The 72,089-nt window shown below is 41.1% G+C and overlaps 2 protein-coding genes across 4 annotated transcripts in view; one reads left to right on the forward strand and one right to left on the reverse strand.

Annotated features, from left to right (window-relative positions):
* The first annotated feature begins 8,526 nt into the window (after positions 1–8,526).
* On the forward strand, positions 8,527–48,924 carry SMAD5 (SMAD family member 5). 3 transcript variants are annotated; one of them, XM_075009656.1, is made up of 7 exons: positions 8,527–8,561; positions 38,159–38,710; positions 40,877–41,128; positions 41,794–41,913; positions 42,648–42,869; positions 44,752–45,008; positions 46,835–48,924. In XM_075009656.1, the coding sequence occupies exons 2-7, from the start codon at positions 38,308–38,310 to the stop codon at positions 46,976–46,978; spliced, it is 1,398 nt and encodes a 465-aa protein (XP_074865757.1). In that variant the 5' UTR covers positions 8,527–8,561; positions 38,159–38,307; the 3' UTR covers positions 46,979–48,924. The 3 variants fall into 3 exon arrangements, with proteins under 3 accessions (XP_074865757.1, XP_074865756.1, XP_074865758.1); XM_075009655.1 differs by lacking the exon at positions 8,527–8,561 and adding an exon at positions 23,190–23,305; XM_075009657.1 differs by lacking the exon at positions 8,527–8,561 and having other exon boundaries at positions 37,991–38,710.
* Positions 48,925–71,835: 22,911 nt separating this feature from the next.
* The window catches only part of SMIM32 (small integral membrane protein 32), a 321-nt gene continuing 67 nt past the window's right edge, over positions 71,836–72,089 (reverse strand). Inside the window, exon 1 of the mRNA XM_075009275.1 lies at positions 71,836–72,089. This exon is cut by the window's right edge and continues 67 nt beyond it. Within this exon, the coding sequence (XP_074865376.1) occupies positions 71,836–72,089 (254 nt within the window).

Consider the following 72,089-nt stretch of genomic DNA (forward strand, 5'->3'; position numbering starts at 1 on the left):
CCCCTTTTCAAACGGGGATGCTAATGAGACAATTCAGGATATGCTAAGGAGGTGCTGTAACGAATATGCAGAACGTCACTAGCATAGTGGCGGCCACAGCACTTCAAAAGTGCTGCTTTTGATCGCGCGTGGCTCATCTACACTGGGTCCTTTTCAAAAGGACCCCACACACTTCAAAATCCCCTTATACAGAGATATCCAGAAGTGTCTCATTAGCATCCCCCTTTCGAAAGTGGGGTGCTAGTGTAGACATAGCCTCTGTCTTGGGCAAAACTTCTAGCTGGCTCCAGGAGTATCCCAGTTGCTGTCCTTCAATCTCAGTAGATCTTCTCCACGTTGTCCGAGATCTTCCTCTTTTGCATTTTGTTTGTGGGGTCCATGTGAGATCTTGATGGACTAGAACAGGCCACACTAACTTACCTGATCGAATTGTAGTTCTAGAGAGGCAGCAAAGACCACAGATCAAAGTGGAGGAGAGGATAGGATCTGATTTTAGATCCCCACTGAAACAACAGCGATGATCTTATCCTACAGTCTGATCTTGATGGAAACATGGAAGGACTTTCTGGCATTGGGCATAAAACTTATCTACACCTTTTAACACACATGCAAGCAGATACAGCTTCATTTTCTTTCATCATGTGCAGGGTTAATCTGCATGAAGGATTTGGGAAGCTGGGGAGGGAGTCCAATTTAATGCTGGTTTTGCAATATTCATGTGTCCTGCTTATAGGGAGAGCAGGGTAACTATATTAGTTTGTCTAGATTCAGCATTTGGCCCAAATTTTTAAAATACAAAAATTGTTTAAATTTATGAACTTAAATAATCTGCCCTACATGCAGACAAGAGTGTTTTATGACTGATACCAGTGGTTAGACGTTTTCTTCAAATGCATCTGCCTAATTAGCATTGTACAAAACAATATATTATTATTAATTTTAGCCTCCTTTATTCACTGATTGTCTTCAAAATATGGGAATCAGAGAGTGCAGAACTGAAATAATAATGCCACATTTACTTACTATCTGCTCTTGATGTGGTTATGTTTGCCACACTATAATACTAAACACAAATGTCCTGCTACATTCATGCAGTGCCATTGACTTTTAGCAGTGATGGGCAACCTATGGCTCACGGGCCACATGCAGCCCACCAGGGTTGTGCGTGTGGCTTGTGAGACATTTTGTTTACCATTGCCCGACTGGTTCCCAGACTCTGCTGGATTCTGTGCACGTAGCTTTTTCCCTACCAGTATTACTAAAGTGACATGCACGGAAAGCAAGGGCACAAGAAATGAGGTGTGTGCTGACTGCACACAGCATTGGCTGTGAGAGCCATGAGCTCCCTCTGCATCCAATCCAAGCACTACTACAGTTTAATCGGCACACCCCACAAATTCTAGGTATACAAGCGCAGTTAGCAAAACTGGCCTATCCGAGGAGACCGTCTAAGTTACAACAATCTTGCCACTGAGATAGAGGGCCACTCCTGCAGTCCACTCACTAGCCTTGGTTGCCTATCACTGATTTAAAGACATTGTGCCTGGCAATTGAATATAAATCTATGTATCTTGCACATCGTCTTGTGCCTGTTAAATGCACCATCAAACCTGGGCTGCAGAAAGCCATGGAAGGACTATTCTATTGAGGCTCTTTCAGGCATGTCACACTGGTTATTAAGGCTGCAGTATCAAGTTCCTTCTACTTGATCAGACAGCACTAATGGTGTGACTGGAACACTTCACTGGAACTACATGTGCTTCATTCATACAGAAAAGTGCATTGTTAGAGAAGCAGCACAAGCCAGGGGCTAGAGTTCAGAACTTGGAGTGTGAGACAAGATTACAATATCCCTCTTCCATTCTGCCACAGACATGCTGCATGACCCACGGGCAGGTCACCTCCATCTATGCTTCATTTTCCCGCTCTGTCAAGGGGTTTAATGTCCTTGGAAGAGCGATGTGCTGGCAGCACCCATTTCCAAGGGCACTGTTCTCCATTGTATAAAACAAAAAACTGAAGTGCTGCGGGAAGAAAACGCACTCTGCTGAGCTGCATTAATAATGTTTGCACAGAAACATGACACAATGTGGCTGTGTTAACATAATGAAGATTTATTAATGGAGGTATCTATTCAAATCACCTGTAATATACCACTGTTGGTAATAGTTTCTTATTGTAGATTATAGTAATTAATGCATATTTGTTTAACACAACATAAACCCACTAAAGACGCAGGGGATCTCTTGCACCTGAAGCTCATTGTTCTTATCTGGCAGCGAAAGCCTGGCGGGTGTAAATGAAAACCATTTCACATGCTCCTGGTTCTGAATAGGCTTACCCTGTTAATAGGTTTGTTTGTTTGTGTAATTTACAAGTTTAGTGATTTTGAAGTGTAACATTGATACTGAGGTTGCTACACTAACAATTTAAACAATGTACAGTTAGATAAATACAAGATATTATCAATACAGTAAAACAGCAAATAAGCAGTAGTCATATCAATCGTAACGACATAGTGAGTACAAAGTACCAGTAGTGTGTTAAGTACTCAACCACTGAACTCCAATAGCCTTATTGTGATTCTTAAGGACTCATCCTCTATTCACTTATTCCTGTGAATAATTTTACTTACAGGTGTAGGTGTTTGCAACTGTACAGGTTGGACTGTAGTTCCAGGTACTTACTTAGGCTACGGCTACACTTACCAAAAGATTGCCGTGGTGGTTGATCTTCTGGGGTTCGATTTAGTGTGCCTAGTGGGGCCATGCTAAAGCGAATGATCAGGGCGGCGGTGTTAACCCCAGTACTCCTGGCAGTCACAAGGAGGAAGTGAAATTGATGGGAGAGTTTCTCCCTTCGACCTCCCACTGGGGGAATGGTGGTAAAAATCAACTTAAGATACATTGACTCCAGTGACACAATTCTCATAGTTGGCCCTTACATCGATTTTATGCCCTACTGTAGAGCTGGCCTTAGGGGGGCAAGCCAGTACTGAAGTGCATCCTGCAACACCTTCACTGCTATTAGTACACCAGTTTAAACAGATTAAAGTCAGTACGAGTGTGTCTGCATGTACTGCCATCACACATCTGACTGCAGTGTAGGTATGTCAAAAGCTTGCCAATAGTTATATGCATCTTGAAATCTCCAAAGACTGCAGGAAACTGGCTAGGTAGCCATTTTGAGTTCAGCTCAATACATTGTGGGCTGCATCTACACCATGAGATAAATTTGACTTTTAATAAATTTAATTATTTAACCTTGATATTCTGAATTCAAATTAAGTGTCACAAAGCTTCTTGAAATTCACCCACCTTTTTTTCTGTATCAAGTTTCTGCATCCTCATTGCCCTATGCAAGTTTGACAACACGAGCATTGCATTGTGGGTACCTATCCCACAGTGCCTTAGCCTCAGTTGGTTGAGGGTATTTCATGTTTGAATCCCAGAATGCAAAATGCTGTCCCAGAATTCAGAACACTGGTACCCATGCGAAAACGAACTGGAGATCATGCCATTTCCTGCTGCGGCATTCCAGCGCACGTATGGATCTCTCAATGCTACAAGTCACAGCACACATTTTTTTGGCACCCACACTGGCTGTCATGCAATTTTGCCTTAACTACAAAACTCAGTAATGGTTTAGTATCATGATGATGATGATGCTACGACGATGGTTTGGAAGAGCAAATCTCCCAACTGTGGTCCAAGAACTCAGAGCTGCTGGCTGCCCTGGATGCCTTGCTGACAGTGGAGAGGCAGTTTTGGACTCATGACACCAGCACGCACTGGTGGGATCACATTGTTTTGGTGTCCTGGGATGACCAGCAGTGGATGCAGAACTTTTGCATGTGCAAGTCCACTTTTATGGAAGTTTGTGACGTGCCGGCCCCCGCCCTGAAGCACAACAACACAAGAATGGGGTCGACTTAAAAAGCTCAGAAGTGAGTGGCGATCGCACTGTGGAAGTTTCCAATGCCCAACAGTTACTGGTCAGTGGCAAATCAGTTTGGGGTCGGCGGATCTACAGTGGGGTCCATGGTGATGGAGGTGGCCCACGCAATCTGTCAGCATCTCCTCAGAAAGACGGTGATCCTGGGACAGGTACAGGCTATAGTGGATGGCTTTGCTGCCCAAGGGTTTTCCTAACTGCGATGGGGCAATAGATGGCACGCACATCCTCATCATGGCCTCGGACCACCTGGTCTCTGAGTATATAAAGAGAAAGGGGTACTTCTCCATGGTGTTGCAGGGGTTGGTAGATCACAAAGGTGGTTTCACCAATATCAACGTTGGATGGTCAGAGAGGGTTTCACGACATGCACATGTTCCAAAATTCTGGCCTGTACAGAAAGCTCCTCGAGGGAATTTTTTCCACTGTCAGAAAATCACAGCTGGTGACGTGGAGATGCCTGTTGTTATATTGGGTGACCCTGCTTACCCTCTGCTCCCTTGCCTTATGAAGCCCTACACAGGAATCCTGGACCCCAGCAAGGAAAACTTCAATCACAGACTCAGCAGGTGGAGAATGGTGGTGGAATGCATCTTTGGCCATTTAAAAGTGGGGTTCAGATGCTCATTGACCCATTTGGACCTTTCTGAAATTAATGTCCCTACTGTTATTACAACATGCACTATTTTCCACAATAGATGTGAAGCCAGGTGGGAGACTTTCCCATCATCTGGAATTCTGAAGCAGAGGCCATAGGCAGGGCTTACTTGCAGCCACTTACATAATCATCCACCAGCAACCATACTGAGGCAGTAGCAATAAAGGATGCTTTAAAAAAATAGCATCATGAATGATTTGTAATGCATATGATACAGATGTGTTTCTCTGACAATGCCAATAAATCATATCATGTCTTAATGAATGAATTCTTTTACTTGGTGGGAGGGGGTTAAGTTGGAGTAAGTAGAATGCATGTGGTGGGCAGCTGTGTCTTCAGCCCTCCCACAACCCACCCGGTTCCCTCAGCCACGTGTCCGCTGTGGACCTGGGAGTATCAGTGGACAGCTGTGCCTTCAGCCCTCCTCCAGCCCCCACTATAATTTGTGTTCCCCACCACTCCTGTGTGCCATGAAATCACACCGAGCTCAAAGGAATGATTTTATTTTGTGGGGAAGAAAAATTTCAGTGGCAGGGGAAAGAAGCCTTGTCAAGGGTGTTCGAATAGTCTTTTGCAGTGGCCCTTGGACTGGAGCAGCAGGCTATGCTTGCTCTCGCTCCCTGCATTCAGGGACCACGACAACAGGGGGGTGGGCGACCTCTTTTCAGGGGACTCTGGGCACCAGGTGTTGGCTCCTGCAGTGCTGTTTTGGGAGTCCCTCTGCAGCTGCAGCAGGGAGTGCAGGACCTGTTTGCTCAGTCACTGCCATTACAAGCTTTGCTGTGGCCTCCGTCTGCTTTGCTGCTGCTGGAAGTCAAGCATTGTCTGACGCCACTGAGCTGTACTATGATGCCACTGAGCAGAATCGTTCGTCAGCTTGGTGTGCTCAGCTTCATTCCTATCCAGGTGCTGCAGGATAATATCCTGCTTGCACTTCTTTCTCCTTCTGTTTCTCTCACCTACGCTGGGCATTGCCTCAGGAAAATGAAGGTCAAAATTAAGATACAATTCACATAATGTGCTTTGAAATGGAATGAATGGGTCTATTATCAGTGAAATTTACCTTTTTGAAGGCCACTGTGGGCTTATTAAGGTGGGACAGTAAGCGAGCATTTCACAATACATCATTTGCCATCACTTAGCCAGCACATTTCTTCGTGGGCATGGTAAGCTATAAGCAATTGTCCACTTTTCGGGGGAAGGGTAGGGCTGCAAAGAAGGGGAAGCTGCCAGGTGTCCTGGTGGTGTCCTGGATCATGGAAAAAAAATTTTTGGCTGTTCCTGGAGTGATCCTCCCCACTGATCAAGCCACAAGGAGGGAATGGTGGGGAAGAGTTTGATTACGGTTGCATGGACGGCTGCCTGTGAAGAGGTTCAATGTACAATAAAAGTAATGTAAATAAATAAATAAATAAATAATCCAAAGAAATGCTGGGTGGAAAGGGACATGGTGGGGAGATGCCCAGCAGAGCACGGCAGCCATGTGGAGCCACAGAGTTCTGAAAAATGAAAAGAAAAGCTAGGTGTAAAGGGACACGGGCAGGGCCAAGCCCATCAGGGCATGGCAGCCACAGGGATGGGGGATTCCTGAAAAATGAAAAGAAATGCTGGGTGGAAAGGGACATGTGGTGGGAAGAAGCCCAGCTGCGGGGAGCTGGGGAGTCCTGAAAATGAAAAGAGAGGCTGGGTGGAAAGGGACATGGGCGGGGAGACACCCCGCAGAGCGTACAAACCACATTGGGGGGGTGGGGAACGGAGCGTCCACCGGCTGCTGCAGGAAAAAGTAAAGGGGCAGGAAGCATTTAAAGAAAAAGATGCAAATTCCCATGCAACTGCAGATTGCCAAAGAAGACATCACCTCCTAAAACTAACAGATATGGAGAAAGAACACCTGCTCATGCTGTGTGACCAAAAGCCTGGAAAAATCTGCCAAAATGCTATGTGGCACCATGGCACCAGATTACCATCTGGTTGCCTGGCGTGGCAAGGTGTGCTACCATGGAAGCTGCAACAAGTCAGGTCTGCCAAAGAACCTTGTAAAAAAAATACAAGAGTGCCTGGATGAGGCCTTCGAGGAGATCTCCCAAAAGGAGAAACACTCCCCACCGCTGTTCTGAGGGGCACAGAACCATAGCAAACCTGTACTCACCCCCAACCTGCTCCTAGCACACAGAATAAATACTCACCCGAACAGCTTGGTCCAGGGGGTTCAGGGACCAGCGTGGAGATGATGGGTGTGGACGGAACCACTGTGGAGGGACCCAGCATGGATGGCACCAGTTCTAGGTCTATGATGAAGATGTCCAGGCTGTCTGGAAAAACTTCCTTGGCCCCCTGTTTTTTGCCTCCTTCCTCCTCTCCATTTCCCTCTTCCTCCAGCGTACCAAACTCCTCTGGGATCACCCTGAACTCTACACCAGGGCCTCCAGAAGTGTCATAGTTGAGACTGGGCTCTGTGGTGGGGTCATTCCCCATAAGCACGTGCAGCTATTCATAATAGCGGCATGTGTGTGGAGCTGCCTCTGGCCACTGGTTGGCTTCCTGGACTTTTTGATGGGCTTGCTGGAGTTCTTTGGCCTTCACCCAGCATTGCATTGAGTCCTGGGAGTAACCTTGGGTGGTCATCTCACGTGACATCTGAGCATAGATTGCTGCATTTCTCTTGGCCACCTGAAGTCTCTTTGCCACTGATTGGTCTCCCCAAATCACAAGAAACTCCAGAATCTTCCAGTGGGTCCACACTGGGGCTCTCTTGCAATCCTGAGAAGTACTAGGCAGAGCACTACCCTGAGTGCTCATGATTGCAGTAGATGGCTAATGATGTAATTGCTACCGATGCACTGCAATGGCTACTGATCCGGTACAATGTGATGGGCAAAGGAATTTTTTTATAATGGGCTCCCTTTATATTTGCAGGGCTGGGTGCTACTGAATTCCAATTCAAATTCTAACTCAAATTCAAATTCAATCAAAAATTTGCAGGCTTCCTGTGACCTTTCTGCACACCTGGCTGGAGAGCAGCGTACAAGGAAGTGGCCATACATGGAGGGTCACCGCATAGCTTTGTGGGATACATATGGGACACTTTTTGAGGTTAATAAATCCGAATTAAGGACATGGCGCTTCCACACTTGCTACACTATTCAAGATTTTAAATTTGAAATTGATACTATACCCATCCCACAATATCAATATTTTGTTATCCATATTATGGGTCAATAAATTGAGCTAATAGTATTAACTGTGAAGACAGTGACTTTTTAATATTGAGCTAACCCCTCCAAATTCGATTTTATCTCATAGTGTTGATACAGCCCAAGAGAGCATGTATACTTTGCTCTCTTCTAAAGATTTACCTTTTGTTCTTTTTTGATCTGTTGTCCTTTTCATCTAAAACAAGGATCATTCAGACCAAATGTAACTATTTACAAGGAAGCATAAAATTAATAGTCAGCACATTTTAATATCATTGATGGTTCACAGTTGGAAAATTGGAAGAAAATGCATTGAACTAATTATTCATTGGGAAAAAAGTAATAATTCCTATTAACAGCAAGTTTTAATATCTGTGTGGTATTTTTTTGTGGTTTGTCTGAAAGACGCAGTATGAAATATGGCTACATTGTATTGGAATTATTATTAGACATTCATCTAATCATCTAGACATTATCTCTGGATGAAAGAAGGCAGCACAAATAAAATTGAGTGATAACTTTTCCACCAAGTTTCTAAAGTGGTAATTTGAATTGTCGCCTTTCTCTTACACATACATACAGATTACTCTGCTTGACGGTCTCTGCTCCTTTGCTATGGAGTATGTGTTATCTGATACCTCAGTTCTCCCAGCAGGCAGGAGATACTTGCTGAGGGCTCCACCCCTAGCCTCTCTGTCGCCAGTATGAGAAAAGAAGAGAAATAGAAATCACTTGGAAAGGAACAGAGAGAAAAAGTAAGTGCAGAAAAAAATGAAATAGTAACATTCTCCAGGGTAAAACTGATCTTGTTCATTTGGTTATATTTTCCACAATGATGTTTCTATTCCTTAGTATATTAAGCTCTGAAATGTGTTTTGGGGAATGAGGGAGGACAGCTTCTTACATGGCGTAAGTTTCTAAAAGTTTGCAGATTTTACTGTTTTAAACTGTGATTTGTACTCTTCTTAAGTACCTCAACAATGCAGCTGAGGTCTAAATAGGTGCCTATGAAAGTGGAATCCCAGAGATAACATACCTTAGCAAGGTCATTGCTATTAATTCTGGGATTCCAGTGAAAGTGATAAAATGTTTATTTAATACTAGCACTGTAGTTGTGTACAATTCCTAACATCCAGAATGCGCTTGGAATAATGTAGAATCTAGAGAAGCAGACGTCTTCGGCTGAAGTGTAGCTATCCAAAGCAGAAACAAAGAGCTTCTTGGCTAAAGAAGAGTTTGTTGTAATTGTCTCAGGATTCTAGTACAGCTGCTTAAGCAAATTGTATAATATTTTATCCTTCAACATTTTTAACCCAATCCAAACACACCATTTTGTAGTTACTACAATAAAAAGCAGCTAATGTTGAATATATATTTAGAATAATGCATGCTTACAGGCAAGGAAGCAGTTTGTGCACTTTCAATATGATCGAAAAGCGCCTCCAGAACCAAAAATGTCATTCCGTAGAAGCTGTGTGCACTGTAATTAGGGTTGTGAACTATTTTGGTAACAGCCTTACATGGGGCCCTTCTAAGTATCTGGCACAAAAAAGTTAATGAACTTTTAACTTTACCTCTACAATCCCAAAGGCAGAAAGAGTTTAAACATCAATATTTATAAAAAGAGAGAGAGAAAAATAGTTTTATCCAATTTTTTCCAGTGTGGTAGAAAGTCTCAAACATAAACACTGTTTTCCTCTCTTTATCACTTTTTTAAATACTCCTGTTACCACTGTGGAGGAAATGGCACCATAGGAACTGATGAGAAGTGCAATTTTGGGCTACTTTCTAGGAGAAGTGGATTAGTACCTTACCCTTTCTTCTTCACCTGTTTTTGAGGCAACATTTAATTTTCATCTCAGTAAATTCCCCACTTGTTTTTGACTACATAAAATGCTTTTTTTTTTTGCTGCTGAAAAATAGCTTCAGTGAAAATGAAAATAATTTGCAAAATTTGTGCCTAAAAGTTTCAAAAGTTACCTTCCACTTTTACTTTCACTATTGCACAACATTTGATACTAAAGGGAACAGCATTTCTTATTTATTCAAAAAGTATTTGCTTGTATTTGTGCTAAACAGAAAAAGGCTGACAACATTTTTGCTCTTTTTCAGCAGTTTTATTTCCCAAGATAGACATTTGTGTACTTATATTTGCAGATTTTGATACTGGAGTGAAAAATTATTAAAGCAAAACACAATCTCTGTATAAGTGTTTGAACAAATACTGTTATGTCACTTTGTGCAAAGATACTTTTAAATTTAAAGGGGCCTAATTCTTGATCCTTACCCAGGTTTTGCACCTGTGTAACTCTAGGGACATCAGAGAATATATATTACATTATTTAACTCAGCATGAGAGGAGACTCAGACTTATTTAGCTCATATGTGGGTGATTTTTTATTCCTGGGAATATTGGCATCATTAATTGTACCGCTGTCCTGATGAATGGCACAGGATGGCAATGGCATTGGAATATTTTGTCTTGCTGAATCAATTGGATTGGAAACTACAAAGAATTGTATGGGCATGTATGTCTGTGGAAGACAAAGAATATTTTACTGCCCCTATATAAAACTATGGTACACCCCAATCTTTAATACTGTGTACAGATGTGCTGCTTCACCTCAAAAAAGATATTTTGGCATTAGAAAAGGTTAGGAAAGGGCAACTAAAATGCTTAGTGGTTTGGAATGGGTCCCATATGAGGAGAGGTTATACAGACTGGGACTTTTCTGTTTAGAAAAGAGGAGATGGGGGCGGGGGGATATGATAGAGGTATATAAAATCGTGAGTGCTGTGGAGAGGGTGAAGAAAGAAAGTTATTTACATGTTCCCATAATATAAGAACTAGAGGACACCAAATGAAATTAATGTGTAGCAGGTTTAAAACTAATAGAAGAAAGTTTTTTCCACAAGTTCACAGTCAACCTGTGGAACTCCTTTGCCAGAGGAGGCTGTGAAGGCTAGGACTATAGGAGAGTTCAAAGAAGAGCTAGATAAATTCATGGAGGTTAGGTCCAGAAAAGGCTATTGGCCAGGGGGTAGGAATGGTGTCCCTGGCCTCTGTTTGTCAGAGTCTGGAGATGGATGACAGGAGACAAGTTGCTTGATCATTGTCTTTGATCCACCCACTCTGGCACTGGCCACTCTTGGCAGATGGGATCCTGGGTGAGATGGACCTTTGGTCTGCCCCAGTAATGGCCATTCTAATGTACTTATGTATATATACATATGGAAGATTGGTTTGGTCCTCTTTACTATTGTTTAAAATGACTCATTTGCTCTTAAGATAAAGCTATTGATATATCAATGTTCTTTCTAGTTTTCTAGATTGTTTGTTTAATCATAAGAACCTTCCATAATATATAGGTAGTCTGGATGGTTTCAATGCCAGACAGCCAAAAGTATCGACATAATAAATGGATTGAGAACTTAACTGGAAGCATCGTGAATGTGATGTGCTGGAGGGTACATTAACTGTGTTGTAATAGACATGAAAAACCACCATAAATACAATAACATGTATATTTTTTGTTAGAAATAGTCACCTTTGTTTTAAAGAACGAAATAAGTTGGTGTTCCACATTAAACGGAGGACAACTTCTTTATCTCCGTAAATCTGCTCTGTTATATCCAAGCATCTCCAGAAGGGTGGGTGTGACCCAAAGAATTTGTCCCATTTTGTCAGCTATGGGCTGTATTCCCAATGTTTCCACTATTTAGGGCCCAAAATAGTTTTCCTGTGGTTTTGGCTGTGCAGCCACAAGGATAATTCTCAGTGCATAGCTATTGTGAGATGTTAGCCTAGCTCCACTGCTGAAAGTAGAAAAATGGACATTCAACTCTGGGTTTTGCCGACATATTTCTCTAATTAGTATAATGTGGCATGTTATACATCCCCCTAGAGAAAGTGTGCCACCCACATATCAGACACTTTAATATTGACATTTGGAAGTGACATTCTTTCAGAATCTTGGCACTTGTACTCACCGAGTTCTGTACCTGAGACACTACTTTCATGGGAGGTTGATAACATGATATCCAATGACCAGTTGCCAACATTAGCATATTACATTTGCACAAAACACAGAAAGCACCAGCACTTACCAGGAGCACTACATGAAGGTTGTGGTTTGGTTACCAGGAAAGCAAATAAATAAATCAGCACTGACTTAAAAATCAGTCAGGATATACGGAGAAATCAAGCACTTCTAAATTCCTCTCTCCAGTATGTCCTCGGTGAGAGTGTTTTATTTGATGTTACTAGCTACATGGAACATTTTGTCTGCTCTTGCAGGAAGTTTTTCTCCTCTTCAGGGGACACATCCAATTACCAATCTTTTGCTCCAGCAAGATATTTTCTTTAATGGGAGTTGGATCATGCTGTGATACAGAAACTTGAAAGAGTATTAAAACAAAGGGCCCACTTGTTGGTAGCTTCTTCTGCGACCTACTCTGTGCTTGGTCCTCTTCACCTTTCACTTCCCATTGTTTTAATTGATATTTTTGGGCCTAAGACTCCCAATCTACTTTTCTACCTTTATCTTTGTTCAGTTTTGAACCTTTTATATAGATCCACATAGATATCTTCTTAACAGATCATGAATTTCTTCTGTGTTCTTTTCAGCGTGAAGTCCACTCATGCTCAATGGAGAATAGTACAATATTAATCTTGTCATAATGTCCTCATTTATAACATCTTCATTAGTATATCAGGGTTTTATTTAGTCAATTAATAATAAAAAATTTGTGGCCTTAATGTTTTTCTTGGATGCAACATTAGTTTTCCCTCCATTGCCCTGCACTCTCATTTTAATACCTAGTATCACACACCTGCAGCATTAGCACAGACGGACATGTTGTTACTCATCTTTTCCTTTACTATTCAGTGAGCTGTGTCATTTGTTATTCAACATTATATAGCCAGAAGGTGGGCGATCATAGCAACAATGAGGAATTTTTATCTATTAAGCCACGCAAAACTATATCCTTATTCTTTTTTTCCTTCTTCACATTTGAGTAGCTCACAGGGACCTAACAGTGCCTGTTCTGCAAGAACATCCACACTGTACCGTTATCGGGTAATTGACCACAGAGGAGGAGTTACACTGTTTGTTTTGAAAATTTGTGTAGTAGGTGTAGGGGGAAAAGAAAGTGTAAAGGGTATGCACTAAATCAAACTGTCATGGTACTACCATTGACCCCAGTACTCCTGGCAGTTACAAGGGTTAAGGGAAGTTGATGGGAGAGTTTCTCTCATTGACCTCCCGCTCTGTGGATGGTGGCAAACATTGATTTTAGATAAGTCGATCTACCTATGCCATTCTCATGGCTGGATTTGCATATCTAAAAATCAATTTCACCTCCTATTGTAGACTTGGCCTAAGGCAAACAAAACCTGTGTTTACTTTCTTGCTGGGAAGTAGCAACTCATCATGCATTTTACTTGTTTGCATAAAACAGTGGATTGTGGAGTTACCTGAAAAGAGGAAATGGGAAAAAAAGGAAACGCAGCTCCCTCCCTACCCCTAACAATCTCCTCAAAAGTTGATCCTCTTCTCTGCACAGACACCAAGGCTACGTCTACACTAGCACACTAAGTCGAAGTAGCCTATTTTGAAGTAAGGACATCAAAATAGGCTACTTCGACGTGTATTATCTACACGTCCTCCAGGGCAGGTGCCGTCGACGTTCCACGTCGAAGTAGCTCTGGGGAACATCGAAAGGAGCCGCCCCGGAAGGAAATGTGGAGCGTGAATACACATAAGCGCTCCCCATCGAAATAAGGTGCCAGCAAAGCCCCAAGCCGCTCCCTTAAAGGGCCCCTCCCAGACACACTTGCCCTGCACAGCACGAGATCCACAGAGCCGACAACCAGTTGCAGACCCTGTGCATGCAGCATGGACCCCCAGCTGCAGCAGCAGCAGCAGCAGCCAGAAGCCCTGGGCTAAGGGCTGCTGCACGCGGTGACCATAGAGCCCCGCAGGGGCTGGACAGAGTGTCTCTCAACCCCTCAGCTGATGGCCACCATGGAGGACCCCGCTATTTCGACGTAGCGGGACGCGGATCAGCTACACATGCCCTACTTCGATGTTGAACGTTGAAGTACGGCGCTATTCCCATCTTTGGATGGGAATAGCGATTTCGATGTCTTACTACCTAACGTCGATTTCAACGTCGAAATAGCACATGGCACGTGTAGACGTGATGCGTGCTATTTCGACATTGTGCTGGCTACTTCAAAGTAGCTGGCTAGTGTAGACGCACCCCTAGAGTAACAGTTGCTCCCTGATGTAACATTTCCAGATTTAAGTAATATGTTTGCCTCTTCCCATCCTGGTATACTATTCCCCTCAGCCAAAACAGAGATGGATTATTTCATATTCCTCTCCTCTCCCTCTTTTTTCTTAATCTCTCTGTTGACCCTGTTTCTCAAGCAGGCAGCAGTGAGAGGGAGCATGCTTTCAGATTCCAAGGCCTGAAGGGTGCATAGTGATAATCTAGTCCAGCAGTTCCCAACTTTTTCAAGACAGTGACCAATTTTGACAATTCAGTAAGACTGTGTGATCCAAGTCAAGTTAAAACCAGGGAGGGGAGGTTCTCCCCAGAAAAAAAATATATAAATCTTGATTTGCCCCTTCGCCTCCACTCTTAATCCCCTCACAGCCCCAAACCACCTCCCCATCCCCAGGCTTAAACCCCTCACTGTCCCCACCACCTACCTCACACGAGCGTCACTGCTTTCCCTACCCTACCCCCGCTTCTCCTTCACTGGGCCACCACTGCTACGGCCTCCTCCATATGACTCCCCAAATTCTCCGAATCCCTTCCCCCACCTGAAGCATGGGCAGTTCCCCATCCTGCTGCGCTGAATTTAATTTAATTAGTTTAACTGCCAGGTCCCTCCTACTGGCCATTAAACCAGTTAAACTGAGTTCCATTTCAGTGCATCAGGAGAAGGACTGGGAGCTGGCGGAGTTAGTGGTGACAACAGCAGGAGCCACAAATGTCTCCTTAATGAACCACATGCAGCTCAGATCCGCCCAGCGGGCAATCCTTAGAAAAACTAATGGCGACCGATATGTTTTGTGTCCCGACCCATAGGTTGGGAGTCCCTGATCTAGTCAAACCTCCCATGTAACATAGGCCAGAGAAGTCTGCCGGAGTAATTCCTAGTCCATTTCTTTAACAAAAAACATCCATTCTTGATTTAAAATATTGTCAGTGATAGGGAACCCACTATGCTCCTTGGTAAATTGTTCCAATGGTTAAATATCCCACTGTAAAAATGTCTGTTTTATTTCTGATCTGAATTAGTCTAGCTTCAACTTCCAAACACTGGATCATATTATACCTTTCTTTGGTAGGTTTAAGAGCCTCTTATTATATATTTGTTCCCTATGTAGATATGTGTAGAGTGTAATCATCACCCGTTAACCTTCTCTTTGTTGAGATGATTGATCTCCTTGAGTCTGTCACTGTAAGGCACATTTTTTATTCCTTTAAACATTTTTGTGGCTCTTCTCTGAATCCTCTCCAAAATATCAACATTCTCCTCGAACTGTGGGGAGCAGTCCCATGAGTGCCAAGTACGGAGATAAAATACCCTCTCTGTTTGAGATTCCCATTTAGGCAGTCCAGGATTTCATTAGCTCTTTTGGCCAGAGTGTTGCATTGGGAGCTTGCAATCAGCTAATTATTACCATGACTCTCCAAATCTTTTTTCAGAGCCATGGCTTCCCAGGATGGACATCCTCATCCTGTAAGCATGGCATGCATTCTTTGTTCCTAGATGAATACATTTACACTTACCTGTATTAAAACCCATATTGTTAGCTTGTGATCAGCTTACTGAGCAATCAGGATTGCTCTGCATCACTGATGTGCTCTTCATTCTTTAGCACTCCCACAATTTTTTGGGTCTTTGCCAACTTTATGGTGATTTTATGTTTTCCTGTAAGTAATTAATAAGTATGTTAAGTAGTATATGGCCCAGAACCCCTTTTGGACCTTTCTGGAAATGGACCTACTTGATGATGATTCCCCATTTACAATTGTGTTCTGAAATGTATCAGTTAACCATTTTAAAATCCACTGTGTGTGCCATGTTAATTTTATATTGTCCTAGTTTTTTAACCAAAATATTGTATGGTACCTATGCAAATTCTTCACAGAAGACTCAAGTATATTATATCAACACTATTACCTTTATCAGCCAAAAAAAAAAAAAAAGAAAGAAAGATATCAAGTTATTTTCACAGGATCTATTTTCCATAAATCCACATCAACTTGAATTAATTATATTACCCTCCTTTAATTCTTTATTAATCGAGTCCCTAAACAGCTGCTCTATTGTCTTGCCAATACTGGTGTCCGGCTTGCAAATCTATACCTAGCCAGGTCATCCCATTTACTCTTTTTAAAAATGGGCACATGAGCTTTCTTTTAGACTTCTGGAACTTCCCCATTGCTCCAAGGCTTATTCAAAATCAACAATGGTGATACAGCAGTTTCCTCAGGCAGCTCTTTAAAAACTTTTGGATGTAAGTTACAGAGAGGTAGCCATGTTAGTCTGTATCTTCACAAACAAAAAAGCAGTCATGTAGCACTTTAAAGACTAACAAAGTGATTTATTAGATGATGAGTTTTCATGGGGCAGACACACTTCTTCAGATCTGGAAATAGCCAAATGCAAGTTATCTGGACCTGCCGATTTAAAAATATCTAAGTTGAATAGCTTCTGTTTAACATCCTTCAGACTATACTAATAAAATGGAGTGTTATCAGCATATGATTACACTGTATTTGTCTCTAAATACAGATCTGTAGTAATCACTGAGCCCATCTACCTTTTCTGCATTATTATCGATAATTCTATCACTTCTGTCTCATAATGGACCAATACCATTGTCAGGATTCTTTTTGTTCCTAATGTATTTAAAACATTCCTTCATATTGTCCTGAACTCTGCCAGTCATAGAGTTCTTCTTGTGTTCATTCACTTACTTGGTCAATTTTCTACAATTCTTAACTTCTATATTATATGCATTACTATCAACTTCCTCAGTCTTCCATCTGTGTATACATTTATGTTCTTTTCACCTTGGCCGTGTCTACACTAGCCCAAAATTCGAAATGGCCATGTAAATGGCCATTTCGAAGGTTACTAATGAAGCGCTGAAATACATATTCAGCACCTCATTAGCATGAGGGCAGCTGCGGCACTTCGAAATTGACATGGCTCGCCACCGTGCGGCTCGTCCAGACGGGGCTCCATTTCGAAAGGACCCCAGCAACTTCGAAGTCCCCTTATTCCCATCTGCTCATAGGAATAAGGGGACTTCGAAGTTGCTGGGGTCCTTTCGAAAAGGAGCACCTTCTGGATGAGCCGCGGGGCAGCGAGCCACGTCAATTTCAAAGTGCTGCGGCCACTCGCATGCTGATGAGGCGCTTAATATGTATTTCAGCGCTTCATTAATAAACTTTGAAATGGCCATTTACATGGCCATTTCAAAGTTTGGGGCTAGTGTAGACATAGCCCTTCTGTCTAAGCCATGTCATTTTAAAACCAGTGTGGCCTTCTTTTTCCAGTTGAGTGATTGTGATTTTAGGGCAAGTAGTAAGGTGTTTTTAAATGGTTCCCAATTATCATTCATATTTTTCTCATTAAACTCATTCTCCCAGCTGATTTAGCTCACTAGTCTTTTCATTATTATGAACCTAGCCATATTAAAATACCAAGCATGAATATTTCTCATATGATGTTTATTCTGCTTGCACAATATAAATGTGATCAAGCCATGTACCTAAGATTCTGTGATCAGTCCCTATTTATGTGTGAGGATAAGGCCTACTAAAGAAATCTCCCGTGTTGGCTGCCACCTTTTTTGAGTTAGAAACCTGAGACCCTTTTTGAGTTCTATAATCTGTAATAAAGATGTTTTAGTACTGGCAGCAAGAGGTCTCCAGCATATGTCACTCATATTGAGCTCCCCCATGATCACATATTTCCCCCCCTACATGTCATAGATAGGCATGTAAGGAGGCAGTCATCCCAGTCCCATTTGTGATTTGGTGGTCTGCACCAGACATCCAATAATACCCTATATTACACTCCCTGGTGACACAGAAACAGGTAATGCCATGTTTGATAGCACCTTCCTCCATCTCCTTTTGCCTACTCTTATCTATCCCAATATTTTATAGCCATTGATTTTTACAATCCAGTCATGTGAATCCTCATACCATATTTCAACTAGTTTGAATTTAGGCTCAAAAGTTTGAAATTCCAATCTCCCCTATGCTATCCTATGTTTCCCACACCCTTCCGTTTCTAAGCTGGTCTGAGGAATACCCCATTCTTGTGAAGATCAACCAGTCACAATATGGTTGTAAAATGGTCTATAAAATGTGCAATGCAAACATGTTAACTATTTTAAACTGTTTCCCTCTCACCAGCAATTTAAAAGTTCAGTTTTAAAAATGCAGTCATTTTAGTAGTCACAGGAAAACAAAGCTTTTGTAATTCAATAGTCTTTTTGTAGTCAGTTTTCTTCAAACATCATATTTAATAATCAAACTGCTAGGCTGCATCTACACTAACAAATTCTTTCGAAATATTTTTGGAAAGAAAGGTCTCTTTCCAAATATCCAGCCGAGCGTCTACACACACAAACCATTCTTTTGAAATTAAATCGAAAGAATGCAGCACTCCTTTTGAAAGTGCTCTTCCACTCCCGTTTCAGAAAGAGCACCTTCTTTCAAAAGAAAATCTGTGTACATGCTCTGTGGGCCCTTTTTTTCAAAAGAGCAGTCCTCATTGCACTTGATTTTTCTTACATGGGCCCATTCTTTTGAAAGAGTGGGAGCTGTGTGGATGCACTCTTTCGAAAGAGCAGATCACTCTTTTGACCTGCTTTTTCATGTGTGGATTCACTCTGTCGAAAGAAGTTCTTTTGGAAGAGATCTTCTGGAAAGACTTCTTTTGAAGGATCACTGTAGTGTAGACGTAGCCCTAATGTCCAGCCAGATAAAATGCTAGATTCCTGTGCAATATGAAGAGAAGATCAGAATAATATAACTTGAAATGTACATGTTGCACCTAATAGTTTTGGGCCTGATTGTTCTATTGACTTCAGTGGACTTTGGAAGAGGCCCTGTGGCTTTGTATTAATAATAATTAACAATTTTAATTTACTATAATACATAATCATTTTAATTTTACTTTAGCACCTAGTAGCTGTAATCACGGACCAGGACCCCATTTGTACAAATGCAGAACAATAAAGATGGTCCCTGAGTTAGTCCTCATGTGAACAGGGCATAGACCGATAGGGATAGTTTTAAAAGATGGAGATCATAACGGCCTGTACTCTTTACTAAGATAAGGGGAGTCTATTAGCAAATGAAGCTGAGATAATCAGGAAACAATTTCCTGAGTTTCAGAAGCAAGAACAAGAGTTTTATAAATGTGCATTTGCAATTGCCTCCACATATTCTGGATTCTCAATTGCCAATTAAATGTTCATATAACTAGATGTTGAACTAGTGATTTGCATGCAAATTACTACAATTACATGCTTGCATTTCTAAAAGTCTAGGCATGTTTGGAAAATGGCATTCAAATTGTTTATGCTAACTATACAGTCAGGGTGACATGAGTCCATTGTGTGTTTTGTATTATTCATGGTGGAAGTTCTGAGGGACAAGAAGGAAGGGGAACTTATTAACTACTGCACCAGAGATCAGCCCTTCTGGATTTACATTACTACTCAGTTTGTCTACTGTTTTTTGTGAGAGTGTTTTTTAAAGGTCTTAAGAGTGTACAAAACTTAGATGTATAGAAAAGCTTAATGTATTATAAAATATCATTTTACCTCACTTTTGATTGGACGGACATAGCACAGTTGCAACTCACTTGGTCTTTGGACACTTAGCTTTGTTAATATTTTTTCTCATTGAATAATTCTTTCTCGACTCCAGAAGAAAGAGAGAGAATTTCCTTTTACCAGCTGGAATGCATTCACCATTGGCTTGCTCCAAATAATTGAGGACACTCTGTGAAATAATAATTTGCCTTCACAGATACTATGTGGTTCAAGCAGAGTACCCATCTCAACCATCTCTGTAGGAGAAATTAACAATTGCATATCTTTTTTATGTTTTGCCTTTCACTCTCAGGCTACCTCTACACTAGCCCCTTCCTTTCGGAAGGGGCATGGTAATGAGCAAGTTGGGAAGATGCTATTGAGGTGCATTTATGAATATGCAGTGTCTCATTAGCATAATGGCAGCCACGTGCGATTCAAAAGCACCACTTTTGAATCACACACTGCCCATGTAGATGGGGGCCTTTTGAAAGGACACCCCAGACTTTGAAAACCCCTTCTTCCTATTTGGTTTTAGGAAGTAGGGGCTTTCAAAGTCTGCGAGGCTCTTTCGAAAGGTCCCCGTCTGCACAGCTGGACGCGCAATTCGAAAGCAGCGCTTTCAGATCACACGTGACCGCCATTATGCTAATAAGGCACTGCATGTTCATGGCAGCACTTCATTAGCATCTTCCCAACTAGCTCATTACCATGTCCCTTCCAAAAGTAAGGAGCTAGTGTAGATGCGGCCTCAGTTTCCAATTTAGAGTACTTTAACCTTCTCCATCATTAACAGGACTCTGGCATTTCTGTGGTAAGAAACACACAATAACTCTATTGTATCTTTCATCAGGCTGTGTAAGACTGTATTTAGTAACTTTTCTGTATGAGTCATGTATCTGTATCTTCATAAAGTGTAAAAGCAAAAAAGCAGTCCTGTATGAGTGCATTTTGTTTGATGGAGACATGGCTGGCACATGAACAACACCTAAAATGCCTCCTGCCTACTCATTGTTCACTTTTTTAATTAAGCTCAACAAAAGGGTTGGAAAAGGCCCAGATTTTTTTTGATGATATTCCATTTTCAGATGGGTTGGCCAAGCCAGAACAATTGTTATCTTAATGGCTACAAAGAAGGTGATGCAGCTCCATTCAAAGATCTTTTATTTTTGCAGAATAGGTATGTCATTTTTTAATTCATACTTCTAGCAATGTCTTGATAAAATACTTCACTAGTAAGAATTTTGTAACTATAGTTTAATTTGTAATTAAAAATAAATATTAGCATTGGTGCAGAGACGTTGTGTCAAAAGTTTGACTGATTTCACTGGCTAAACTACCTCTAGCTTTTTTGCAATGGAAACATTTGCTGAGGGAGTTATTTGACCTCTGTGGGTGTATCTACATTGCAATTAAACAACTTGGGCTGGCTCTGAGGCTTGTGCTGCAGAACTGTAAAACTGCAGCATATAGGTACAGGGCCCCTGCAGGGAGAGACTCAGTGCCTCAGCTCCAGTCAGAGCCTAAACATCAACATTGCAATTGCACAGCCCTGCAGGCCAAGCCCCCAAGGCAGCTATCATAGGCTAGCCGTGGGTGTTTAATTGCAGTGTAGACATAGCCTGTGTCTGTCTAGTCACAACAGGCTGGGGAAAATCATTTCTGCCGAAGACTTCTATTTACATTATACATAATTCTGAGCCACAGAGTTTTTGGATCTCCATCAAAATTCTTCCACAGCTCAGGTGTCTGAATACGAAGCATAAGTTTGACACACAGCAGAGGCAGTAGAGTGACACAATTGAGTTTGGTTGGGTTTTTCATTCGGTTAAATTTCTAGTTTACAAAAACTTGGGTGTCTTTTTGTCTTAGTAAGATACTACACATGGTCTTAGCTAAAAGCCCAGCTGGCTCCTCATTTGCATTGCATGGTGTTCCACCTGTGACTGAAGCCAGTACTAACTTTTATGATCAGGATTTTCCAAGCTTTTGGGGATAATCTAACCCTTCCTTTTCAGCTTGGAAGGGAACAGTACCCTGCATACTGTGGGTTGTACCAGTCACAGCCTAAGATTGTCTGAATAGGGGGCAGTATGAGACACTGAGAGGCTGAAGGAGGGGGGTTTAAAGTGACCCAGGTGAAAAAGATGCCTCCCCCTACCCTAGCAAATAAGTGAAATTGTGCTTCATGTTAGAACCACAGCCCCAATGTCTGCAGCACGTTGGTTGTCACACACCCCAAAGTCACCTGGCATCTTCCAACATGTGCTATGGCTGCCCTCTTGCTGATCCAATATGGGGCATCTTGGGAGTCCCTAACCCCATATAAGCCGTGTCTACACGTGCATGCTACTTCGAAGTAGCGGCACTAACTTTGAAATAGCACCCGTCACGGCTACATGCGTCGGGCGCTATTTCAAAGTTAACTTCGACGTTAGGCGGCGAGACGTCGAAGTCGCTATCCTCATCAGGAGATGGGGATAGCGCCCTACTTCGACGTTCAACGTCGAAGTAGGGACCGTGTAGTCATTGCGCGTCCCACAACTTCGAAATAGCGGGGTCCGCCATGGTGGCCATCAGCTGAGGGGTTGAGAGATGCTCTCTCTCGAGCCCCTGCGGGGCTCTGTGGTCACCGTGGGCAGCAGCCCCTAGCCCAGGGCTTCTGGCTGCTGCTGCGGCAGCTGGGGATCCATGCTGCAGGCACAGGGTCTGCAACCAGTTGTCAGCTCTGTGGATATTGTGTTGTTTAGTGCAACTGTGTCTGGGAGGGGCCCTTTAAGGGAGCGGCTGGCTGTTGAGTCCGCCCTGTGACCCTGTCTGCAGCTGTGCCTGGCACCCTTATTTCGATGTGTGCTGCTTTGGCGTGTAGACGTTCCCTCGCAGCGCCTATTTCGATGTGGTGCTGCGCAACGTCGAAGTTGAACATCGACGTTGCCAGCCCTGGAGGACGTGTAGACGTTATTCATCGAAATAGCCTATTTCGATGTCGCTATTTATTTTGATGTAGGCTTCACGTGTAGAGGTAGCCTTATAGTCCAGCTGGTGGGAACAGCCCATGGAGGAGCACGCACTTGGAGAGGGGAACGAGGCGGCTAAACTACCTTACCCCTCGAGCCCCGAGGCAGCATCTTGAAATTGAACGTGCTCATTTGTCATCTCCCCCAAAACAGTTTTCATGGAAAATATCGACGCTGATCTAAAGACTTTTGCCCTTCCCCTTCCACTCCCTACGTGTCACCCTCCCTTCTCAGCACCCTCAGTTCAAATCCCCATCTGCTCCCAGCGCCCCGCAACCCCTCCGCCCCCCCAGCTCTGCAGCCGGAGTTCAAATTCCCGCTCCCAGCTCTGCACCCCTGCTTCAAATCCCTCCCCCCACCGGCCCTAGCCCCTCTCCGGCGCTCCCCGCGCCACCACCTCCCCAGCCCCTCCCCCTCTCGCTGAGATTGGCTCGGAGCCCTCCCTGCAGCCGCCTGCGCGCGCTCCTGCCCCGCCCCGCGGTTCACATCCGGGGTTCTGGGCCCGGCTCTGCCGAGCGGAGGCGCCGTGTGTCCGGCGCTCAGCGCGGCCCCAATAAAGTTTTGTTGAGAGCGAAGCCGGGGCCCAGCGCTCAGCGGCCGCTCGCGGCGCGTCCGGTAAGTGCGGGCGGCGGCCCTTCGCCTGGGGCGGGGCTTCAGTAGCCTGCCCGGGCCCGGGGGAGGGGGGCTCTCCGGCCAGTCCTGGGACAGAGGTGCGGCCCCCCACCCCCCGGGGCGAGCTTGTCCCGCGGAGAGGGGCACTCGGTTCCTGGGCCGGGTTGGTTTGGGTCGGGAGGGGGAGCTGGGTTGGAGGTCGGTGTGGCAGGGAGGCGCTGGGGGTGGGAAGCGGGTCTTTTGAGGCGGGTTGGCCGGGGTGCGGGTGGGCGAAGCTGTGCGGGGGCCTGAGGAGGGGTGGCCCGGATGAGAGCTGTGTTGGGGGTAGGGAGGCTGAGGCGGGCTGGTGGGGGCGGGGTTGGTCTGGGTGTGGGAGCTGTGTTGGGGATAGGGAGGTTGAGGCTGGGCTTGGGGAGCTGGGTTCCGGGGTGGAGCAGAGATGGGCAACCTGTACAGGCGTTTTCCTCCTTTACTTTGGTGGGCCAGTGGGGCTCCAGCTGTGCCTGTTTACCTGCTCCTCCTCAGCCCTCACAGTACGGTTGGAGCAGGTAAATCACCTGATTCAAATAGGTGATTCCTCACATTCCAGCTCTAGGATGGGAAGCGCGGGAGAAGGGTCAGAGCATAAATCAGATGATTTGTGGGTCGAGGAGACATGGTACTGAGGGGGAGGCATAGGATGTGTGGGGGTGCCCTGGTGCATGAGAGGCATGTGGGAGTTGGAGGTAAGTGGGGACTGTGTGGGTTGCTGGGGAGGATTGGGAGAGGATGAGGGGTCTGAGGCTTATAAAGGGGTAGGTGGAAGTTGAGGAAGCTGGATGTGGCAATTTGTGGTTTTCTCCTGGAGAGTTTAAGTGAAAGTCTATATATTCTCTTTAATACTGTTTAGAAATGCAGGATTTGTCAAGGCTTAACAAGGACTGAAGAACTTCAGAGTGACTTGCCAAACCTAGGCAGTTTGGCAGAAACATATATGTAACAGTGGCACTCCTTGACTCAGATTATTGAAGTTTAAGATTGAACAGGATTTTAAAAAAGATGGGACGCTAATAAATCATGTTTACTTTGTAGATAATGAAACTAAGGCTATAAACTCTCAACTCTTTGTGGTATAAATCAGCCAGTGAATGGAAAATTTGTGGGCAGATGGTTATTCTGTAATTGTCCACTACAACAGTGGTTCTCACCCTGTTGTATCCATGGACTATGTTTAAGGTGGTTGTTCCCAACATTTTCAGGATTACGTGCCCCTCCCATTATGTTTCCCACATGGCTTGGGAATGGGACTGTGGGTCAGGTGGGTGGAGGCTTGGATGGAGTAAGTGTGCCCAGACTGGGAAAGGAGCCCTGTCTCTGGGATGGAAGGGGTCCCCCTTCCTCAGCTGCCATCCTGTCCATGAACAGTCCTTCATGCCTCACAGTATGGGTCTTTTGGTCTAACAGGTCCATAAAGGCTTAAAACTGAAGCCTCAGTGTATTGTATATAAACAGACAATAGATTTTCAAAGGAGTTGACACCTCCTTTTGAAATTTTTTAAGAATCCACAGATAAAAAAGGTTGAGAACCATTGTGCTTTGTGATTCCTTGTATCTTTATTCTGTATGAACCGTGCCATGATACCGAGTATTGTATTAAATGAATTACTTTTCTGATCTGTTACTTCCTGTGTTTCTTTGGTTTATGGGTCTGATCAGTGGACATAACAGAGGAAGCATAGTCTCATGGTTAAAACACAAGACTGGAAATCAAGTGATCTGTGGTTTTTTCCAATTCTGTGACTTTCTATGTGAACTTACGCAAACTATTTAACCTCTGTGAAGAACTTCAGAAAGATCTCAGCAAACTGAGTGATTGGGCAGCAAAATGGCAAATGAAATTTAATGTGGGTAAGTGTAAGGTAATGCACATTGGGGAAGAATAACCCCAATTATACATACAATATAATGGGGGCAAATTTAGCTACAACAGATCAGGAAAGAGATCTTGGAATTATAGTGGATAGTTCTCTGAAAACATCCATGCAACGTGCAGCAGCAGTCAGTACAGCAAATAGAATGTTAGGAATAATTAAAAAAGGGATAGAAAATAAGACAAAGAATATCTTACTTCCCTTATATACAACTATGGTACGCCCACATCCTGAGTACTGCGTGCAGATGTGGTCTCCTCACCTGAAAAAAGATATATTGGTGTTAGAAAAGGTTCAGAAAAGGGCAACTAAAATGATTAAGGGTTTGGAACGGGTCCTGTAAGAAGAGAGGCTAGAGAGACTGGGACTTTTCAGTCTAGAAAAGAGGAGACTGAGGGGTGATATGATAGAGGTATATAAAATCATGAATGGTGTGGAGAAAGTGAATACAGAAAAGTTAATTTACTTGTTCCCATAATGTAAGAGCTAGAGGACACCAACTGAAATTAATGGGTAGCAGGTTCAAAATGAGTTAAAGTTTTTCTTCACACAGCGCACAGTCAACCCCTGGAACTCCTTACCAGAGGACGCTGTGAAGGCCAGAACTCTAACAGAGTTTAAAAAGGATCTTGATAAATATTTGGAGGTTAGCTCTATAGATGGCTATTAGCAAGGGGTAAGGTATGATGCCTAGCCTTTTGTCGAAGGCGGGAGATGGATGGCAGGAGACAAATCACTTGATGATTTTCTTCGGTTCACCTCCTCTTGGGCACCTAGCATTGGCTACTGTCGGCAGACAGGATACTGGGCTAGATGAACCTTTGGTCTGACCCAGTATGGCCGTTCTTATATTCTCTGTTTAATGTTCCTCTTATGTGATGTGGGGATAGTATTTCCCTGGCTTCCAGAAACTGTTTCCTAATGTTTGTACAATGCATTAGGGGCCTTTAATGGAAGGTGCTATGAAATTTTACAGATGATACTTAATGAGTAACTTGGAGGTTACATTGAATATAGTGATATCAAGAGAATAACTGGCAATGTTTATATTGTGCTATACTTCCATGTTTCTTGTTTACAGCTGCATGCTGCACTACTTTTGCTGTAGTAGAGCCATATTCTTTAAACCTTCAGTTATTGTAGTCACACCACATCCCTTTTTTCTTTAAAGCTAACATTTATTCACTGCACACTTTGTCCAGCTGCGAGAATGCCTAAGAAGTATTCTGAATCCATTTTTGCTTGTGTTCAACTTGATTTTCTGCCTTTCCTCCATCTACATTTTGCTGCCATATTCTTCAAAAGCTGTAATATTTTTCTGTAGTCAGCAAATAGTGGTGATGCAAGGTAATGGAAAAGCTAGTAACTTCAGGAAAGAATTTTTCGTTAGGAAAGTATTGCTTGCACAGTCTTTACAGAGAATTGCTTCTTTAAGACGAAGAACTCTTGAAAACATTAATGTTGTCTTTAATTAAAATAAACGTTTCATGGTTGAATCTAGTGTGCTGTTTGCTTTCATAATTTGATCCCCACTGGAAGACAGTAGTGATTCTGCACTTAACCTCTCTTGAATCAAACTTCTGCTGATTAAGCCTGGAAATTACTGTTAATTGCCTCCAGGCATTTGTTATGAGAAACAAAATCTGGCCAGTGGGATACCTGAGTGAAACCAGCATATTTTGATGCCAGATATAGTGGATATACTATAGAAGGGATAGAAATTTTGAAAGCGAACTTTTTCAGTGAAAGTACCGGAGAACAACATGATTAAAAAGGATGATTAAAAATCAATGGGAGCAGTAGAAAGTAACATGCCTTCCCTTTTGTCAGGGGAGTTTTAGAACTATGAGAAGCGGTGAGATGTAAGGAGAGAAGATTGTCATCAGCGGGACTTAAATTGAATTGTTTTACTGATATTTTTAGTTATTGATGAAGTGTATTTGAAGATTGCACACTACAATGTTGGATGACTTCCTTGCCTTCCTGAATTGTAACCCATAGCTGAACTTGAAGGAGCTCATGGCTTCAGACCATATATTTTTTTTTTTGTTTCCTTATTTTTGGCAATGAAGTCAGACTTTTAAGTACTTGTTTTGATGACCAGCTTTATAATCTTTGTACTGATAAGTACTTTATTTTAATGTCTAGAATTGTTCCCATCTCAGCGAAGAACATTAGTGCATATTGAACCTTTCTGGTCTGGTACAGGGGTGATTGGAATGCGGGGTAGGCCACCTTGGGGGGTGGGGAGGTGGGTGTGAAGTTTTGAATGGGAAACACAGCATGATTGGCTGCTAGGTCTCAGGCTCATCCATATCATTAAAAATGTTGAAATATGATACTGTTTTTATGTACGTGTATTCACATTTATGTACAGATTAATAAAGGTTTTACATTCTACATACTTAATTACATGTGCCAAAAGAGGTTTTTTCCCATATGAACATAACCAAAATTTCAGTCGGTCTGGATTACATCAGGCAGATTAGGGGAGCCCTGCTAATTGTAAGGACGAAAAGTGGACCCAACACAAAAAGCTTACTCAACCATTGTCTGGCACGTTTTTAGTTAGCCAAAAGTCTACTTACCATGGATGTGGCCACATTTCCTATGGTGCCATAAGGTTTGTTTACAGCCATCAGTTTTGGCTCTCAGTGTTCTGTGTTATTTAGCTCTAATTTACCCATGTATGTCCTCTAAGAGCCCAGTAAGCAGTGGAAGTGTTGGTAATGCTGCTAGACTATATTGACATCCCGTGGTTCGGCAGATTCTCTCATTGGTCACCCGTCAGGTCCCGGGCGTGTTGGACTAGAGAGGTACAACCTGTATGTGAGTTTAGAGTTCAATATGTTTTCGTGCAAAAAATACATGGAGTGCACTAATCCTTGAAAATTATAAGTACTTTCCACATTTTGCAAGCAAGCCTTGAAGTGTATATAATGCACTCTTTACAGAGAATTACTACTTTAAGACCAAGAAGTAGTTGTTTTGTAACTGGGTCTGGTTTTTAGACTTGAATGTTTAGGAAGGTTTGGAGTGAAAATGCCTTCTCTTGTAATAGTTCTTTGTTTAATGGTTCAACCCTATTTTAAAAGTGGAGAGTTTTTGTTGCAATTTGTATGTAGTGTTTTCTAAAGATCTTCACTTTCTTTTCCCTTCTTGGGGTGGGGTGGAGGTAGCATGGGTAGTCTGATTTGAAATGCAAATAAACACAATTCTTTTCTAACAAATCAGAATAGCTGTAACAAAGAGCACTGAAAGATTTTGAAAACTCATCTTCTGTTGCGTATAAATGATCTTGTCAACAAACTAAAGCTCCTGCAGTAAGAAAACAAGCTTATGCAAATAATGCTACTTATCCTTATCACACAGAATATTTGTTCATATCATGTCTCACATTACTAATCCATTCAAAATAGCTTTCCTATTTAATTTTAATATTTAATTATCTGACACATTCTTGACTTTATAACGCTTATACTGCTCTTTGATAGAAACCTCTTCAGCAGTGTTCCTGAAACCATGCGTAAGTTTGGCTGGCACTTCAACTTCCTTGTCCAGTGCGGATTGGCAAGGTGCAGAGCAGTGACTGCCAAACCTCTGTTCCTCCTGACCAACTACCAAGGCTGAGCCTGCCAAGAACTGTCCTCTTTGACACAGAGGATTTTTGTCCAACTAGTTGCCACTGATGCACCAATTATGAGGTAGTGTCTCTGAATTCTGGGTCCGTGGATGTCACAAAATGACAAATTCAGATTAGTTTGCCATTAATTCAGAGTGCCAGAGAGAGAAGTATATTAGTGAATTATTGTCCCCTCTCTAAACTCTGGGGCTTTTGTATGCTTGTCACAGCTTTAGCACAGTTTAACTGGAATCTTTTGTATCTTTTCCCTATTTTTTAAGGAACATTTTATTAAAGTTTATAAAATCCTGTCCTCTGGCCCTCCTGCTGGACTCCAGGCCATCAGGGCTCTCCATTCCTGGAACGTCTGTTGTCCTACTAGATCATGGATGATGTTGAACCAGCAAGTCCCAGATTAGACAGGCCCAATCTGTAATATCAAATCATTTGTTACTAAAATATATGTGGAAATAAGGTTTTAGAAACCACATTTAGAAAAACTGCCCAAATTCCAATTTAATAGTTTGTGAGTAGAGTCTTCCTTGGCTTTGTTGCTATCAGTTAGTTTTTTTTAAATTTAAGGTTATATTTTCTTTGTCAAAGAAGCTAAATTTTTAGCTCTCAAGAAGAAACTTGATATATTTAGAACAGGAATGGTGCGAACAGTGACAATGGAAACTTTCTTTTAATGGCCCCATGAAAGGTCATCATTCATGACCTGAAATGAAGCAGGTTTAGTGTGGGAAAATAACTTGTTCTTGGGCTAGGTTGACACTACACACCTATGTCAGTATGAATACCTCTCTTTTGGAGTGTGGATTTTTCACGCCCCTGAGCAACACTGTTATGTTGACCCAACCATTTGTGTAGGCAGCAGTATGTTGAAAGGAAAGCCTCTCCGGTCATGATTACTGCCTATAGGGAGGTGGATTAATTATATTGATGGGAGAAGCTCTCCTGTTGGCATAATGTCATGGTCACTGCAGCAACACAGCTGCAGCTCTGCATGTTCAGACAAGCCCACAGAAATCATTCAGACCTTCATATGTGTGGTAGAAGTATATGGGGAAAACTCTGCTACTGTAACAATCATTTCCTAGAAACAACAAAGGAATGCTTGTTCTTGTGCTTCTGAAGTGTATTCTACTTAATGTTAGGAGTGTAAGGAAACTGAGGATTATTCAATTCTTGTCCATTTCATTCCTTATCTAACAGCTCAAAGGAAGAGTTTTCTTGTGTCATGATGATGCACCAACCACGTCCTCTCTTTCTTATGTCCTAGCGTGAGTCTTGTTCAGGTTCTATTAATCTGGAAGCTTGGTTACCATGATACTGGGCCAGCAGTGTGTAATAAAAGATGTAGGTAATTTTTTTTTCCCCCACATATTGGAGTGGGCAAAGAGAAATAGTTGTTCTCAGCCACCAGTCTCGTTGTTTGGTTCAATAGCTGAAAGACACAAATAAAATATTTCCTTGACAAATGAAAGTTCGTCTTCCATTTCTAGTGATAACCAGCTTTGTTTATACTCAGCTGGCCTGATATATTATGAAGGGGTTCAAACAATGGACTTGTTCACACAAATTGTTTCCTTCTATTTCCTCTATCTATTAAAAAGAACTGTAGATCTATAAATCGTATCTGCCCCAAAGTCTAGTTTGGGTATGGAGATTATTTCCTCATGTGTTCAGTAACTGAGCACGCAGCTTGCCACCTGCCTACTTATATTATGTTTTTATACCATGAATAAAGAGTCATCTACATTACTTGGACACATTAAAGTATTTTTGTATAATTTTAGGCTATCAAAATTGTGTAAATAACCTGACCGTCTATGTACTTAAATAGCCAAATAGAATAGATTTTTTTTGTGAAAACTAAGCAGTTAACTGTGGGTTCTCTAAATTTCAAGGGATTTCATTTGGTCTGTTAAATCTATTCGTGGTTGTTTGTGGGGGGTGGGGGTGGTTGTTGTGGAAATGAAACTAGCCATAATGAATTGTCTTTGCTGTTGTCTGAGATGAGCTCTTAAGAAATTTTACATATTCTGTTATGAATAAGCACCTAAGCTTAAAGTTCCTTTTTGAGTAGTTAACCTCAGAGAGACAGAATTGATGCACTGCAGCCACAGTGACATAATAAATATGTCCTTCCTTAGGAAAGGTGTCAGGAATGTGAATGATTTTTTTTTAACATGAATGTTCCATGGAATTATTTCAAGTAGCAGTGTGGTACATCAGAGCCTTCTTATAAACAGCTTTTGACCCTATATTTGCATAAAATGCAAGAGAAGGATCTAAATTTGGGATATGTGTGTAACTGCTTTATAAATTTTCGCACCCTTCAAAAACTGCAGTTTTTAGGATAAAAACATTTTTTTTTTTTGTTAAAGATAACAGCTTAAAAAGTACATGTTTTTTTCTGCATTCTGTGTTTGGCATTACAATAAGGCTTTAACTTTAATTGTTGTTGTTCTCCCAAATATTGTTCTCTCTAAATGGCGTTTCTCAGGTGCTTATATTGAAAGCAAAATTCATACTACCATTTAACCTGCTGGGCATGTTACTGTTTTTTATAGTGCTCCTAGATGAAAAGTAGAAATGAATTTCCCTTAAAGATAACCAAGATTTTTGATCATGTTGTCAGCTAGCTAAAATTGATTTATGGTATATGAAGTTGTTACAGGGTATACAAATGATATACTTCTGCTCAGTTAACAAATTTTTATAGTTTTTAGTTTTTTGTTGAAATTTTTAGATCCTTAACTTCACTGAAGATAAGAGGAATCTACAAGCCAATCTAGTACAATAACCATGTATGAACATACGAATGGCCATACTGGGTCAGACCAAAGGTCCATCCAGCCCAGTATCCCGTCTGCTGACAGTGGCCAATGCCAGGTGCCCCAGAGAAGGAGAACAGAAGACAATGATCAAGTGACTTATCTCCTGCCATCCATCTCCTGCCCTTGTACTGAAGGCCAGGGCACCATACTTTACCCCTGGCTAATAGCCATTTATGGACCTAACCTGCAAAAATTTATCGAGCTCTTTTTTAAACCCTAATAGAGTCCTGGCCTTCACAGCCTCCTCCGGCAAGGAGTTCCACAGGTTGACTGTGTGCTGTGTGAAGAAAAATTTCCTTTTATTAGTTTTGAACCTACTACCCATCAATTTCATTTGGTGTCCCCTAGTTCTTGTATTATGGGAAAAGGTAAATAATTTTTCTTTATTCACTTTCTCCACACCATTCATGATTTTATATACCTCTATCATATCGCCCCTCAATCACCTCTTTTCCAGACTGAAAAGTCCCAGTCTCTCTAGCCTCTCCCCATATGGGACCCGTTCCAAACCCCTAATCATCTTAGTCGTCCTTTTCTGAATCTTTTCTGATGCCAATATATCTTTTTTGAGGTGAGGAGACCACATCTGCACGCAGTACTCAAGATGTGAGCGTACCATAGTTTTATATAGGGGAAGTATGATATCTTTTGTCTTATTATCTATCCCTTTTTTAATAATTCCTAACATCCTACTTGCTTTACTAACTGCCGCTGCACACTGCGTGGATGTCTTCAGAGAACTATCCACTATAATTCCAAGATCCCTTTCCTGATCTGTCGTAGCTAAATTTGACCCCATCATGTTGTACGTGTAATTTGGGTTATTTTTTCCAATGTGCATTACCTTACACTTACCCACATTAAATTTCATTTGCCATTTTGCTGCCCAATCACTCAGTTTGTTGAGATCTTTTTGTAGTTCTTCACAATCCCTTTTGGTTTTGACTGTCCTGAACAACTTGGTGTCATCTGCAAACTTTGCCACTTCACTGCTTACCTCATTTTCTAGATCATTGATGAACAAGTTGAACAGGATCGGTCCCAGGACTGACCCCTGGGGAGCACCACTAGTTACCCCCCTCCATCGTGAAAATTTACCATTTATTCCAACCCTTTGTTTTCTGTCTTTTAACCAATTCCTGATCCATGAAAGGATCTTTCCTCCTATCCCGTGACCGCCTAATTTACATAAAAGCCTTTGGTGTGGGAGCGTGTCAAAGGCTTTGTGGAAATCTAGGTATATTATGTCCACTGGGTGCCCCTTGTCCGCATGTTTATTAACCCCTTCAAAGAATTCTAATAGATTAGTTAGACACGACTTCCCTCTGCAGAAAGCATGCTGACTTTTGCCCAAGAATTTGTGCTCTTCTACGTGCCTTGCAATTTTATTCTTTACTATTGTTTCTACTAATTTTCCTGGTACTGATGTTAGACTGATGATACTCTTTTGCTATTGTTTATGTAAGCTTTTGTTTCAAGTACATACATTGAATTAAGATAGATGGACTTATAAATTCCTGTGTGAGAGTCTTTATTCTGCACTTTACAAAATGTCCATTTGTTCCCTTCCATTTGGGAAAAAATTATACATTAGGATACTTGAGCGAAATAGTGAAAAAGGAACTGTCATTTTTAAATCTTTCCATTTAAATGGTGCATGCACTGGAAAATGCTGCATAAAATGTGGATCAGAGTAACTGTCTTACCAGATTCTTGGTTCATTCCAGTACAGAGAGAGAGAGAAAGATGAGACCAGTTTGAAATGGCTTGTTGAACACCAGTCTCAGATGTTGATGTGAGCTTTGTTCCTCTGTGCATCACATTGTGGTACATGAAGGGAAGAGATGGTCTTTCCATTACTCCTACTCTCTTCAGATGTTCTAAATACCACTGAACTATGCATAAGCAATATTTCAATTTAATGCTTTCCCAAATGGCATCCTTTAACAGTTCATAACAACTTGGCCTCTGTAGACAAGCTAGCTTCTTAGTATGTTAGCCCTTGCAGAGTTTGTCGTTTGCTGAGAAATGGGAATGGATGTGGTCTATTTTCTTTTCTTTTCTTTTTCTTTTCCCTACCCCCTCAACAATCCATGGAAACACCAAGAGTCTCAACCTTCTATTGTCAGGTCTCAGCAATACAGTCCCACTTAGTTTTGCAGTCTGATTATTTGTCATTCATTGCAAGAAAGCAGACTATCATCCACCAACATATTTTCCTCTAAAATCACATATGTAGAAGACAGAGAAATCAAACAAAATTCTGTCGATGTTTGCTTCCTTCCAGTCAATTCTTCCTTTGCCAAAATTGAGAACACTAACACGCTTCTTAGAGGAAATAAGCTTAAGCTCATTGTTATAAAGGACTTATTTGCCTTTTTTCTAATTTACATTATAATTATAAATCCTACTTGCCTACTGTATCTGAATCAGATAAGGACATAATATAAGAAGGGCTATACTGGGTCAGACCAAATATCCATCTAGCTCAGTATGCTGTCTTCCAGCAATGCCTAATTTCCCAGAAAAGTAAACAGCACAGATAACCAGCAAACTATGCCTCCCCTGTCCCCCATTTCCAGTTTTTGACAAACAGAGGCTTGGGACACCATTCCTGCCTATCCTAATAGTCAGTGATGGACCTATCGGTCATGAATTTATCTAGTGCGTTTTTTTTCCCCCTCCCCCCTCCTCCTTCCCTGGTCTTCACAACATTCCCTGGCAAGGAGTTCCACAGGATGACTCTGTATTGCATGAAGAAATACTTCCTTTAGTTTTAAACCTTCTGTCTATTAATGCCAAAATTAGAAGCCACCAAATAAAATCATCAGAACAAGTAAATGTTTCCTTATGTACTTTCTCATTATTCACGAGTTTTTAGACCTCTGTCATATCCCCTCTTAGTCTTGTCTTCTCTCAGCTGAAAAGTCCTGTTCTTTTTAACGTCTCCTCAGTGTTGAACAAGGAATATAAATACAATTGGTAAAACTTCAAGTATATATTACATGTTGTGGCACGTGCAGAATAAATCACTTTTGATTGGTACATATTTTGCACTTGTATTGCATGACATGTAGGCCAATCATATCAGAATGGATTTAGAAGAAAACTTCCAGAAATGTCCTGAAATCAGTTAAATGCTTAGGTAACTCCAGTGTATCCCTGTGCAGTAATAATTCATAAGTATTTTCTGTGGCCATTCTCTGCTGCATGGTAGTATTTGCTGTGCTTGGGACAGAAAGATGGCTCGGATTAAAAATAATTGCAAAATTTATTATCTTACCCATTATCTTTTTTTCACTCTCAGGGTTATGTTTGTGAAAGCATGTCAGAGTAGAATATTTGGGGGACAGTAGTTTTGTTCCTTTCCCTTATATTCAGTATGGACATGTATTGTGGTTTTGGCATTTATTTAACATGGTTTGAGGTAGGGCTAAAACATTTAAACTGCTGAAATCTTGTGTTTTGGGGTGCGGGGTCTTGGTCTGCTTTTGCCATTGAGTTGTTTAACTTTGAGCAAATGTGGGTATGGTGCCTATTTTACAGAGTTAATTAATAAGGAAGCTTGAAGGTGGAGAGTATTCATAAGAGATAGCAAATGGGTGGTACTTGAATCTAGAAAGTAAGTTGCTTACAACTGAGCAGTTCTACTTCTCTTTTTACTAAACTTGTACACTTTTCAGGATGATATACTTAGTCTGATGTTTTGGTCAGCCTTTGTTCCTTCTTTGCATTTCAAGTCACTTGTAATGATAACCTATTTAAAGGCTTTTCATACGGGTTATCATTCAGACAGGAAAACAGAATTTTCTCTGAAAGCTATTTGTCACATCTGTCTGGTTTGCCTGGAAACCAGTTAGTTGATGTTTGGCACCTGAAATTTAAAGATGGTTATGGAGTGCAGAATAAGTGCTTATCAAAGATGTGTAATGCCTACTTTATTTTTTTTCCTGTTTTTTTAGCATGGTGTGTATATCGGAGACAGTTTTTCTACTCACATTTTTTCCCAGTTTTAAATTCCTTATTACAGGCAAACCTTCCAGAGCTTTCATAGAAACAGATGTTGAGTTGAGAGGTAGGCTATCTAGGGTAGTTTTTCTTCCAGTAGAGGGGCTGTCCAAAGGAACATTAGCCTTTTATCTTAATCATAGCAAGGTGTGTGGGAGTTTTTTGGATGCCGGGGTGAGTGGGTGGAAGTCTGTCCACATGTGGAAACAGCATTGATGTTTTGGTTCCAAATTACTTACACGTTTACTCTTGGCTGATGCGCAAGATAGTTTCTTGGAGTAGGCTTAAATTAATGTTTTAGTTGCAGCTAATGCAGTCAAAGGGCTGTAAGAAAAGTAGTAAGCTGGTATTACAACACTTTCCCCCTGCCACCCTTGGTGGCTAAATGTTTAATCTTAGCGATGACAATAGATACCATCCTAGGTATTTTTAAATCTGCCTGACAGCGCAGAAACATTAAACACTACCTCATTTATGGGTGACTCTGTGCTTACCTGACACTGGACTGAACTGTGGTTGGTCTTCTGTCGTTAGTTTTTTGCTGGGTGCGTTAAGACACAGCAAAATCGATCACTCTGGGCTCGGCTGTCAACCCTAGTGCTCCATGCTATCGCGAGGAATAAGGGCAGTCAGCATGAGCCTGAAGAGCCCTGATCTAAATGAGGTAAGAGATTCTATTTTGAATCGTCAGCTCTGGGTACACTAATGGCATAGCTAGAATTGTGTATTGGAGATGGACTTTCTACCCTAGTGTAGATCTAGCCTATGTAATCTAATTTACTTTTCCTCTTATGGGTTGCAAAAACGGAAAGTTCTGATGATTAAAGTGATATGAGAAAACAGTGACATATTCAAAGTAATTGTATTGTACTGGAGTGCTTAAGTGGACTTGTTTCCCTCTCATATATAGATCAGTGCTCTAAAGTATGCTAGGTGTTCTCATTTACTACAGTTTATCAAAAGCTGGGAGACAATATTGTTTGGCAGTCTCTGTAGCAAGAAAGGAAGCATCTTTTGTTATTGACATCCTTTCTCTTATTTCTGCTCTTGCTGCCAGCTGCTCATTGTCTGTACTTGCTTGTATAACATTCACGAGGGACTTTATGAGCTCTTATCAGTTAGTTGCCACAGCACATCGTTTCCTCATGTCAGCTTTACTCTCTTTAAAAGAAAAGAAAACAAAACACAGATTTACACCAGAATCTGATGGGTAAACAGGGCAATGTATGCAAACTCTTTATGACATTGTGTACAGAACAGTATTGTTTAAATTAACTCAATGTAATGGTTTTGGTAATGGTCCTCTTCATGGCACTTTCTCTCTGAAGTTTCCTTTTAATCTTTTTAGCAATACAACTATTGCAAAAGCCAGAACATCCTCTGCTTATCTCTGTCACAGTAGGCGGGAGACTGAGAGGTGTATAATTGAAGTAGCCAAGGTGATTGACCATGTCTCAGTTTTCTTAGTTATCTGCTATTACTGGTCAGCTGCAAAAAACTGAATACTCAAGCAGAGTCCAAGAACAGAATCCAGGTAGAAGCTTCAGTCAGTAAGGTGATGGCAGGATAGGTTTCTCTAGAGCAGTGGCTCTCAACCTTTTCAGACTACTGTACCCCTGTCAGGAGTCTGATTTCTTGTGTACTCCCACATTTCACTTGACTGAAAAACCACTTGTTTATAAAATCAGATATAAAAATGTCATTGCACACCATTACTGGAAATGGTGTACATTCTCATTTTGACCATATAATTATAAAATAAATGAATTGGAATATAAATATTTTACTTAGTTTTCAGTATAGAGCAATAGAAACAAATCATTGTATAAAAAAAAATTAGTTTATGCTGATTTTTGCCAGTGTGTTTTATGTAGCCTGTTGTAAAACTAGCAAATACCTAGATGAGTTGAGGTACCCCCTAGAAAGCTGCCTGCTCCAGAGTATTGCCCTTGGAATTCGCTGATTACCCACATCCCCCAATTAATCTGTATCTACCTTTTGGTGAGCAGCATTAGTTCTTCTGTTTCTAGTCTGGTGAACTGGTTAGCTTTTTGGGCAAGTAAGATTCGTGTGTGTTTTTTAGCTAGGCCATATCTACCCTAGATGGCTATAAAAAGCTAACTTGAAAGCTTTCCATTAGGCTTATCAAACCAACCAATGTCAGACAATCCAAAGATACAGGAGATGAAGAAAAGCACCTTGCATCTCTTGGGAACAAAACTGGTAGTCTGAAAAGAATCTTAAGGGTTTTTTTCCTCTTGGAAGGATGGTTGATGTGATGTGGGACTCCAATGTGTGCGTTTGTTTGCCTTTTTTTCAGTAAAAAAAAAATTTGAATCTAACATGAATGGTGGAAATAATCATTGTTCCTATTTAATATATGAATTATTTGCAGCTCTCCCTTTTCCCTTCCCTCCCATTAAAAAAAGAAAAAGTAGCTAACTACTTGCTGTTCTGTTTTCATTTTTAACAGGACTAAATTAGAAGAATCGTCTCTTTTTCAATTGATAAGTTACATCTCTTCAGTACAGTGTTGTGTTCCAAGAAATAATACATTTGGTCAGTTGTGTCTTGCGAACACAGACTTTTATTTATAGAGAAGTTTGTGAAGACTTGTGTCAAATGACGTCAATGGCCAGTTTGTTCTCTTTTACTAGCCCAGCTGTAAAGCGTTTATTGGGCTGGAAACAAGGAGATGAAGAGGAAAAATGGGCAGAAAAGGCAGTTGATGCATTGGTAAAAAAGTTGAAAAAGAAGAAGGGTGCTATGGAGGAATTAGAAAAAGCCTTGAGCAGTCCTGGACAACCCAGCAAGTGTGTGACTATTCCACGTTCTTTAGATGGGAGACTTCAGGTTTCTCACAGAAAAGGCCTGCCCCATGTTATATACTGTCGTGTCTGGCGTTGGCCTGATCTACAGAGTCATCATGAATTGAAGCCTTTGGATATTTGTGAATTTCCTTTTGGATCTAAACAGAAGGAAGTTTGTATCAATCCATACCACTACAAAAGGGTAGAGAGCCCTGGTAAGTTTGAGTATCGTTCATAAAACTGAACAAATAAATCACAGACTGTTGATTTGCCAGTTAAATTCCCAGTGGTTGGAGTGGAGTGGATTATAACGTTCGAGTTAGAATGGGTGTAGTTTTCTTGGTTGAAAGCCTAACAGTTACAGTTTACTGTGTAGCATAAGATCTGTGGAAGTTTTTTCTAAATCCTGGTTTGTTTTGTCAATGAATTGTCACTGACTATTATGATCAGCATGTGGCTCTAAATACCAAAGTAGTCATCTGAAGACTTCATACTCTTTGAGAAATGTATCTATAAGCCTCAGAATTCTTAGTAGTAGGTCAGTATTTATTTATTTATTTATTTATTTATTTAATTTTTAAATCACTGGATGTTGTATCAATCACGGGAGGCATGGGATAGAAAGAAGGGTTGTGCTGAGTCTGGTGCTCCCTAGTCAAGTTCTAGACAACAGGTGACGGGGAGAGGGCGGATGAGGAATGATAGCTACAGTCATGTTCTTGGCACAAAGTTCCCACAGGTAAGCAGGGGCTGATATGTAAAAGCATGTGTCTATGGAAGACAATAGGGAAAGTAGAGTTGTAGTTGGGAATGGGAAAAAGTGGTCTTGTAAATTCTTGGCAGAAAGTTGTCAGTTTGCTGCTACAGTGGGTTTAGGAGAATTTAATGCAAGGTTCAGAATTTGCACATGTGAGAATAGCAAATTACAAATTCCAGATGCTCAACACTATCTCTGCAGTGATGCAAGTAGGAAGGTATAACTTTAAGGATGTCTGTATGCAATCCAAAATGTATCAGGTGTGTGCTTAGATTGCAAAAAAAGAAACATTGATTATCTGTACAGATTGAATCTCTCTTGTCTGGTAGCATTCATAATCTGGCGTGATTTTAGTTAGCTGGATGACCAGTTGTCATGGGTGTGGCCAAATTTCCTGTCGTCCCATAAAGTTTGTTTACTGCCACCAGTCTGGCTCTCAGTGTTCTGTACTGTTGTCTAGCTGTAATTTACCCCCTAAATGTTTTCTGAGAGCCCAGTGGAAATGTTGGTAATGCTGCTAGTCAATATTGACCTCCCGGCATATTCTTTGGTTTGTCACTGGTCGGCTACGTCTACACGTGAAGCCTACATCGAAATAGCCTATTTCGATGAATAACGTCTACACGTCCTCCAGGGCTGGCAACGTCGATGTTCAACATTGACGTTGTGCAGCACCACATCGAAATAGGCGCTGCGAGGGAACGTCTACACGCCAAAGCAGCACACATCGAAATAAGGGTGCCAGGCACAGCTGCAGACAGGGTCCCAGGGCGGACTCAACAGCAAGCCGCTCCCTTAAAGGGCCCCTCCCAGACACAGTTGCACTAAACAACACAAGATCCACAGAGCCGACAACTGGTTGCAGACCCTGTGCATGCAGCATGGATCCCCAGCTGCTGCAGCAGCAGCCAGAAGCCCTGGGCTAAGGGCTGCTGCACATGGTAACCATAGAGCCCCGCAGGGGCTGGAGAGAGAGCATCTCTCAACCCCTCAGCTGATGGCCGCCATGGCGGACCCCGCTATTTCGATGTTGCGGGACGCGCAACGACTACACGGTCCCTACTTCGACGTTCAACTTCGAAGTAGGGCGCTATTCCCATCCCCTTATGGGGTTAGTGGCTTCGATGTCTCGCCACCTAACGTCGATGTTAACATCGAAATAGCGCCCAACACGTGTAGCCATGACGGGCGCTATTTTGAAGTTAGTGCCACTACTTCGAAGTAGCTTGCACGTGTAGACACGGCTGTTATGTCCCAGGTTCAACCTGTACTTGAGTTTTGCATTTAACATTTTAACATATGATTAAGTGCAAAAAGCTACATTAGGGGTACACTAATCCTTTAAAATTTTAAGTACTTTCCACTTAGCCCTTTGTACAGAACATGCATGCTAACAAAACTGGTAAAAATGACTACTTTTCATGTTCTAAAGTATGAATTAAGTCTGTCAAACAAGTGTAAAGTAGTTCTAAAAAAACCCTCAGAGTGCTTCTTACGATTTTTGTAACCTCTTCTTGCTTCTCAGCTGATAACATTTTGTTGTGGTTAGGGAATAGTTCTTGCACTATTTTGTGCTTTCATTCTAGCTATATTATTAACAAGATTTTAATTTTTGTCTTTTTAGTTCTACCTCCAGTGTTAGTGCCTAGACATAGTGAATTCAATCCACAGCACAGCCTTCTAGTTCAATTCAGGAACCTAAGTCACAATGAACCACACATGCCCCACAATGCTACGTTTCCAGATTCTTTCCAGCAACCCAACAGTACTCCGTTTTCCATTTCACCAAATAGCCCTTACCCACCTTCTCCAGTGAGCAGCACTTACCCAAGTTCCCCTGCCAGTTCTGGACCAGCTAGTCCATTTCAGCTACCAGGTGAGAACAGTCTGTATGTGAACTCTGCTGAGAAATTAAAACATGCTTGTAATACCATAAGCTATTGTGATTCCCTTTTTGCCTCTGTTCTGGTATCAGTTGATATCAAGCCAATATCAACTATTTTTTGCACTCTGTTAATCATTCATTACTTTTTTTTTCTTTAGTCTTGAGCATGTATCTGAAAGAACTCCTGTGATTTCTGTTTTTGTTTTCCAAAAAACATCTGATGGCTAGCATATGGAAACATGGGGTTACTGAATGAATGTTTGTGTTTTTTAAATGAGGTGCAATGCAGACAAGGCATATGTTAATATGCATCAGTCCTCTTTAAAAACAGAAGGAATTTGACATTAATATAAGCTATGCCTTCTGTGACCTCAGATACCATCAAGTGGCACACAAGGCCTTGCTTTGCTCACCCTTCTAGGGCACACAGATTTTGTCAGGTGCTTGTTTATTAGACAGATGAGTATAAAAGTACATGCTCATTTAGATGTATGTCTTTATTAAGAGTCCCAAGTCAATCTTTTTCAGCACAAATCATTGCTGCAGAGCTTGCGGTTTTAAGAAACTATTATTCCATATTATTCAATGATATTTAAAAAATTCTATCAGTCATCATTTATAGTTTTAACTTGTGCATTTTTTCCCCTTGTTTGAAGCTGATACTCCACCTCCTGCTTACATGCCCCCTGAAGATCAATTGGGGCAGGACAGTTCACAGTCTATGGACACCAGCAATGCTATGATTCCTCAAATTATGCCAAATATATCCAGCAGAGGTAAGATAGCAGAATAGAGATTTTTGGTTGGCTTCTTTAATGCTGACAGCTAGGTTTAGTGGTGACTTAACTGGAGTAATTTAAGTGCAGTTAAGTAGGCCTAACTTACAAATGAAAAAAGTCCAGGATTGCCCAGGGAGCAGCAGCAGCCACAAGGAAGACAATAAGAGATGAAACAAACCCTGTCTAGTTCCTGTGTACATCATTTTGTTGCTTGGCTTGTTTTTAAAAGCAATTAAGAGGGGAAAAAAACAAACATTTTGAATTACCCTTTTTAATAACTAGGCCTTTATTTTTTAATTTAATTATATTTTTTTTGTTAATTGTTTACCAAGTCTTTTACCTTTTAATAGGACATGGAGTCATTTCCTTGGCATCCTTGAAGATCAAGCTTCAAAACATTAATTTTCCAGTTTGTTTGTTTTTTTTTTCATGAATCTTACACATAAATGACAGCAAGAGGGAAAGAGGCACCAAATTAAGAAAGTGATTGTGAAACAGAACTTCCAGGTTAACTTGGGGCAGGTGTAGGACCTGAAGATACTCTTGCCTTTTTTAAACTGACTAGATTTCAACAAATTGATGGTGTCCTTTTTTAACAATATCATGTGGCCTTTCAAGTTGGAGTATCAGATACAAGTGTGAGATTGTGGGAGCAGTTTTTTCACTATGTGAAAATGATACACTTCTAAACTGGCATACATATTGACTTACACAATTTCATTTTATTGTAGATGTTCAGCCTGTTGCTTATGAGGAGCCCAAGCACTGGTGTTCGATTGTGTACTATGAGTTAAACAATCGCGTTGGAGAGGCTTTTCATGCATCTTCCACCAGTATCCTAGTGGATGGCTTTACAGATCCTTCTAATAATAAAAATAGATTCTGCTTAGGTTTGTTGTCCAATGTTAATCGCAACTCAACTATTGAGAACACTAGACGACATATTGGAAAAGGTAATAAGTGTACTTTGTGCCTCCTTCGTAATAGTAATAGATTGACAAGCAAAGACTATCAGAAAGAGGTTGGGTCCGGCCCGTAGGCTGTAGATTGCCCACCACTGCTATTCAGTGTCAGCGCTTCAGCAGAATTGTAGGTCCCAAGTGTATCTGAAAAGTTCTTGCTGGTTTTCTGTAATTCATATTTTGTTCTCAGCTCACGTAGCCTATTTGAGTGCTGTCTACTATGTTTAAATATCCTGTGTATGATAAAATCCAAACTCAAATAGGGCTGTAAGGATCTGTTCTTGTCTTAGTGACCCCCAAGACGGGGGATGGTCTTGCAGGATCTTGCGGTTTGGTTTCCCTGAATCTTAATGGACCAACTTCTTTTGGTGAGAGAAACAAGCTTTTGAATTTAGGGAGCTGCTCTTCAAGTGTGGAAAATTTTAGTGTCACAGCTAAACAGGAGATATAACAGATAATTCAGCATAAGAATTTAACACATTTGAAGGGGCCATTCAAAATTAAGTGGCCTCTTAAAACCCTTCCAGACAGGGAAGAAAGGAATAGGGGAGAGGGAAATCAGTTGGGAAGGGCTTGTTAGAGGATCCTAGATTGTTATTGTAAGCCATAAATCTTCAGTCCATGATTTTTAGTATCTAGAAAGTCATTAGTTTAAGTTTCCACACTCATTTTCTGAAAGTAAAAAAGCAGTCATGTAGCACTTCGAAGACTAACAAAATAATCAGATATCAAAGTATGTAAAAGAGGTTTGTGTTTTTGGAATTTTTTGATATCTGTTCTATGTCCATTCATTCTTTGTCTTAGAGTGTTTGCAGGCTGTCCTAAATACACAAACCTTTCAGCCAGCACTTTAATGGAGTGGGCCATTCTGTTAAAGACCTGAAACTTTGTGCCCTTCTGAAAAGGGACTTTAACAACCATCTCTAGAGGGAATGCTGAGAACTAACATTCATATTCAAATTTGACACATTTAACACATGGTACAGCAATTACCTGACCCATTATCAGGACTCTCTTACATACTTTGATGTTTTATCTAACCCTTAATTCCACCCCCCCATCCCTCCTGCTCTTCTGATTTGCCAACAATGATAATTTTTCTGATTTGTGAACGTTGATAACAATTTTTGGGCCTCTGTGCTTTATATATTGAGTCTGTTCTGGTAAGGCTATGATCTGAAGAAGTGGGTCTATCCCATGAAAGCTCATCACCTAATATATTATTTTGTTAGTCTTTAAAGTGTTACATGACTGCTTTTTTGTTTTGATACAATACAGGCTAACACGGCTATTTCTTTGTCAGTCTTCTGAAAGTGTGCAAGTTTGCTTTAAGATAGAGGGCTAATAGATCAGCTACAGTGACTGCTTTGTGGGAAATAGTCACTCAAAAATGTTTTTGTAATTTATCATTTTCCTTTGTGTTCACTCGAGAATGTAGTGATTGTCTGGATGCACTCAGAGTTCTTGATGGGCATTTAGTATACTGAGGTATACCATGGACTGTGTGAGGCATTTTTTAATTTTATTATATTTTGCAGGGAGAGGGTAATAGCTCTAGCTAGCAGTGGAGAAACATCTGTAGGCTTTGCATCTGTTCTGGGTGGGTCAAGTGCTGCATTGGCTTGGATACTGCATTCTGTCTTATAATTGATGAAAGAAGGCCACCTAGTGGCTAATACAAAATGAAGTCATTTTTGATGAGAAGGGGTATTGACTGCTTGTGCACATGACTGGAAAAAGCTTTTCAGGGAAGCTCTTCAAATGGAAGGGTGATGACATTGTCTCAGAGTTCCAGGAAGTCATTTGCTTGAATAGAGCTTGATTATAACTTGAAACAACTGATTTTTTTTTTTTTTTACTTTTTGTTTTTAAGGAGTTCATCTCTATTACGTTGGTGGGGAAGTCTATGCTGAGTGCCTAAGTGACAGCAGTATATTTGTACAGAGCAGGAACTGCAACTACCACCATGGCTTTCACCCTACAACTGTGTGCAAGATTCCCAGTGGCTGCAGCCTAAAAATTTTTAACAACCAGGAGTTTGCCCAGCTTTTAGCTCAGTCTGTCAACCATGGATTTGAGGCAGTGTATGAGCTCACCAAAATGTGCACCATTCGAATGAGTTTTGTAAAGGTAAATCAGTTTTTAATCTACGCATTTAAATTCTCTCGAGAACAAGAGAGGTTCAAGCCCCTTTGAACTCACTGGCAATTCCGTTTTTGAGAAAACATGTACAGAATGGAGTTCCCTTGGAAAAGCTGAGTTATGCTGAAGTAAAATAGAGAACAAATTTATGGCATCGTCATTATGATCTGTGGCCATGATGTTCTAAAATAAGGGGCATGTACTATGTCCTGTTAAAGAAAATCACACTCAATGGCAACTTGCATCTCTAGGTTTCCCGTACGGCAGCATTCTGTACCTTTTATGCTTGGGTGACAGGTGCTAAACCTAGTTAGCTAATCCTTATGGCTTGTTTAGTTAAGGAAAACTTTTCTAGCAACGTGCAACACAGCAAACAGCTTGGGAATTAATTTTTTTAAATCACACTTTCACTATAAGGCATAGAAAGTGTTAAATAATTCACTTTGCAATGCATCATTCTTCAAGTTACTAAGCAGTTTATCCGCTCAGCCATATCAACATTTTCATTCACATCATTTTCTCCCAGTAAGTAGCTTTTCTTAGGATGTTTTATTCTTGCATCATCTTCTTGCACTGATTATATTTGACACATTTTTTCCTTTTTTTAACCCAGGGAATTAATTTATTCAAAATATTCCCTGATTAAGGTGTCTCATGCCCAGAAACCACGATAGTTTTTCAGTGGCAAGAATGGGGGAATATAGTAATTTGTGAATGTGTGCTGAATAATGACTTCCTTTTATTCTTTCTAGTCTACTCCACTGGTCCTTTCTATGCTACCTCCATCCTCTTCCTGTATATTTTCTCTGTGTCTTAAGAAGTGTCTCAACAAACTCCTCTCCCGTGCTTGGCCAGGGTTCCCCACCACATAGGCACAGTACAGACACAGGCTGGATAGGCATGTTTTTTTCCTTTGCAAATGTGAGTTTTTAATCTGCTGAGAAACAGAAATTAAAGGCCCAGAACTTTCAAGAAGCAAGAGCTAGTAATGAGGCTGGACAGATTAAAGTTATTAATTCATTTTCTTAAGACTGTAAGTGTATGTGTAGCATGTTTGTGAAGATATTTAATTGTAACATTTTTAAATGAGAGATTTAGTATTTTATTTTTAAAATCCAAATTTGACTTTTTTTAATCAGTTTATTTTAATCCACCATGTAGGGGCCTCTGAGTCAGAACTCTAATTCATAGGTGTGTGGGTTTTGTTTTTTTAAGGCCAGAAAGTACCATTGATCTGCTAGTCTGACCAACTGAATGGCAAAAGCCATATGACTGTGTTTTGAATTAATACCAGCTTCAGGTCTGTGGAATTGCAGCCTCTATCACTTGGGGTCCATCAGTTATTTCAAATGATGTTAGTGTTAGCACTCTTTCTGTGTGCTTGTTTCATGGTAGTCGTTAGCGGCACCAAATTAGAGTAGAATCTTACCATGTTGTGTACTCTACAAGCTTCATATTGAGACAGTCTCTTTCCCAAAGAATTTAAACACCACCAATTAAAGTATTATATCCATTTTATAAATGGAGGAATGAAACACGGGGATTAACCATGGCAAAGGTTATGCGAGAAGTTTTTAAGAGAGGATCAGAAGGAGCTCCTGAGTCATAGTCCACTGCTTTAATCTCAAGACCATCCTTCCTGTTTTCCTCCTTTACTCCTTTTTCCCTCTTTAGATAATGATTGTTCTTGCTTATATGGCAGCCTCGAATAGCCTTAAATGTCCCACAGCCTGACTTCGCATTTCCTGTTTGTACGATTAGTTTTGATGTTATACCTTAGAGTATACACTCATACCATTTGTTCATTTTTGTAGGGTTGGGGGGCAGAATATCACCGACAAGATGTCACAAGCACACCATGTTGGATAGAAATTCATCTTCACGGGCCCCTGCAGTGGCTGGATAAAGTACTTACACAGATGGGCTCGCCTCTTAATCCAATCTCTTCAGTTTCATAGTGCTGCAGTGTTACCTTCAGTAGCATCTTTGGACTTACTTTAATTCTAGAGAAACTTCCAGTGTGGATACTGTGAGCTAGATGGAGAACAGATAATGGATTTAACTTTTTACCCCTGTTGTGACCAATTCCATTATAAATTGATTTATTTGTACATATCAAGTTGTGCTTGTGATACTAAAATGACATTTGAGCCCTCTTGTGTCGTGGCATGGTAAGGTGGAGTCTCTTGAAAAATTGGCAGCATTTCCTACCCGCGTCTGAAACTTAAACAGGCTTATGTCTAACTGGAACATATTTTCTTCATTGTCATATAGGGACAAAAATTTTGAAGACAGACTTTAGGAGTAAATACATATCATAGATTTTTAATGTTACTCTACATTCTGTTTGTGGAACATGTGTGGCTCCAGATCTCAATGGGTATTTTGGGTAGCTGTGTACCATCTAATGGAAAACTTCCCTCACAGACAAATTAGCCTTTATTGCTGTTAGTTTGCCTCAATTTAAACAATGTGATTCAAGCAGACACATCTTGGAATACTTTTTTTACAGATATGGATGATGTAAAAACATTTGCATTAACTTTTGGAAAGTGCAGTCATAAACACTATATGTGTTTCAGAATATCAATTATTATCCTTGTCCCATTCCAATTTTGTAACACTGCTTTTAGCCACCCTTTTAAACAGTAATTGATACAGGATAAACTTTTTGCACTGCTGTGAACTACTTAGTTCTTATTTTGCCTTGATATACACCCATGCTGTTTTGGATGTAATTGCCAAGACCTAGCTTTTCAGGTACCATTTTGTATTTTGTAAACTCTCTCTTTTTATAAATGGCTGTACTTGCATTGCAAAAGAGTTAAGTTCTCTAGCTATTTGTTTTACCTTCTCAGAATTGGCTTGTTTCTGTTTTAGCAGTTGTTATGCACTATTGGTGATGACCCTGTTCTTCATTTCTAGTACAGAGTTGATTAATCTCTCTAGTTCTCATACTCTTTGAAGACTGAATGGCTTAGCAAATTGGTAATTGAGCACAGAGCATTTTATTGCTAGATCAAATGCAGATGGCGTAGGTAACTACCAAAAATCATTACTGTCAAGACTTAACAACCCCTGTGAAACAGTGATCTTTGTCCCATTCCTGATGAATGGGTTTTCCCTTGTGTAGTCTAGGCCTACAGTTGGCATTCTTAGCAGAGAAGCTAACGATTGAATGCAGATAGATTAAACTGACCTTTCTCCCACATAAGAAATTTTTCAGGGTCAGGGTTGAAGCACATTGGTGTACAGCTGTGAGAAGGCTCATACTGCAGCTGCCTGCTGTATCTTTTGTGTCACTTAGTAGAGGATTTCTGTGCCTAGGCTGTGAACACAAACACTAATAAGTGGGAAAGGGGTGTAACTGTGGTTAACTCCTTTTCCAAAGAAAGAGGGACATAAACGTGTTGTAGAGAATACTAAATGAAGTGAATTAGGGCCTTACTCTAATTCTAAAGTTATGTGCAGAGTTCAAGGCTTATTTATGCATAGTAACTCTTCATCTTCCCCTTTCTCTATCCCAAATACAGGTATATTATCCACTGAAAGATAGGCTTGTTTGGGAGGCAGGCTGAAAACGCTAAAACTCAAGTATTTATTAAAAGGTGCTTTGTGTAGCTAGTTACTGCAGTCCCAGGGTATTGATCACTTAAGTTCTTGTGTCCTTTTATTCAATGATAAAGTTTGCTGAAATGTGGTAATTCTTGTATTGCAGAAGTAAATTTTTTAAAGGAACAAAATTGTTTACAGATCATGATAAATTGTTTATGAAATGCCTTAAAAGGAATAAAGCTAAACATAAACTTTCACAGATCTATAATGCTGTCTTGTACAGGAATAAGTATTTGTACTTGATCTTAAACACTTTCTCCAGTATTTTAATAAAATATTTTTAGGAAAAAAGGGAGTAACATTACTTGGTCATTTATCGTCTGAGTGGCTTTGTTTTTTGAACTGCAACCAGCTGTAGGCTTTTTGTTTGTTTGTTTTTTGTTTTGTTTGAGTTACAAATTCAGCTGTCATCCACAAGATCAGGACTTCCATAGTCAAAGCATTTTCCTTCAGCCGTGTTTGAGTTCTCTTCATAAGTTTGTGAATGTATGTATATTCCACACTATATTTTTCCTTGAATAATTTTTGTGAAAAATAGCATGACACTTTGGCTGTGGCCACGCTAGCCTCTCCACAGGGGCTATGGTAATGAGGTGCTGCTATGAATATGCAGCACCTCATTAGCATAATGGCAGCCGTACGTTTTTCGGAACTGCCGGTTTCAAAATGCATGTCATCTGTGTAGCTTGGGGGTCTTTCAAAATGACTCCCTGACTTTGGAAGGCTCCTTCTCATGTGGTTTTGGGAAGAAGGGGTTTTGAAATCAGGGGGATTGTTTTGACAGGCTCACTGCTACATGGGCGGCGTGTGTTTTGAAACGGTCATTTTTGAAGTGCATGTGGCTGCCATTATTCTAATGAGCTGCTGCATATTCATGGAGGTCCTCATTAGCATATTCTGAAGGGCCACATTACCATAGCCCCCCCAAAAGGAGGGGCTAGTGTGGCCACAGCCTGTGAGTTAAAAAGAGAAAAATCTCAGTTGAAAGACCTCAAATAAAATTAAAAGATTTCATTGAATCTAAGTTTGATTTACATTGGCTTCCCCTATGCTCATGTGTATGCTTAGCTTAAATTAAGTGAGTGAGTCAGGCACAGGTGTGTACAAGCCAGAACCAATCCCTAATACAGAAGACTGGTTACATGTGCATCAGTACTATAATCTTAGCAATACAGTAGAACCTCAGTTACGGACATCAGAGATGTGAAGTGACCAGTCAACTAGAAATCTCATTTGGGAACTGGAAGTGCCCAATCAGGCAGCAGCACATGCCCTTCCACCCCTCAAAAAACAAACAAAAAAGTACATTGTGTTAAATGTAGAGCCCTAGGGAAAAAAGGGGAAAGCATTTTTCTTTATAGTTTCAAAAATCTATTAGGTCGATGTTCAGTTCTTAACTTGAAAGAATAGCCATAATGTAGAATTCAGAACCTCCAGTCCTGAGGTGTTCATGCGCTAATGCTCTCTTGCTTTCACATGCTTTTAAAGTAGTGTTAACCGTAAATCCTGGGACTTCGAGAGCTCTCTGGTTGTGTACATTTTGTGGTGCAGCTCATTGACACATTTTAATTGTTTTATTTTATCAGGGTTGGGGGGAGGAGGAGATGGCAGCTCACATCTACGTGAGAATGGGTAGGCTGGGAACTGCTTGACACTAAATGGTTTAAATTTTATGATAGCAAAGATGGCAGCACCCTAGTGTGCTGTAACTGAGTGCGTTGCTAACAAGTACGGAGGAACTTGGTGGGCCAGGGTCTTGGGAATGGAGAGAGAACTAGCATTGGTCAGATTCAGTGTTACCATTATGTGAAAAGTGTTTTGCCCTACGTAAAATAAAGTAACTGACTTTATTTGGACAATTAAGGGTTAGCGCTGTGGGTGGTACCAGCAGCAAGCCTATAGATGGAACAGGCATACACTGTACTGAACTACTGTTTTGGACTGCTCATAAGGCTGCTGTGGCAGGCAGACCAAAGCAAGAAGTTTGGACATAGGACTTCAGCCATACTACCTGTCAACCCAAACTTTTCATGAGTATTGCATTCACTTCATTCAGGGGCGGGAGATCCTTTTGGGGTCAGTGGCAACTGGATCACAAAAATCATTGAGGTGCCACAGGCAAGTGAGAAGCAAAAAAACCAAGCACACCCTCACTGATGTGCTGCCAGCTGAGGCTAGTTGATTTGGGGGGTGGAGCCGAATGGGAGGGGGCTGGAGGGGCTGTGGGATCTGGGTGGGAGGTAGTGGGTAGGAGCAGTTTGGGGGCAGGGGTGGGGGTGCAGGAGTGGGCTGGAGATGAGGGGTTGGAGGGAAGGAGCAGGAGTGTGGTTGGGGTGGGGGCTGGAAGGGAGGGGATAGGGAGTGGGGGGATGCACATTGCTGTGCATGCTGCAGGGAAGGCAGTTGTTGGCACGGCTCCTATTGACCCCAATTCAGCCAATGGGGGGTGACAGCAAGTGCTGCATGCACAGAATGCTTCTCTGTAGCCCAGAGAGGAGCTCCCACTGCCTGGTAGTGGCTATGGGCTGAATCAGGGCCACAAGGTTCAGAGATCTGCCCCCACTCCCCCCATAGTGGCGCAAGCCAGCTGCTGCTGGCACTCTAACTATGGTGCCCCCCAAGTTGGCTAGAGTGCCAGCACCAACTGGCCAATACCACTGTGGGGCTGGGGAAATCCCAAGGCTCACAGGCCATATCCAAGCTAGCTGCTTGCTGGATCTGGCCACCTGGCCATAGGTTCCCTACCCCTGATTTGATTGAAGATGAAGTACCACCTTTGGTTCTACAGGAGGCCTCATAACCTATGTAACTTTTTAATAACACTGAACAGATAAAAATAGGGTTGGTTTGTTTTCAGAATGGCTGGTCAAAATAATTGAACAGCTTACATGTTGTGCGTGCTTTAGGATTTCTTTAAAAACACCTTGGAATACTTGGTGTGTTGTCTGAGGCTATTGATCTTTTTCCCCCATACTAGAGTGTAAAAGTTGTTTACCTACAAACCATTTTTGTAGTCTAGGTCTAAAAAAAGTATTAAAATGTCCAAGATCTTTCTAGTTTGAAATTCTCTGAAAACTAGTGTTTTTCCCTGAACGTTTAATGTAGTCTGTAATAAATAGAAGCCATTTTAAAAGTGTTTTCCTCAAAAGAAAGTTACTTTTTGTTTTTTGTGGTCATGAAGCCTCTTTCTTTATGGAGCAAACCCATTCTGAATTCAAACGGATAGACTAAATCACTGCATTATAACAACTCTGCTTTAGTCCGCTGCACTAGAAACCTGCTTTATGTCTACTGTAACACACCCTTTATGGTTCTTTTTACTTAGTTCTAGCAAACCAGGAAATAGGGTTCTAGCAATGAGGGTTTTTTTCATTTAACTATCTTCATTTTTTAACTTTAAAATTATTAGGTTTTGTTATGCTTTTTAAAGATAAATTTTGCATATTGCATGCCTATATTTAAATAAAGATGAAACAGCCCCTTTTAGAATGGCTTTTTTTTCTTGCTTTGCTCTAAATATAATTTATCTGATGCTTCTAGTACTAAGAGAGGTATGTCTGTGCAGGTACGTTTTAAAAAGTATAATCTGAATTTCCTGCAAGGTACATTGGCTCATAAAATCTTCGTTATTCTTGTAATTGTCATTACTAATTTCATTCCAAAGGCAGCTTGCCTGGAATGCCTGGGGCTATCAAAGTAGGGTTCTTAAGAAATGATTTTATTTAATTAAGCTTAACCACAGAATAAATTTTCAGAAACATTATCTGAGTTCTGAGGTAAATTGATAGAATATATTAAGGTACATCATTAACAAACATTGGCTTATATGTACAATGTGGTTTTTTTTAAATCACCCAATATACTGTGATTAGCGGATGGCAACAGTTGTTCACTGTATGTGAGATCTTAGTTATAACATTTATTTATAGGCCCCCACTAAATTCACCGCCACAAAAAATGCGTTGTGGATTCTGAAATCTGGTCTCCCCCCGTGAAAGCCAGTCTCTTGTACGTTTTTTCTATATACTACATAGATGGTCTTGTTTGCAAAATCATTTCTCAAATTGGGGTCCCTGAACAAAAGGGAGTTGGAGGGTGGTCACAAGGGGTGTGTGGGACAGTGTTGCAGTAGTCCCACCCTCGCTTCTGTGTTGCCTTCAGTGATGAGCAGCTGGAGAGAAGCTGCTGTTAACCAGGCTTCCAACTCTGAAGGCAGCTCCCCTCCAGCAGCCATGCAGAAGAAAGGGTGGCAATAACATATCACTCCACTATTATTTTTGTACTGCTGCCGATGGACGCTTTGTCTTCAGAGCTGCTCTCTAGCTGCCCAGCTCTGAAGGCAGCAGCACCACCAGCAGTGCACAAGTAAGGATATCAGTATTGCGTGTCCTACAATAACATTGCAATATTCCCTACTCCTTCCTGCCTACATCTCCTTTTTGGGTCAGAACCACTACAGTGACGTTTTGAAAATTCAGATTTAAATCGCTGAAATGACATTTATGACTTTTAAAATCCTGTGCCCATGAAATTGACCAAAGTGGACTACAAATTTGGTTAGCACCCTACTTATTTAATGAGATTCTGCCTAGTAATTTTTTGCAGTCTACCTCTGGCTAACTTAACAGTTAGACAGCCAAGCATGTAGTCTAAGCCTGTGGAACTTGAAAGAAGTGATCGACAGTTTCCTCATGTGATCAACAAAAGTGAGAATATTCCTTTTGAGATGAGGTCAGCCATAACTGTGGGTCTGTCCCACAAAAGCTCATCACCAAATGAATCCTTTTGTTTTAAAGTGCTACATTTCTGCTGCTGTATTTTATTGGAGTACAGACTAACACAGCTACCCCTCTGTTCCTTTCTACACCAACTGTACCTGAAACAGTATTTTTGCTCTTTTCTTTGTGGAGGGGCCTGTTGAATGGAGAAGATCCTGAATGCTTGCTGTGAGCTCTTTAGTACATAAAAAGGACTGGGGGAAGGGGAGAGGATGGGGTGGGAGGGAGAACTTGAACCAAGAGACAGAAACCCATTTTAAAAATGTTTGATTTCTGAAACCATGATAGATTATAATTGATTTGAACGAAACGTTACCTAGAAATAAGAGCTGATACTGGGAAATTGGTTCTTGACTATATCTGACACACGCACCCTTTAGCACCTGATGTTCCAACTCTGCTCTGTGGACCCCTGGGGCTCTGCAGACAATGCCTAAGATTTCCAAAGGGGTGTGCACATTCATCTGACGTCTGCTAGGGGTAAAGAAATGAAAGGAAACTACAAAGCTCTACTTTTTGCCCAACACAGATGCTAATCTGAGTCTGTCTAAGATCTCATTAGCAGTTTCTTCTTTGCATTTAAGCAGTTCTGTTCACAATAAAAGATATCCAATAATTTACAGAAAAAAATAAATTCTGGGCTATCAGAGTCACATACAGTTATGTGCTATGCTTATCCCCACACAAGCAAAAGGCAGGATCTTCTTTCTTAAGGATGTGCTGCGGGGAGGTAGCAAACGTCCTGTAGCAATGCTGCCGGTGATTTTCAGAGGTTTCCTCAGTCCAACAAAAAACGAAAAAAAGCTTTGTATTTGTTTTCCCATAAAATTGGAAGCTGCATCTGTGTAAGCATTAATATTGGAAAAGGCTGAGGCAATTTTACCACCTTCACCCAGCTTCCAAGCCAGATAATACAATAAAATGACATTTGCTCCAGTTTCTCTCAGCTACCAGAGCTTAATATCTAATGTCCACTCCACGGGAAAGTCAGTTTTACCTCTTAACAAATGATGGAGAAGTACAGCTGGTTGAGACGTTTTCAACCAAACATTTTTGTTGGAAAATGCAGCTTTTCAGAGGGACTGTCTGTTTCAACGCAACTGGTCTGGAAACTTTCTCAGGGAGAGGGGCAGGACACAATTTTAGTCAAACTGAGAAGCTCTTCTTCCACAATAGCCAGTAGCCCAGGCACATGCTTAGGCTGCACCTTTCCCTGTTTGAACATATGCCTTGCACATCTCTGGTGAGTGGCCTCACTTCTCGACGACCATTCCTGGTTTTGCTTACATTTTTGGAAGGGCTTGCTTTTTTGTTCTGCTGTGGAGCAAAATAAAATGTCTTTTTATTTTTTCCCCCAACACAGAATTCTTGTTTTCTAGCAAGTCCTACTAAGCAAGGTATTAAAAGGCAGTTAGAAAAATGTCAGTTTGGGACAAATGTATCAAACATCAATGATAAGCTAAAAACAACTAAAAATATCCACCTATAATAGAGCAGTCTCACTTAGCTTAAGCTGACACTTGGCTTACTTCCTTGGGCCTGCTGTAAGGGCAGGGGACTGGACTTGATGACCTCTTGAGCTCCCTTCTAGTTCTTGTGATTCCTCCTAAAAGCTTTAGACATAGTTTACAGCATAACTTTTTTCACATATAGTTGATGAATAGATTTTTGCCCAGCTATTTGTCATTGGTGAGGAGAGAGGCATTTGTGGTGAAAGAGGAAGCAGCCTTTGGCTGCTGTTTTGGCCTTTTTGTAATAACATCTTGTCACCTTCTTCACCCTCTTCACACATCTTCTTCCCAAAGCCGTACATAGATCAAATACAAGTTAAGTAACCGCCCCTGCCACTGCACAGAATCATTGCTGAGCAAGGGGCAGTTACACATGAAAATTAATAGCTGGCTTTGCAAAATAGCAATGTCAAAATGGCCTCAATGTACTTTTAAAGGGTGTCAAATGAACACAAACTTAAGCTTTTGCTTTAAAATAAAATAAAATTTCTAGCCTTCTTTGCCAAGACATCAGTCAAATTAGAAACCTTTGCTAGGTAATTTGTTGGAGACCTTTATTTTTAAAGCTCCAACACATTTCGTGCATGATAGCTACTTTATTTTAAGATAACCCATACTTACAATTTAAGACCTTTGGGTTACTTTTCAACCCAAACTTTAAAGCTTTGAGGATTATATTAGGGATTTTTTAAACCTTGATTTGCTCTGTTTTTCTTGAATTGCAGCTGTCAAAGCTGTTCTCCACTTGGACCCAGGGCAAATGAGACCTGAAAAATACCTTGCCTCTATAGGAGTCTGCTTAAAAGCTTCCCAAGGTCACAGCAACCCTGACCTTGGGATGAAGCTACCACTACCCCAATGAGAGAACACCTCTTTAGAACACAACAAGACACACTTGGGATATCTCCCTGTGGGGTAACCTGAAGTCCTTAATCCTCCCATGGGGTTGGGGGTGGGGGGGGAGTGAAAATAAAGAGAAAAAATATAAACTGCAGTCTGATAGCTGAGCTTTTAGTCTTAAGCATGCATATACACAGGCCTTTCTCCAGGATACAGGAATGAAATCATTGCCTGAAAAAGGTGATTTATTAACAAAACAAAAACCATATACTTGGTAAAGCATACTTGGTTGCTAAGTGTTAGAGGAACCAAAACAAAGTAGGTTTAAATTACTTACGAGGGATTCAGTTTAGAAATTACCATATATGGGGGCGGGGGGGTTGTACATCACCCAGCCTGAGAAGGCCAACACCAAACAAAATAAAAAAATAACCTGACTGGGTCTGCCTAAACATTTCCTTTCCAATGTATTGGTGGTTCAAAGGTTTCTCTCGAGGCCTGGACACTACTGAAAAATCCAAGCCTGGGTTCAGACTTAAGCCATTTGTATCTCTCTCTCCTCTGGCTACACAAAAGGCATTCTCAGCAGGTAACTACTTCAATTCAAAAATCGCTCTCTCATGTCCCATTGATTCATCTGGCTGCTTGCGAACACAAAACCCACCATCTCTTGGTTCACCCTTTCTAGGCATTCATTGATGACCGCAGCTGAACAAGTTTTTGACTGCAAAGTCAATATTGTATTAATAGTGTTTTACAGCAGATAGTACACTGTTGAATAGGCTGTGTCTACATTTGCCCCCATCTTTGAAGGGGGCAAGGTAATCAGGGCCACAGGCAATTACTAATGAAGTGCTGTGGTGACCACATAGCTAATTACACACACAGAGAGCAACTTCGAAGCTTCAAACGTCAAAGTTGCAGCACGCATGTAGTGGGTAAAGGGCCTTCATAGTAGTGTGGGCACTTTGCCCACAGCTACATGCATGCTGGCACTTTGAAGTTTCAGCATTCCCACAAGGGTATTATAGCCTAATGATATGCTGTGTCTTCACCACAGCACTTCATTAGTAATCTCCTGTGGCTCTGATTCCCATGCCCCACCCTTCAAAGTTGGGAGCAAGTGTTGACACAGCTACAGAATTAGAACAAAAATTAAAAACATTAGTTATTTCTTTTATTTGTGTGAAGGAATTTAGAAGAATTGTAACAATGGATACACTTCATGCCTGCTCATTAAAAACTATCCAAGCTAAACTCTGCTCATGTAATAAACAGCTTTACTCCAAAGATCATTTTAAACAAAATAGTGGTTGTCTGGGACCCATGGGACCTGCTCCGTGCTGGACGAGCGAATTTGTCGGACCACAGGAGGTCAATATTGGCTATCACATGGCCAACATTTTCACAACTAAGTGGGCTCTTAGAAGAGGTTTTTAGGTGTAAATTACAGCTAATAACAGCACAGAACCCTGAGAGCCAGGACTGGTGGCTGTAAACAAACTTTATTGGACCACAGAAAACTTGGCCACACCTGTGATATGTGGTCATCTGGGTAACTAAAAAAAATCATTGGTTTATGCATGTTGCCAGAAGAGAGAGATTGCCAGATTAGTAAAATTCAACTTGTACCCCTTACTATTGGTCACACTGGAGAATGATAGCCAAATTTCCAAATGGCATATAAAACAAAAATTCGGTATTAAACCAAGCGCTGAAATGTCTGAACTCTTGCTTGGTTTTGCTAATCCATGAACTTCAACATTCCCATGCCAAAAATATGAATACAGATTCTCTTAAACTTTAGCTAAAACTGTCATTTAGGCCTGTAGCATTTCATATTGTGTACAGCTTGCACTTTTTCCAGTTAGGATAAACACAATTGCTATATTTAGAATCTATTTTCCATCAAGACTCTGCTAGTTAACCATTTGGATGAAAAAGTTCACTGTGAGATATTGAAAGCAAAGAACATACACTCAATAGCATTCTCAACTTCACAGCTAACTTCAGTGCTCTCAGGCTTTGCTGAAAGGGTTTTAACTTTCCAAAACATAGGTTTGTTAAAAAAAAGTTAAAAAAAAACAAACAATGGAATCAAAGCTTTTAAGCTATTACTAAATAGCAATTTTTGTTTGCTTTGTTGCATATTCAAATTTCTTGCTCCGCTTTGAAAATTTACATCATGCTGTGCATATTGTCTCAGAGAATAACAGCTTCAAATATTAATAGAAAAGAACATCTCAGAAAGTGAAACTAGTACAAAGCCCGGTTTCTCGAGTGCTGCACAGACTAGGGCTCCAGCTAGAAAAGACTCCCACAAATAAGAAGCTGTGAACACGCCTGCTAGCAAAGTGGGAAATTAATTGAAACTAGGATTCAGTGTGCAAGAAAGAGAGAGCGTGAGAATAGGAGTACCTTTGAAAACATTTCTCTTTCTGACCCCTCATGTTCTATAGTACACAAACTGCCACTTCTCTTATGTTCTGCTTCGGTTGAAGCATTAGTAAGCACTGCCTGCCTGAACGTTTCCCTTTAATATGTTAAGGTAACCAGCAATGAACACTAATATATGTGCAAAGGAGTTGGGGGCGGGGGTGTCCTCCTTGTGTCTTCTTATACCCTTGCTCCTGGTTGCACTCAAAGGACCATGCTGTCTAAATTTTCCCAGAGGTACCCAATACCCTGCCCTAGAACCTGAATGGAACCAAAAGCGAAGATTCATTGCTGTCTTAGCAATGAGGACTAAGACTTGGTTTTATACCAGGCAGGTAAGTTGATTGCAGATACACAACTTTAGCTACAGCAATTGTGTAGCTGGACGCAAGTTAGCTGTGCTCGACTTACCTAGCTGCCTACACAGAGAGGGCGCATGACGGGTGAAACCAAACGCGCAAAAATCAAACTCCAAAAGCCTGACCCTAAATGGATCAATCCACCCCCCCACCCCCCGCCCCGCCCCTGCCCCCGGCATAGACAAGCCCTGTCTGCAGCTCCCTCTTACCTCTAATGGTCCTGGAGGCCTTTCTTTTCCCTAGTCAAAAGTAGGGAGGATTATGCTGGGATGGTGTGTTAGCTGGCCTGAAGTAAAAATACCATGAAGCTGAGGCATGCTGGCCTTTCTAGAATCTTATTTGCTTGTGCCTTCTACCAAATTTGTCTTTCTTGAAATGCTTTGCGTGCGTTTGTGAGTAAGCCTGTCCAGGGGAGGTTACCGCCTAAGGCAAGTCTTCGCAGGATTGGAGATTTATAAGGCTGAAGATGTCGCTGGGGTGCATGCCTGTCTTGGACATGCCCACTGCCCAGCCCATTTTCACATGCCCTTCTTTAAGCACAAGTGCCAGACTCTGGCAGCGCTCAGAAAACTGTTAGTTTCTGCTATTGAAAGAGCGCCTATGCATGTGGTCTTGCTTGAGCCCCAGGGAGCAATGCAGGTTGATTTCTGCACCCACACAGGATTTTGAAAATATAGCCCTTTGGTGGGGAAAAGAATAGAAATAACAGATCAATACTGTAACACTCCAGCCACGTCTTACTGAGACAGTAATCTGTTTTTTGGCTTTATGGCTTAGAGCGTACCTGAGGCATGTCTCAGTAAAATAGATCCTGCTTTCTCTTAATACTGCATTCAAATATCGCCCCCCCCGGCCCCCAGCGAAAACAATCTTTAAAAAGCTAAGAAAGAGTCAGTGTTTGCTTCTGCCCTTGATTAACGAACCCAATCATAGGCGGCTCCGTTCAGTATGTTGCATTTGTATCAGTGAAGTATATTGTGTCAGTGCAGTAATTTAGGATTTTTTTTTAAAATTTGCTTTCATGAAGAAAGCAAGTTGTATCACAAACACTATTCCTATAAGATTTTGTATTCATTGATAAAATATTTACAGAGCTTTATATTCATCAAGCAAAAGGTTTGTGCAGAGCAAAATAATACAGCAGTCAATGAATTTTGTCCAGAAACTGATTAAACTTAATTGCATACTTTGACTCATGGACCTTCTCAGTTACACAAGCCACTTCTGAGCTGAGATACATGTTCACAAAGTTGCATGGAAAAAAAAAAGGTTGGGGGGGAGGTCAGGAAATGTGATCAATAATGAATAAAACAGATACTGACCCACCAGGTCTAATTTATTCTAGCTTCTGCTCCGATGTAGCTGAGGGTAGTCAACTTGGATTAGAAGTCAGGTATGTTATTTTTGGTCAAAAAGAAAACCATATTTACTCATCAGCCCACCATGATTATGCTCATACATTTAAAAGGGAAATTGGGACCAGTTTTAATCTGATGTGGGGTATTTTCCCTTTTCTGCTAAAATAGAGTTCTGGGGGGGGAAAAAAAAAACACCCCAAGCTTTTGCATAAGAGTTGGTGTATTTAAATACTTGGTGTTACCATAATTCTAGACGAGTAGTAGCAAATTAATGACTTTGTTGTGTGGGTCTCTTTCTGCAGTTAAACAATACTAAGTTACAATATAAAGTGCCCCAGCTAGTTCATGGGAACGAACTTGTACTTAGCCACTTGCTGAGTAGGTAATACGTAAAGCTGAGAGAAAAAAAAATACTTTTTTCTTAATTACATACTAGGAATCCCCATGCCAGTTGTTGCAAATTTTTAGTGGGAGTACAAAGCCATACAGTAGATCACCTGGAAGAATAGAGTGAGGGTGGCAAAAGACACGAAAGCTATGATTTATCCATCTCCGTCTTTGCTCTAGTGTCGCAAGGATCAGGTGAAGACAAAACAAAAGCAAAACTCCTGGAGGTGTGAAGCAATACAGTGTAAAGCCAGAAAAGTTAACTGCACTCCCATGTAAATGAACTGTTTTTATATCGCCTTGTTACTTCCTCAGTCCCATTTGTAATCAACTCACCACCTGTACTTTTCTGGGGATGGGCTGCTGATTTGTTTTGCTCTCTGCCAATCAAGCCACTGAACCCAAGTGAGGCTCTTTGTCACCCTTTAGGATTCTGGTGAGTCCTCTGTTTCACTGTCTCATCAATCTGTCGCCTCAGTTTGTAATCACTTGCCAGTATTTACTGAACGGAAATCGTTTCTGGGCCAGGTCAAAAGCCCTATGGAGTCTCCTGTTGCCTTCAATGGGCATTGGAACATGTGTGAGGAGATTCTTAAGTATCAGAGTACAAATCAAAAATTCACTTTAAAACAGAGAGTGCAAATCTAAGAGCTTATTTGTTAAGCCAATCCTTTGATTGTACCAATGAAGATGATCTGGGCCAAGTGTGAACAACCAACACTTAAACATTTCAGAAATTAGGTCCTGCAGCATGTGAATGCTCCCACCCTTTCTAGGAAGGCTGTACTCACTGGTTGTGTCTTGTTACAAACCAGTGGTATATGCCAACAGGATCTCCTGCATGAAAATTGCTATACTGCTTTTAAAGAGCTATAGCAATACATGGTCTCTTGTTGATAGAAAAAATACCCCAGGTAACTGATTAAAGCAGTCTATTTAGCCTTATATCTGCCTCTGAAAGACATGTATCAGAAGAAAACACAAGAAATGCTGGAAGAAGCAGCTATAGAAGAGTCTGAGCCCAGGGCCACTGTTCTCTTAACACAAGCAGCTTAGGGTATCGCTATACCAGGAATCAACCTATCAGGGATCAATCCATTGGCAGTCTATGAATTGTGTCACTGAAGACACAATAAATTGATCTCCAAACTCTCTCCCATTGACTCCAGTATGCCAGCAAAATGAGGTGAGTCACTGGCACCGACAGGAGAGCAGCCCCTGCCAATCTCACTGTGTGCAAGATACCACAGTAGGTATGTGGATTGCACAGCTACTCAATTTGCATAACAGAAGTTGCCTGCCAATTAAAGTAAGTGTAGGCAGGGCCTTAGATGCTACATTATGGCTTGAAGATGAGAGCAAACTCCTAACCCTGTTGTCATTAATGGGAGTATTTCCATTAGCAACGATGGGACCAGGATTTTATCTTGGGAGGGCTCATATCCTTTGCAGAACCTTTGGATTTTAATTTTCTTTTTTACAGCTGTTTAAACAAAACAAAACACAAAAAAAAACAAAAAAAAACCATCTTCCATGGCTGTATTCCTGAATGTTCTTAGTCATTGACATCATTCCTCTTTTTTCAGTCTGGATACTGTAGAATCCACCTTACTTTTTTTTATTATTTCTACTGTGAGAGTGCCTACTAGCTCTGGTCAAAAAATCACAAGCCTGTTATGCTAGGTCAGCAACCCCCGCAATGGGTGCCAAGAACGGCATGTGAGCCGACTTTCATTGGGACATAAGGCAGGAGCTCAACCCTGCCCTCCTCCCCCATGCAGCCAGGAACTTGATCAAAGCCATTCTGTCTGTGGATGCACAAAAGGCCAGCTGATGGTACCAACCACCACCTTCATGGTAAAACGCTACATCTTTATGTATTAATGAAGCTATTATAAGTAGGACTATTAGTGACTTTTAAAAGTATCACCAACACTCGGACAGAACATAGAGGTCAAAAGGTCAAATTTTGGCACTCCTCCTTGGAAAGGTTGCTGACCGCTGCGCTCGGCGTTCCTACAGCAGAACAAAAGAAAGTTCAGCCGCCCAAAGCAGTTAGGGTATTTTTCTTTAAACATATTTTAAAATGTAACTTTGCAAGAAAAAGGGTGTAGCAGGTTTGTTTTTTCCTATGCCTAGCAAGCGTGATTATATCTTAGGAAACTATCAGGGGCATGGAGAATCTATTTTTTTCCTCGATTTTTAGAAAACTGACTTTCTAATGTGCAAAGAACACTTTTTATTGCCAAGTCTGCATTTTCACAGCTCATTGAAACTCATTTGCACACATTACATGGGGAGTTTTTTTGTATGATGCGCCATTTCCTCTTCTGCTAAGGAACTGATTTAAAAAAACAATGTTGCTAAATGAAGAAAACAGCTTTGCACTGTGAATTGGGCTCTGTTGAAGCACCCTTTTGCAGGCAAATAGAGCTGGAAGTGCAATGCTGTGTATGCAGATAGAAAATGCTACTAAATGCATGCACATATATTTCACACTTTCAAACTGAAATGTACTTGAAAGCATCCATTAGTATGGAATGCTAAGAAGGTTGGCTTCATTTTGCTCTGTTGAAAATGGGGCTTATGAAGATGCAGCAAAATAATATGAGAATCAAGTACAGGTTGCCCCTCTCTTGTCCGGCACCCTTTGGACCTGACCAGTGCCAGATGAGAGAATTTGACAAACCATGGAAGTTCACTATTGTCTAACGGCATTACCAGCACTTCCACTGCTTACTGGGCTCTTCGAAGACCCTTGGGGTAAATTACAGCTAAATAACAGCACAGAAAACTGACAGCCAGGACTGGGGACAGGCAACACACTTGATGGGACCAGGGGAAATTTGACTCCATCCCTGTGAAGTGCTTTTCTGGATAACTAAAATCAGGCTGGATTACGAATGTTGCTGGATGAGAGCATTCCAGATTAGAGACGTTCACCCAGTAAAGCATTTTAATATATCGTATCTTCCACTGTTATGTACCATAGTCTTTTAGATAATTAAATCTCTACTGAAGAATACACAATCTTGGTGATGGTGGTGTGGTAGGAGCCCTTCTCTCACACATGGAAAACAATAAAGGGCAATTTACTGCTCAATGAAGACACAGATGTTTAACTATGCCTAGTGCAGTAGGAAGGGGGATTGGGAAAATCATCCTGCATCCAGAATTATGCTGTGTAATTAACTATTATTTGGGAGAAATAGAACCAAACATCATGCACTCATCTTTACCAAATTCCTCCTAATTGCTACCTCATTCACAAATAGCCCTGCCTTCAACAGGGAAAGAGTAACGCCAGGTAAACTAACGGCAGGTAAAATCCTAGTGAAGACCAAGTAATTTTGTAGTCTTCACGTGAGACAGCAGATCACAAGAGGGACTATCAGGCAACTTAGAGATTTCCCTGGCTCATTAAAACTACAAACTGCTTTGTCTTCAAGCTATTGAATACACTAGGATTGTATTCTAAAGCTACTTAAATCAAGCTAAGAACACATTCAACTCAAGAGAAGAAAGAGGGGATGGCTAGGCCACACTCTCAGAAAACCATCATCAAGCATAGTCTGTCAAGATCCTAAATGGAACCCACAAGGAAAATGCAAAAGAGGAAGACCTCGGACAATGTGGAGAAGATCTACTGACACTGAATGGGTCAGCTAGAAATTCTGTCTCCCAACAGAGTGAAGGGAAAACTTGTAGATGGCCTAGCTCAGAAACACAGCTCTTTTCCTAGTGAAAAGACAGCCTTGGAAAGGCAACTGTGTCTTTGCTACGGACCTTTGCTATGGAGTGCTTGTGTTGTTTTGTTATTAAATGTACTGACAAACAAGGTCAATAGTATACTTGCCAGGGGTAGCACAGCTCTCTAATAACATAAATATTGTTTGTTGAACTGGCAATTGGAATTTTAACTTCCAGAATATATCGGTAAATTTAATATCAGGCTTGAAGGCTTAGAAAGTCCACTGCAGATTTGCGATTCTAGCTAAGGCACTTGCATAGGTAAAATCAATGTATCTGCACTCAGCTAACTTGGCTGTGTGTACAGGGGAAGGGCTATTGGAGAGTTTCTCCCATTGGCTTCCCTTAGTCTTCATGTCTCACAAGGAGTATAGGAGTTGACTGTGACCCCCTAAGAGGTCAATTTCAGCATCTCTATTAGACACACGAAATTGAACCCGAGAAGATCGACCCTTAGTGGGTGTAGGCCTGCCTTAAAAGAAATAAGTAGGACAGAAGAAGAATACTCCAAGATAGGCCATTCTTCTGCAGACACTTGAGGTTCATTGCAGGACAGTGACAGAGCTTGAGGTCCTGAGAAATATTTTTTGTAGGCAGTTGTAATGTTTCAACCATAAGTTTGCACTCTAATGGGAAACAAGACCTAGAAGACTCAAAAGTTCTTGTATCAAACAAATCATGAACATTTTGGTTTTTGAAAAATTAGAAAATGTGTTTGATTTCTCTGAAACAAAGTGGAGCCTCTGGCTGCAACAGCTCTTGGACTTGCCCCTGACAGCAGAAAACTCACTAGGCTTCCCTGATGTAGGATGGTGACATTGGACACCTGAGTGCAGCACAGCAGTGCAGCTATGAGGTCCATAGCAAAGACACAGTTGCCTTTCCAAGGCTGTCTTTTCACTAGGAAAAGAGTTGTGTTTCTGAGCTAGACCACCTACATGTTTTCCCTTCACTCTGTTGGGAGACAGAATTTCTAGCTGACCCATTCAGTGTCAGTAGATCTTCTCCACATTGTCCGAGGTCTTCCTCTTTTGCATTTTCCTTGTGGGTTCCATTTAGGATCTTGACAGACTATGCTTGATGATGGTTTTCTGAGAGTGTGGCCTAGCCATCCCCTCTTTCTTCTCTTGAGTTGAATGTGTTCTTAGCTTGATTTAAGTAGCTTTAGAATACAATCCTAGTGTATTCAATAGCTTGAAGACAAAGCAGTTTGTAGTTTTAATGAGCCAGGGAAATCTCTAAGTTGCCTGATAGTCCCTCTTGTGATCTGCTGTCTCACGTGAAGACTACAAAATTACTTGGTCTTCACTAGGATTTTACCTGCCGTTAGTTTACCTGGCGTTACTCTTTCCCTGTTGAAGGCAGGGCTATTTGTGAATGAGGTAGCAATTAGGAGGAATTTGGTAAAGATGAGTGCATGATGTTTGGTTCTATTTCTCCCAAATAATAGTTAATTCAGAGCAAATGAGGGTTATTGTAGCCACCTTGCACTCCTATTCCCTCTTTGAAACTGCCTTCATTTCTGGAGCAGATAATATGTTGGGAATGCAAAAAGTTTCTTACTTGATTTTACGTCTTCATTTTACATTTTCCTGCTGTAACGCTCATTAGAGTAGGCTGTTATTAGTGTGGCCTGAACATTATACACTCATTTTTCAGAGAGTAAGGAAAGGACCGCTGGTTTTTCAAACTATGTCTGTATCATTTAAAGTCCCCAGATGTTCTAAGGAGTTAAAAACAACTGTTTTCCATTCACTTTTGAAGGTGCAAGTCTCTTGTTGTAAACAACATAGTTATTTTGGGGGAGTAAATTGAAATGTTCCCTTTAATCCAACCATTGCCATGAAATCTTTCTGCCTAAAGTCTCTCTGAACCCAAAGCCTATTTTCAGGAAACTCATGAACCTCTCAAGAAAGCACTGGCATGGGAAGATTAGTGAGGTATAACTTTGGAACGGAGATTTTAAAGTAACTGCAAGGCAAAATGAAGCAGATACTACAGCCTCTAAAAGCCAAATACAGGATAACGTCTTGGGGCTTTTTTTGGTAGATTTCAAGTCTCTGGAGAACAGTTCATTGCACCTCTAAAACTTACCTTAGTAAGACAAAATCTCATTAAGCTTCCAATAAGCAGTGCAGTTTCATCAAATACTAAAAAGAAATGTAACTCTAGGAATGAACAGACTATGATCTCAGAGAATGGCTGCTAATGACATTTCCAGCCCCCCTGCCGGGAGAGACAGAAAAATTCTCACTGTTGCAATGAATTGGCTTCAGAGAAAGGTTGAACGTGATGATAACATTCTCCTTAAGATGTTGTGTAAGGCAAGAGCTGTAGCTGTACTGATGCATTTTAACCCACCTTACCATACATTTCTTTGCATAAACTTGCATCTTAATTTCCTTTGCAACATGCAGGCATTAACTTCAGGAAAGCAAGGGACTGAAGTCCTGAAAGCATACACGTGCCATTCATGTCTCCCTGGCACCTTTTCAAACTGATTTATTTTTCAGATGTTTCAAGGTTGAATGTGCTTCCAAAGACCAACCATGTGCAGTGGTAGGTTTTTCTAAAGGTTCATGAAAAAGAAGGGGTTCATCCAAAAAGCATTTACGGGACACTGCTGCATGTAGCGATGGGGCAGAGCTCAACATCTCACCCCCCAGCGCTTCAATTGTATTTAGATCAATCCTTCCCCCTCTTTTCTAAATAGTAAGTCCCACCGTACAATATATCATTACAGGAAGTCAAGGCTCTTCGTCCTACTCAGCCTCTCCAGCTGCTCATCATTGAAATCTGCCTTTGTAAGGATGGAAGCCCAAAACCAAACAGCAAGTGACACAATTCAGAGGTGACTAAACTTGGCTGTTTTTCAGCAGTCACTAGATTATTCACAAAAGTCCCTGTTTTTGGCTGTGGAACAAAGTAGCGCTCTGTGATTCCCATTTTGAAGCAGTGGTCGGGGACCCTGCTTTTCATTTCCTCTGAAGATGCTAAATAATAACATCCCAAGCAAAGTGGCGTGGACACCAATGGCTGTGGCTTGTGTGGTTTGCCAGCCCAAGTGTACAGGCACATAACTCAGTTTAGCCTTTGGATGTATAAGATGCAGGCACCACAGTTGTTAGTCCCAAGCATTCGTACATGTTGTCTTTAATCCCTATGCTGCTGCCTGGCTATATACTTTCTTTTAATTACAGGCTCCTTGAGTTGTATGGAAGACCCATGTTTTTCAAGTGTAAATCACAAAGGTTCTAGCATACTGTTACCCCCCTGTAGTTCTGTAAGTACTCTGTATATTCTCTCAAAAATAAACTGGGAGTGGGGGTCTTTAAGCTTGAAAGCAAACACCAAATTGCTCCTACGCTGGTTGCTATGTCAGGGCTAATTAGAAGGGCAAACAGGAATTTATTTACACTCCTAACAGGTCGCCAGAGGTGGCCCTCCTGTTCTGTAGGCACAGATCCCATAAATCAAAATCATACACCAGCCCAAAAGAAGTGACTCCACATATGCCCTCCTCCGCTCAGCCGCTTCTCAATAGCCTGAGACAAGTGATAAGAGGAGCAGTGCAGAGTGCTTCGAATGCTAAAAATCTTGAGCTCTGGCAGACCCAGGGGAGAACCAAGCTCCAAAACCAAATGCCTTCTGCAAAGATCATACAGCCAGCAGCTTCATCTTGCCTATCCAGGCCAACCACGCTTGCTGATCCAAGCTGCGAACTCTGTCAGAGAGTGAGAGGCAAATTGTCAAGTGCACCGGTCCCAAGCTGTCTAGGTTAAAAGCAACAGCTTGCTATTAACCCTTACTGGAAGGCAGGACAAAGATGAAGGCGTGCTGGTCCTGTGCACAGCCTGTAACCCCACTTAAGCAGAGTGCAGTATTCTGCACCAGCTCCGGCTTTCCAAGGGTCTCATTGTGTAGCCCCATCCAAAGCTCGTTACAGGAATCTAATCTCGCAGGGAAAAAGGCAAGACGAATTGTAGTAAGAATGGCATCAAAGAGAAAAGGTCGTGCTTATCTTGCTGGGGCCAGGTAGAAATAATGGACAATGTGGTTAACTTTATAATGAGAAATACCCCAACCCTTTTCAGCACACGGGCACTGAGCTGGCAAGGCACTTAATTTGAGCATGAGTAGCTCTATTGGAGTTAATATTCATGTACTTAAAGTTAAGCTTTTCCTTAAGTGCCCCTCTGGATCAGGGCCATCTTAATAATTACAGTATTTGTGTTAGACTTCTGATGATTATTAAGTACAGCAAGTCATGTCCTTCTTACCTTTTACAATAATACATTGATCTTCAATATAAAGTACATTCACCTTTGGAGAAGAGCTGAAATTGTATTGGCACCATACAGGAGGCAACTGTACATACACAAATACTATACAGATTTTTTTGGCAGGTTAAGTAGAGTAGAAGAGGTTTGCTGTGCAAAACTTGCACAAAGTTTGTATGTTTATTACTGTTCTTAACAGGAGTCATATGCTAACACAAGAAAACTGAATTTATGGTTGAGAATGCTTCTAAATAAACGTTTGGTGTGCCTGGACCCTGTCTCTGACTTTCGGCCAAATTTGAGTTTGGTAAAAAAGAATATATCTGCTCTGTCCCCTACATTTGTTCAACTTGCATGAATGCCCCCTGTGATGCGTATTATCTTTGGGAGCTAGTAAGAAAAACACAGACGTTCAGTACCTTTGTAAGTGTGTCAAAGTCTTTTGATAATCCATTTCTTACTATCAACCCTTTAAAAATAGGATTCTGTTGTGGTTTTTCTGGCATGATGGAATATTTTAATACAAATAAATTACAGTACAATGCAAAATACACTTTAAAAGGTCTTAACTGTTGTGCCAAGAGAAATTCTTAAATCAAACTTGCTATTTGTGATATATTAAAACAAACTATCAATGTTTAAAAGCCATTTATTGCCTCGTTTGATTATTTAATCTGATAATTCTGAAATTTAGATGTGTTGAGCTAAACAAACAGCTCCCACTGCATTATAAACTGTATAAACACTGCATTTATACTCCAGTGAGTCCTTGGAGTTACACCCATGTTAAATTTAGTAACAAAGAGGAAGCCGTGCTAGTCTATACACTATCAAAACAAAAAGCAGTCAAGTAGCACTTTAAAGACTAGCAAAATGGTTTATTAGGTGAGCTTTCGTGGGATAGACCCACTTCTTCAGACCAAGAAGTGGGTCTGTCCCACGAAAGCTCACCTAATAAACCATTTTGCTAGTCTTTAAAGTGCTACTTGACTGCTTTTTGTTTTGACCATGTTAAACTTGTTTTAGTGAGGTTCAGAATTGCTCCTTGTGAAAAAAAAATTAGATCTAGTAATATATTTCTTGGTTTTCTCTCTGATGGAAGTGTCAACTACCTTACAATTAGAGGCTGACTGACTGGCCAATGATAACATTTCTTATAAGATAACAGAGCAGGCAAACAGGTTATATACACAGACCCAGACATATGTGGATGTGCCAGTATTTATAAACCCACTGTGTGCCTGTGATCTGTTTGTAAACTCTTCTCAGTTGGATTTAAATGAACTTTCATATACATAACATTCCCACTGTACTCTGTATGGTAAGGAACTGAAACAGGCAAAACTTTTACTCTTAGTGACAACAACTGAATCCCATTTTTCTCACATGGATTGTGCTAGCATCACTGAGAGTAGGGGTTTGCCTTAAGTGTCTACATAAATACACCCATACTCACAGCCTGGGCCTTGATGAGCCATTGGGTATGTGATACTCTTTGCCTATCAATTAGAATGGCAATGCATACCAGTCACCATCTAGCTCTTCCTTTGCAAAACAGGGATTACATAATAGAAGTATGCAGTTCTGTAGCAGATCACGTTTTTGTACAGGTAAAGCATCAAGTAAATGATCCAGTTTAAACAGACATTTTCCTGTAGCCCTTATAACAAACCTTCATTGCTAATAACTACAATTTAAATATCACCAGTGACTGATGCTCAGTAAATAGTTTCATCCATGCTTCTAATTTTTCTAGCAATATACCAACAGTGTGGGATGAACATAATTGGTAGAAGTAAAGAAACTATTTTTATACAGTTGTGATGCCTGGTTTTTAATTACTCTTTTATCCCATTAAAAGCGGGACTCATCTTACCCTCTTGTAACTAGTTTTCATGCCACAGTGGCTTTTTTCTACCCCAATGGATTTTTTTGATTTAATACTTTGGTCAATCCACTTTTCTTTGTCGCTCAAGGAAGTTTAAGCCAAGTTCTCTAATTTTGAAGTGTCCTATTTAGCAAAACTATGGCCTGAAAAATTTGACCAAGTTACACTAGGCCAGTGATACTCAGACTGTGGTTTGGGAGCTGCAAATGGCTCTTTAATGTGTCTCCTGATGCTCATAGCAGCACACAATATTAAAACATTGTGGCTATGGTTGCACTACAGCATTCTATTGACAGGAGTCACTGTTGGACGAGATTTCCTGAAAAACTTCTGTTGACAGAGTACGGCCACACACAAAACCCAATCAGGAGAGCATGCCGTTCTGTTGACAGAGCTGCCAGACTGCCCTGCTGCTTTCTTGACAAAACAGGTGCATGGAAACACAGCAGACAGGGCTGCCCATTGCTCTGGATGCCCTGTCTGTCAATAGAAGGCCGGCCAGAGCATCCACACAGCTTTTTTGTTGAGGGAATCTGTCAACAACGGTGTTATACCTCATGGCTGAGAGGCAGAACGCTGCCAGCGAAAGTGCTGAGTTTTGCTGACAGTCGACAAAAACACATTTTGCGTGTGGAAGTTCCACAAGTTTTTTGATAAAACTGGGGTTTTTCTCAGCAAATTTGCTAGTGTAACCATAGCCCATGCGATTTAATTATTAACCCTTCTAACTATTAACTAGTCATAATGCTTTTCCTGGGTTATTAACCAATGAAGGTACTAACTTATTAGCCTAATCTAATAGCTATGTAATATATGCAAACTAAATATTTCCCTGTCATAATGTTTACATATGAACAGTATTATAGCAAATGAAACAACGACCTCACACTATTGTGGGTCTTTTAGGTAACGTTGACTGCTAATTTGGCTCCCGAACCACTGAAGTCTGAGCATCACTGTACTGGAACTCAAGAATGCCAGTTAACAGAATCACAGCAGAATTACTAAACAAAATTAGAAGCATGTTTGGCTTATGGTCTTCATCGGAAATATCTTCCATTCCGTTGCCACATGGTTCTAGTAACAATAAAGTGAAATGGGTCTGTAAAGTGAATTGATTTCCTCATTGCGGCCGTCAAGCAAATAGAATAACGTTTCTACATTTGATGCCATCATTTCTCAAATACAGGCTCCAGCTCCACCAGATGTACAAATTAGGGATTATTGTCAAGGCAAATGCTATTGTACCTTGACTGAATGGGTCAGTGATGAAATTTGCATACAGATAAGAGTTAAACAGAGGTCTCTACTAGCTGCAATGCATTTCTTTTGCATGTATCGCTGTACATAAATTAAACATACTAATTCTTTATCTTTTTAATTCATATAAAGGACTTTTTATTTACAGCTACTCTAATATACATACAGCAATGTTTTTGCCCCCTCAGGGAATTTTTTCACTTAATACTGAGACTCAGAATATTATTTAAAGGGGATTGGATCCACCTAACAGCGTAAGAAATAGCATTTTATTGCACAGGTTTTCTGGTTCATGCTAGTGCTATATATATATCAAAGCAAAACTGTATTAAACAAGGCTTCCCTTTCTGATTTTAGACAGCTTGCGTCCTCCATGTACTCCTGGCTTCTCTGAGTGATCTGTCATAAGGTAGAGTAGCAAAAAAAGAATTTTTCAACTGGCAGTTAATAAAGAGCACAATAACTGTCACAGTCAAGAGCAGGAAGAAAAACAGAACAACATGAGTCACCAGATCTGGCTTATTTATTTCCCCTTCTTTTAACACCCTGGCTGTTGACATATAGAAAGCAGAGGAGCTTACTGGTCTCTGTGTGCTGTTCAGGTAGG

The sequence above is a fragment of the Carettochelys insculpta genome, chromosome 15 (assembly GCF_033958435.1).
Source record: "Carettochelys insculpta isolate YL-2023 chromosome 15, ASM3395843v1, whole genome shotgun sequence".
NCBI classification, from domain to species: Eukaryota; Metazoa; Chordata; order Testudines; family Carettochelyidae; genus Carettochelys; species Carettochelys insculpta.

Bases quoted from the DNA above. Each gene is read 5' to 3' on its own strand.
- SMAD5 (XM_075009656.1), top strand. From the start codon at position 38,308: ATGACGTCAATGGCCAGTTTGTTCTCTTTTACTAGCCCAGCTGTAAAG. The intron at 41,129-41,793 runs GTGAGAACAGTC...CCTTGTTTGAAG, and splicing joins TAGTCCATTTCAGCTACCAG to CTGATACTCCACCTCCTGCT. The intron at 45,009-46,834 runs GTAAATCAGTTT...TCATTTTTGTAG, and splicing joins TTCGAATGAGTTTTGTAAAG to GGTTGGGGGGCAGAATATCA.